Raw genomic sequence first — 55055 nt, forward strand, 5'->3', positions numbered from 1 at the left:
TCTAATTATTGCCCTAAACCATGCCAAGGAAATTCTTTCTATAATATGGATAAGCGATAAAATGAAAAGAAAAACTGTTCATATTAGACAAGTTTTTTTTCTTCTCCTTTTAAAAGATCGATAAAAAAATAATAATTACGCGTTAAAAATATTTATTTTTTTGCTTCGCTTTCGTTTTAAATAAAATATTTATTATCTTTTTACCTCCTAGCGATAATTAAAAAATAAAACGCGAGCTGATAATAAAAAATAAATAAAAACAAGATGGCTGATTTTAACGAAAAGGCAACAAGATGGAGGTTGTTTAAGATTTTTTTAAAAAATATTTTTTCCTATTTGTAAATAAAAACATTAATTTTGTGGTTGGAAAGAAGGGAAATTTTTTTTGAAAAAAACCATTCAAATTTCATTTATGAGTGAATGAATAAAATTTTTTTATTATTATTTTATATTTTTTTGATGATAATAATTTATTTACTATTCATTTCTTATTTAGTGTAAGAAATAAAAAAATATTTATATTTATCACCACGGGATTTTCTTGGACATCAATAATTGGAAATATTTATTTATAATATTAAAAAAAAATATATAAAATATATATATTTTATTTTTAGTAAATAAGGTAAAATTTTTTTTTATTATATTTCATATATTTCAAAAATAAAAATATTTATATTTCAATAATAATAAATAAAATATTTGTATTTATATTATTTTTTAAAGTTATTTTATGTTACTTATTTGTGTATGATTAATTAATGAAATAAGAAAGATAATATTGGTTTTGATTTTTATTTTTACGATTAGAGACTTAAAATCCGAAGATTAAATTTATTAAAATTAAAAACAAATATTTTAAGAAAAATGCATAATAAATACCAACATTAATCAAATTTTGATTGAAAGTAAATCTTTCAGAATTAATTGGGCTTTTTTAAATCATCTTTGCCTTTCCTACGTCTATTTTATAATTGTATATGCCTTACCAATAGGGGAAAAATTAATTAGATTATATTGCTTTTTAGTGTATTTATTTTATTTATATTTTTAAATATTTATTTATTGAAATAATAGTATAACGAAGTAAACAAATATTTATTATCAAAAAATTAAATAAAAAATAAATTTCATATTTTTATCAAAAAATTTTAAACTTTAAAAAATAATTTTTAAATAAATCGATTTTTTAGCTATATAAATTATAACGCAATTCTGGACTTCATCATGGATTGAAAGCCTATCAATTTATATATAAATTAAAAAATTTTATCCAATAATTATGCCTTCTATATCTAAAAGTAACGCTAAATCGATCAAGAGGCAGCATCAACATACTTCTATTCCTGTAAATATTCCAGAACCATCTCGTAATGCCTACAATTTATAACTTTTATTGAATTTTTTTAAAAAATTTTTCTAAACTAAAATCCTAAATATATTATTTTAATGATTCGAATTAAGAAACTATTTCTACATTTATTAAAGTTAACATATAAATACAACTTAAAAAATAAAAATGGTTTCTAATTACATTCCTGCCAGTTGTATTATAATATAAGGTAATTTATTATAGAGTTAGCGTTATCCAATCAGAAACTCCTTGCTTTATCATTGTTAAAAAATAATAAATATTTTATATTATAGTTTACCTAAACTTTATGAAAAATGGCATTCATTCTCATTAGGATAATAAATATTATTTTTACCTATAAGTCAAGAATTATTTAGAAATATTTATGAAAATTATCTTCTGTTTGATATTCCAAAACATGAGTTATATTCATTTGTTTAATATAGACACAGTTATCTTTTACTTTGGCTGAAATACTAATAGTCAAAATGTCTTGTTAGCAAAAAAATAGCTTCAATTTAAAAATACCCTTAAAAACAACCTTAATTGTAATTTATGCCAAATTAAAAGGTCAATTTATTTGATTTAGATCACAAAAAATCGTTTTTTAATATAGCATACATCTTATATTTATATAAAATAATAACCCAACTCAAGGAATATTTTTTAATTGGATGAAATATATTAAAAATTAAACAGGTATGTAGTATTAAAGGCTAGAGATATGGTTTAGGGTTAATTAGAGATTTGAGACATATGGATTACATGTTAAGATATAGTTTAAAAATTTGCAATTTGCCCTAATGAGTATGATTTCAATCTTTGCATTGATTTAATAATTGCCTAAATGTTATCCACATATATCGTTTAATTTGTATGGATGAGAATAGGGTTGTTAGAATAATATTATAATGGCTCGGTTTGAGCCGATTTTTAAAAACGGCTAACTCAATATTTTAGTAAAAAAAAATATTGACTATAAGCCTCCAGATTTCTCTAATGGATGTCCAAAACTATTTGCCATCTATGACCAAAATCTTCAGGCTTGGGTAATATTGTTCTAGATAAACATTGAGTTAGCCTTAAAATCAGCTCAAATCGAGCCCTTACTATATGTAAGAATGGAGATAATTGGACCCCTATTTGTCAAATATATTATTCTAGCTAAACTAAATTAGATCTTTATTAAAAATCGACCTGAATTCTGCTTTTTAACAACTCTAGATGAGTGGCTAAGAATTAATTTGACAAGTCAGTCTGGGCAAAAAGATTTTTTGGTTAGACCAACTCAACAAAAACCTTATTTTTAAAAGCTTAGATATTTGGTATTTACATTTAGATAAAAATTTGTTCCATACTTGAAAACTGATCAAAAATTTTCACATCCTCTATTGAAAATATATCCTTTGTAAGTGCAAAATGATTTTGTGTGTAAATTTATTAAAAGTTACTTCTCAAATGCATCATATATAAGATACTCTTTTGAAAAATAATAGCTAGAGAAATTTTTTCCCTAAGATACAATTTAAATTTTATTATAATCAGATGTTCTATTAAAATGGGAATCTATTATTAAAACTCAAATTTTTCAACCCACATTTTTTTATATTTAGTTTGAAATTTTATTTAAAATATTTTTAACCTTTAATAATATAACATTGTCAACCCCATAGAAAATATGCTAAATCCTTAGTTTTTCTGTTTTTTTTATAAAAATAATCTCAATTTCTTCATTAATTTTTTTTATAAATTTCACTGTATTTGGTATCACATATTCTAAAGATACCTCAAGTCTTTGACTACTTTTATGCTACTAATTTATAAAAGTTCAGCCCGAGACATCAGGTCTCCTATTTTAAAATACAATTATAAATTTGATATGTAATAATTATGGTAATTTCTATAATTGCTTTAGTGCTTCTTTAGCTCTATCTTAAATCCTGATACCAATTTTAGAAATTTTCTTTTTTGTTGATAACTTTTTCAATTTATACTGTTTACCAAAAGGGTTGAAACATAAAATGTATACTAGTTAAGCAGTATTGCATATCGACATTAGCCTTAAAATTAGTGCTTTCAAAAGTTTGGTAAACCATGCCCAGGATTGCTTCTTAATATGAGGTTCAAATTCATATAAATTTTTAAAAATTTTATAAGATTTTAATAATCTTACTCCTATATCTATATCTGAAATATACCAAGAACAAATAATATCTATAAAAATCGTAGAATGATAAGATTCAAAAATATTTTGAATCAGGGAAAGGAAGTTATTTTGGCGCCATTAATTTTTGAATCGCATATATTTTGATATCTAAGACTCAGGGGCGTTAAAGATTTTATTGGGCTTATAGTTTGTTTATTGACTGGAAAAAACTGATTTATGAATTAATGTACTAAATAAGTCATAATAGTATCAGGATTAACGCTTCCAAGAGTTTGGCTGACTTCACGCTTAACCATGCAAGTTAGCGCGAATTCGCGGGTATACAAAAATGAACGTAAATTATTATACACATCTTACCCTGCCTTCTTAGCTAGAATTCACGACGAAGCACATATGTTTAGTTTTTATTTTGCTTATGGCTCGGTTACCTTTTTGTGGTTGGCAAAATTGATTATTTTATATTCTACATGATGCCATTAGCGATTTTTTAATATTATTCTTAAAGCATAACGTCATAGTTTTCATTTTGTTTTTTTTTGTGGTTCCCAAAATGATTAAGGAATATCGCAAAATATACCAGTTATTTAGTTCTTCTATATTTATTCTGGCCCAATTTTTACCCTATTATAGTTTTTTTATACTCTGCCAAATTAATTAAAATAATACTTAGTCACTAAGCATTGAAAATTTTCAGAAATGTTTTTTTAATCTTAAGGATGGCCAAAATTTTGGTTTCAATAATTTTGCCCTTTATACTGGCTACTAATATTGGTTAAAGCACTGCATCAATAGGCATATTAATAAAACCCGAAATATTGCCATAAATTTTAGAATTAGTGTTTCCAAATATTCAAAACACTTAAACGGAAATGATATAAAGATATTTACATATTCTAAAAGAGCGAAATCAAAAAAATAATATATGGAAATTTAAAAATGCCTAATCAGAATTTTGCAGAACCCTGATCCGGGTGGGGAAAGGTGGCTTAGAGACGAAACCTCAGAAATTTTTTTTATACCCACCCTTTCCATCCTTCAATGAAACCTGGCTAACACCACTGCATAATCTTCAAATTTAATATCCCGATTTGTTAAAAGAGTATTTAATGTTTGATGGGAATCAATATTGTATCGGGCCTAATTTTTCAGCCCGGCCCAGTTTGAATTTTTTTTTAAAAATTTGTTCCGCCCGATCCCGAACGAAATTTATTTATTGGTCCCGGAAAGGCCTATCTAAATAAAAATAATTTGTCCGGCCCGGCTCGAATTTATTTAAATTTTTTTATTGTAAAAAATTCTATAAATAGAAAATATCGCCTGCCTTGTTTTTTGTAATAATTTTAAAATATATATATTTATTTGACAAAATTAATATCAAATTTTAAAATTTAAACCCAACCCAGCCCGAAAAAATTCTCCGATACGGGCCTGGGCCGTAATTTTCAGATCTCTATTTTGTATTATTTTTATTCTGAGATTTTTATGTCACCCATTATAAAATAAAATTCTTGCTTTATTAAAATTTTAAATATATGAAATCGGATAGAATTTTAATTAATTCATTAGAAAAGGATTGTTATAGATACAACATTTAATAACTAATTACTACCTCTGATCATCAGCAATTCTTCGACTGTCACGTCTATCTTGACAACAATAGAAGTCAAAATTCAAACTGGCATAAATTTAGGCACAGTATTATAAGGAATAAGATCACGAGTATCTGATGAGATTTAATAAAAGCTTGTGTTTGATGTTCGATTCTTTTCATAGTTGTTTTGTTTTGAATTTTTTGCTTTTCGCCTAATTTGCCGTTGCTTGTGACGTTTCATGATTGGTGCATACACTGAATATAAATGTTTCAGGTAAAAGCAGTTTAGCATAAAATCTTCTTCGACGTTCCGAATATATTTTTGCGATAATCTTTGAGAATCAAAAAAATCGTCTTTTTTGTGAATTATTTTTCTTAAATTCTATATAAAAGGGTATTTGATAAATTTTTTGTAATTTTTATTTATATCTTATAAAATCTTTCATGATGAAATAATAAAAAACATTTAAAAAATTATTTATCTTCTTTATATAAATATTTGAAGATTTTTAATTTGAAAGAGGTCGGCGGAGTTTTACCCGAACGCATTCACCCACCCATTTATTTTCTAACCGCACACTTGCCAGTTCATGATTTGAAAAAAATTTTGTTCGCCTATTTATCTGAACATTTTGTTTCACCCGCCCATCCAATGTTTAAAAATTATTTGATTGGTTTTGCTATTTATTTATTTTATTTAAATATATTTTTACTTATAAAATATGCAAAATTACGAAATCAAAAAATTATTTTTTAAAAAATAACTATCTAAGCCTATTCTGCTTATTTTGGTCTGAAAATATTTTAATGCCTGCCCTTCCATTCTTCTTCAGGTGACCTCTATATATCACCTTTAAGACTTTTTCGAGCATGAGCAGCCACAATGAAATTATAATCGTCCATTTAATAATATAATGCCGCCATGCGCTGTTTCTTGCCAACAAACGTTGGTTCAAGTGAATTTCTCAACTAGTGCATTCCGTATCGATAGGCTTAATTTTTTTTTCACATCATGACAGCATCCCTTTGTTCGGAAATACATATGAAATTATAGCTGCTACTCCCTAGTCGGTTAGATCACATTCTTTAATTTTCGGTCGATTCGCATCATGTGGACACAATGAGAGATGTTTAGATAGTAGAAGCTTGCTAACCCTCTATCATTAAATATTTACGCGTAAGAATCAATAATCTCGAAGATGGAGTTTTATCTCAGATGATTATCATTGTAGGTGACATGGTAGTGATTTTTAAAATACTGTAGTGGACGGGTGGTCGGACCGGAAGCTTCAACTCTTCTATTATATATATATATATACACCATTTTACCCTGCATTCACAATGAGCCATAATTCGTGGCGGAGGATTATACAAAAATTAATGTAAAAATATTTTATTTATATCATATTTTGTAAACTTCGCCGCGAATTGGCGATAATAGTAAATGCAGGGAAAGACTGAGATTGTGCATAAATTTTCTAATGAGAAAACCTTTTTAATAGTATTCAAGGCCGCCTTTTTTTTAAAAAAAATTTAAATTGTTGAAAAAATACGATATTTTAAACGTAAAAGGCAAAAAAATCTGACACTTAAGGGTAATAATTTTTTTTGATGTTATTAACAATATTTCATTAAAACACTAGGAAAGTTTAAAATTATATGGAATTTCGAGTCAACCGACTAAATCTTCCCGATCTACCCTAGTTCGGTCGGATCGGTTATAGTCCAAGGACCTGCGAAACCTCGCCTCCGGGGAAAAATAGCTCAACTTTGAAGAAAGCAGAAATAAATTAAGTATCGTCTCAATTGCTTAGCGAATTTTCTTTCACATCAACTATTCCGGCGGTGTCAAACTAAATATACTTAAATTTCTTGAACAAAAATTTACTATTTTTATTTTTTCTACCTTTTAGTACTAATGCCATCTGTTCAGTTTGATAATAATTAACGCCAGGCGCTTAACCAGGAGGGTGGGGCCATCAAAAACCTGTTCTCGTAAATATTATATTAAGAGTGGATCTAAAGATCTCCAATTTTATGGGGAAATTCTCCCCCCCCCCTCTTTTTCTTTCAATCCTGGGTACGTCTATGATTTACATCTACAAAATAGATAAGTTAAAAAACCAGAGACCCGGAGTGAACCGTAACGAAACGTTAAACCATTATAAATATCAGAACCGTAATCAAATCGATATAATTATTTTTTGAAGGAGTAAAAAGAACCTTTATAAAAAAAGGTTAAACCGGTTCAGTTTTTATATTTTAGCAATCAAAAAAATTTTCAGAATTATATAAACTTGCTCTTATAGTACTGGCTGTTCCCGCAACACAAGTTTCTGTAGGGCCTTTTCGGGGCTAAAATTTGTGTTATCGTCACAACAAACAAATATGAATCCATTTATATTAGAAAATATATTACTTATAATATATTTAAAAATGAGTTATTTTGAATCTTGTATATTTTTTTATATATAATTCATATAATAAAAATAAATTACGATGGTGTTGTTTCAATAAGAAGAAAATTTTCTAACCGTAATGAACCATCCGAACCTCTGTAAATTTTTTCTTAAGAACCGTAACCAAAACGTAACTATTATAATATTTTACATATTGAACCGTAACCAAACTGAACCGGAATAAATAACGGTTCGGGTCCTTGCCAAAAACTACTCCATCTTTGTTTGGGGATCTTTTTAAATCAGAGCCTGAAATTCTGAAGGACAAAACATCTCATCTTCAAAGATTTAAGAATGTTTAAAAGATTTTTGAATAAAATTTCACGACTAAATCACAATTTTTTGATCTTTTTCAATTTTATCATCTTAAAATATTTTTTGGTCAAAATTCTGTTTTAAATAAGAATCATCACAAAGCCAAGGATAATCTGTTTTACATTACAATTTATATGGGTGATTTTTTTAACACAACCTTAATTAATTAGCAATACATTATATGTCCTTCGAATAAATAATATCGCCTCCCTTTATCAAACAAATTTAATTATATATCAATGAAAAGTGAAAAAAAATACTTTATATAAACAAAAAAAATTTAAATTTACCTTTTCACAATTTAAAAACTGGGGAAAAAAATATTATTAGTATATAATTACAAAAAATTTAATCAATATTTATATGTATTTAATTTAACTTAATATAATTAAATTTTATATAGAAGGTAAATATTTAAAAAAAAAGATAAAAATGTGCTTATTGGCATGCCTCCTATTTATTTTGCGAGTATGACAAGGTAAACAAGAGCTTGTCAATAATATAATTTTTTTACAACATAATTTTTTAATATAATATCTTTAGGGAGTCTACCCTGTATAGCACCGAACCTATACATATTTTTTATAACCCATCTAAATAATTATTTTAAAGAATGGGTTTACTTTTAAATGCATTTTTGCCGCCTATAAAATTTCGACTTTTAAGGGGCTTGGGTATTTTCAGGACTTTAAAGAAATCCTGTTAAAAAAATTGATTATATTTCTCTAAATATTTTAATTAATGATTTATTCGATATATCGGCCTACACTGGTATTTGAGTCGATCCGATAGTGTGGAAATTGGCATGTTCAAAGATTCCGATGATTAAATTATATTTTTTTGTGTACCCTGTCCACCGAACGTATACATATTTTTTTTAAGTCAAGTCTGATAATAACTCATCTAGATAATTATTTTAAAAAAAAACAAGTTTATTTTAAATGCATTTTTTGCCACCTATAAAATTTTGATTTTTTAAAGGCCTTGAGTATTTTCAGGACCACGAAGAACTTCCTTTAAAAAAACTGATTATATTTCCCTAAAAATTAGAATTAACGTTTTTATTCGATTTATCGGCCGAATATTTGAATCAATAATTTGAAAATTGGCATATTATCGAGTTACTTTGATTAAATTATTTTTTTGGTACCCTTTATACCACCGAACCTATACATATTTTTTTGGAAGCCAAATTTGGAAAAAGTTTATTTTAAATGCATTTTTGTCGCCTATAAAATTTCGGCTTTAAGTCTTGGATATTTTCAGGTGTCCGAAGAAATCCATTTTAAAAACTGATTTAATTTTTCAAAATATTTTAACTAATGTTTTTATTCGATATATCAGCCGGTTCTGATATTTAATTCGATCTATAATATGAAAATTGATATATTCAGAATTTACGATGATAATTTATTTTTTTGAGCCTTCTCATCTATTAAAATTATGTAACAAAAAGGATGTAATCTGTATTGCTTAATTATATAACTATAAATCAAACACTTGTGCTGCACACTTTAGAGTCCAGGTTTTTTGCTTCAACCAGGTTTTTTAAATCTTGATTATGGGTTTAAAGAGAAAATAATATAAGATAGATGCCGGATATTGAGCCTCGTTTATAGTAAGCATAAAATCCAGAGCATGTCACTAGCGAGCGATTCGTCGCTAAACTATAGCATAGCTGTATAATTTAACATTGAATTTTCTAAATTACGTATCGCATAAGCGACATCATGCTATTTCTTGCTTACTATAAAGAAAAGCTCTTCTCATGGTTCTCATTTCCTAAATTTTTGTTCATTGATTTTCTGGCCCGGGCTTGAGGGTCACTGATAGAATAAAAGATGAATGATTCAATCACATTTTATAGTTAAAATTTTTGTTTAATAGGAAATATGATATCTCCGATACCTAAAGGTGGGGCCAATGATTCATCTTCCGATTTCCAACAATTTTTACAGCAGCACCAACAGCTGACCACAGATCAATTGCAGCAATTTATCCAACAATTTACCAATATGCAACAAAATCAGGTACAAATTTTAAAAAAAAATATCAAAATTTTGAAATTCAATTTTGAATTCAGCTAGGAGTAAATGCTATGCTCTCATCACATAAAGATGCAGAAGATATATAATTTTTTTAAGTTTTGATTATCCTCGAAGAAATAAGACACGCTCTATTTAATATTTTTCGGCAAGCGAGCTTTTACCTCTCTTCCGATGTGATCTACTTATATGATTACTTACGAGTAAAGTGACGACTTTATCTTCTAAATAATTTTTCGTAAATTAATATTAAGGGATACCCCTTTTTTTACAGTAATGATAATTATGTGAAGTTAATTTTATTGAATAAATAATTGCATTCATGATCTATAAAATTAATTTACAACTAATTTCCAAATTTCTTTTAATTAGCAACAATTAGCAGGTATACAATAAAATTATATCTCTTGTGTGGACTCATTGGCACATTGGTGAAAATACAAAAAAAAATTTTTTTATTAAATTATTGTTTATTACTAAATGGAATTTTTATGTTTATTTTTTTAACACAAAAAAAAGGTATAATGTAATTAAATAGATGTTTGCACATTAAGCAGAAATGAATGAATGATTCTTTTTTTTATAATTAAATTATATATATATATATATATATATATATGTATACCAAAGTATTTACATTACCTAACTCTTTAAATATATTTTATTTTAAATATCTCATCAAAAGATAATCAAAATGCTTTTAATTTTTGTGAGGAAAATGTAATAAAAAAAGAAGAACCAACTTTGACTGACTTTGACAATGGCCAAATGTTTTCTAAAAAAAAGCCATTTTATTTTTTGTTCTATTTTTATATAAAAATTTTTGTGAATATTGTAAAAAAATACCAAGCTGATTAAATCTATAGTTTAAAAGGGCTAACCCGGCATTCATAGTTAATGCGAATTCATGCCATTAAGCATTTTTGCCAATTTTTGGTTACTTTGCCCTGTATTTGCGTTAACTATGAATGTAGGGTAATATGGCTCAGATAATTAGTCATTATTTTGGTTGACCGACAAATAAGTTATAATTATAATCTAATCTATATTTTGTGATACTGATAGTTGATTGTTTTTTTAAATTAATAAAATTATTGCAATTTTCATTACGCTAATCATTTATTTCCACCTAGATGCAAGAGATTTTCAACAAACAATACAAACAAGTCATACAACAAATCCAGGAACAACTCCAACTCAATTTGCTACAACAATCCCAACTGCTGCAGCATCAATCGAGTTCTGACAAGGATTTTGACCCAAATAAGCTGCAGCAACAACTTCAGCAGCTAGCGCTTCAGCAGCAACAGTTGATCCAACAAGCTCAAGCCCTTCAACAACAATTTTTATCTCAACATGTGGCTGGCGTGCCAGGGGTTTTGTTGGCCTCCCCGAATTCTAATAGTAGTTAATATTAAAAATATTGAATAATAGATCTTTTAGTTTAAATTCAACATAGCAATATATCAATATCAGTTAAATTAGTAAGATTATTTTTTATACCTCAAATGGTTACTATAAATATTATAATGCGATTGATTTATTAATCAGATCTATCGCCTCAAAAAGATAACAATAATAACTCTCTATTACTATTGAATACCAACGACAACAAATCAGCTTTGTCTTCCATATCAGCTTCCGTTGCGCTGAACAATAATTCCTTATCGTTACTCACCAATTCCTCCCTTCTAAACCAGCAGCAACATCACCAATTATCATCTAACAACCACAATAGCTTAAACTTGAACGACCAGAGTTGTAATGGTATACCGGCCAGTTTTTTTGGACCTCTCTACGGCCATGGAGTCTGCAAATGGCCCGGATGTGACTCGAGATGCTCTGATTACCAAAGTTTTATCAAGCACGTCAACGCGGAGCATCAATTAGACGATCGTAGCACTGCTCAAACCAGGGTACAAATGCAAGTTGTTAATCAGTTGGAACAACAAGTTAAATTTATTTATTTTGAGTGTTAGAACGTTTAAGAATTAATTTAAATGTGTAATTACTATCTTTTTCTTTTTTTAGAAATTGATTACTATAATTACAATCCTTGTGGAATATATTTTACCAACAATTTATTGAAAATTTTTTACGATTATAATTATATATTAAGCTACTATTATGTTAAATTTTTCATTACCACAAATAGTGTATTTTATTCATTTTTAAATTTAAAATATTTTATCTATTTTAAGAAAAATTTAAAAATTGGTCAATAAAAAGATTCGAACTGGTTAAAGGGTTCATGTCAAATGATCGATAAAATAGAAATTTGGAGTCGCTTGAATTTCAATAAAAATTTATAGGCTCGTCATATATATTCTAGCTGTATTGAAAACGAAATTTTTAGCTCGTTAGCAGTTATATTAGATAATGAGGATTTAAGGTACAAAGGACCTTTTTAAAATCCCCTTTATCTCAAATGATACAATTCCTAAGTTTCTTGTTACATCTAACTATAACATATAAGACATTTGCCTATAAATATTTGTATAAATTGAAACAGATGGATTGATATAACATGGAATGACTCGAGAGCGTATGTATAATAGCATTATTTTTATTTTAGAGATGAAATTTTATCTATTTGGATCCAGCAGGTTCTTGACTGGATCCCCAATTCTTGACTGGATCAAACCGGTTTTTGACCTGTTCTTTTTATATATTATATTAATTCATCTATTTTTTGAAAAAATGAAGATTTAAAAAATATATATATGAAACTAAAATAATTACAACACACTAAATAAAATTATTCTTCTAGATGAATAAAAATATTAAATACTGTCCAAAGAATTTTATTGTTATTCTGCTGAAGATAATATTAACAAATTTTCTTATATTTTTATTGAATCAAATTTATTTACATTCTAACGTGTAAGAGACTTAAAAGAGTTATATAAAAAATCCAATATGGCTTAGGAAATGGTAGGGATTAAGAAATTATATATAGTTCGTATTTAATCTGTTAAAATGTTATTTTAAGCTTGCGAGAGAACGAGAAACTTTGCAAGCTATGATGTTCCACTTGCACATGAAACCATTATTAGATCAACAACAAAGTAAAGATCAACTATCAATGCTGTCAAATAAACAGGTTAATAAGAATGCTTCTTTTTTAAATTCCAAATGCATCTTTTTAAAAAGTTTATTTTTACCCTTTTTGAGATTCTATTTTAACAATATTATTTTTTTAGATTCTTAATCGAATTCTAAATATAAATAATTTCTGAATTTCATTTAGAATTCCCTGAATTATAATTCTTCCAACAATCATCACCAGCTCTCGGCGTCATCCTCCAAACAAAATCAAAGCCACAACTTTTCTAACCCTCTAAACAACAATTCTTTGAACCCAAACAATCTCCTCAACGGTATCAACCTCGATCACCATAACCCCTTTACCAGTGCCGGTAACAACAAGAACACTCTCTTCTTGAATGCCAATCATGGCGCCAACAATAGCAACAACAATCAAAACGTGCTGACGCTCGTTAACAACGCCATAAACCTGAGCGGACTCAGCAAGCAACAACAGCAACAACTTTTGCTTCTTCAGCAACAGCAGCAACACAATTCTTCTTCATCCATCGGAGCAGGTAACAATTTTAACCCCTCGATTTCCCCACTCAGTTCTTCGCACGCCCTCCATCAACACTCAAGCGGATCACACCATAACACAAACAGTAATGCCATTCTAAATAATTCGCCTCAAGGGCAACAACACGCTTTTCTTCTTCAAAACAACCTTAATAGCAATCAGCTGCTTTTAGCATCCCAAAATCGCCAATCCTCCCCCCAGCAACATCAATTGCAACAGCATCACAACACCCCGACACAGCAGCAGCAACAACAGTTGCAACAATTGACTCTGCAACATCACCTGCAAAATGGGAATGTTATATTGGGTAATATTTATATTTACATTATCACGCCCAACAAATTATTTTGTATTATGCACAAGATTTTAACTGTTAAAATTTTAGTATACGAAAAATAGGTAAGGGTATTTATTATTAGGGGTGTACCGATACCACTAGATATTAAATTGATATCGGCCGATAACCGATCCGATATCATATCTAATTTTGTATTCTGCAAAGATACCGGTTTTAATTTTTAATATACTTTTTATTAGTACAACATCTATAATTTTACTATACCATAACATATGTCATTTAAATATATTATAATGGTCAGTTATAGTTTATATTCAATTCAATTGCTATTATTTATATAATAAGTAATAACATTAATCTATTTACATAATTAGTAATAAAAAAATATTTTATGAAATTTGAAATTAATATTTAAAATTAATATATCGAAGATTTCTTTTTATATCAGAGATATGTCGGCGGTGATGGGGACTGTTAATATCACTAGCATCACTAAAAACAGATACTGAAGAGATTAATGAACACTTTTTTAAACAGAATGCGAAAAAAAATAACTATATTGCAGAATGTTTATTAACTAATTATTTCTATTAAAAAAATTAAACATAAAAATGTATTTCGATTTTATTTATAAAAATAAATGGTTTTTTAGATATAACTTTTTTTAAATTTTGTTAAAAGCGCCATTTTATATCGGATCGAAAAATTTTATAATATTTGCCGATAACCGATATTTTAAAATGAGCGAAATATCGGCCCGATCCGATCCGATATAAAATATCGGTACATCCCTATTTATTATGTTGATTCTTTTGAGAGCCAAATGAAAATTGATTTCAATTTAGGGAGCCAAATATGAATGTGTATTAAAAAGTAAATTCCTTATCTTAATCCTGGTCATATTATTTGAAAGCATTAAGTCATAATATACAATTAGTTTTTTCCTTATAACAGTGATTATTCCCGTTTTATTTTAGTGGTATTTTTTAGATCCTGAGTCAGGCTTCTGGCTGAATTATACAAAAAATATAATTTTATTAATTATAAAATTATAAATGAATATCAAATAGGCAACAACACCTTGATTGGGGGCGGTCCAGGAGGCAATAATCTAAATGCCGCAGCTGCTCTTCAGCTTCAAATCCAACAAATTCGAGAACAATTAGGCGAAGAATTACTCAATGGGTTCGTTATTAATAATCCCAATTCTTCTTCTATGACCAACCTTTCCCTCACGGATGATAATAACGACATAGATCAGAAGCTCCCTCAACATTTTTTACTCAATAACGTCAACAATGTGCTCAACTTGAATCAACATCAACTTGCAGCTCTAAATGGAGGTATAAATCTCACTATAATTGTGAAATGAACCATTTTTTATTCTCGTTTGTAAACTAAATTATGGATTTTAGACATTAAGTATGGCTAAACATGTGAATCAAATTATTCCATATAAGTTTTGTCTATAAAAATAAATACTCAATTCATTATTAATAATTCGAATCGAATAGTAACGAATATGAATTGTAAGGTATTCGTTTTTTCAAATATTAATAAGCAATTATTCTATTTGAATAAAATTTACTTAATATATGATGATTTTTTTAAAATTGAATCGAAATACTTGGCATGATCATTATTTGTTTTTAAAATATAATCATTCTGTCATGTAACGAAATTTAAGAAGTGTTCAACTGCTAGTTGGAAATAATTTGATGTCAAAAAGAAATCAATCAGGAAAACTCTGTTAAAATTGGCTGGACATAAATTAATTTAATATGCATGATTTCGATGTTAACTTATTGCATGTTCTTTAACATTAGATTTCAGAATATATTTTTTTTCTGTTAAAAATTTAGACTTGTAATAATATTTTTTAAAATCAATTCTGAATTATTTGAATGATACGAATCGAATACAAATTTATTTTATTATTGGTATGAATAGTAAATTATTATTTTATTCATAGTCTAATAAAGTGCTATAATTTGACCTGAAATTATGACAGGGGTAAATAAAAATGGGCAGCAAAATTTCTAAAATAAAATTATTATTCCTCCGAGATTAGGACCAAGCAAATTATTTAAATTAAATTTCAGGCCAAAAATAATTAATCTCGAGTTTGTCGCCTTGACTAATTATCCTTAAAAATTATAAAATTTAAATAATACATAGTTTAGCTTTATAAACTCAAAAGAAAAAAATTTGATTAATTTACATACTGGATATTAACGCTATTGATTCAAGAAGATTAACAAACTGATTAGTATAAGACCAACGTTTAGAACCAGGATTTAAAAGGTTTAGGTTCTGAATATTTTAAAAAGAATGAGAAGTGTTTTCTAAAAAATTTGGAAAAGAGGGTTAGAGAGTGTCTAGGGTGCCATGACATTTGTACTCAGCTAGACTGACGATTTCTTTAATATAATGCATTAAAAAGTGTGCATACGAAATCAGCCATTGAAAGGCACTTAGATGAAATATCTTTCAATGGCCGTCTACTACAGTCAATGACATTGACTACAGCTGAAATTTCAATGTATGTACACTTTTATTAACAATGGACAGTCTAGGTTACTAATAGGCGATTCCTTCAGTATAATGCATTAAAAAGTATATATAAGGCGAAATGTGAAAGATATTTAAGACGAAATATCTTTCAATGGCCGTCTACTGCATGACATAAACTTGCACTTTTGTTAGAGCACCCTCCCATAAATTATAAAATGGGATACAGTTCTTTTTTTAGGAGAGGGATTAGAGGTTCCAGTCCCCTGATTTCTTCACATTTTAAACTTTGATAAAATACCTTTTTTTATAAATCACTATCTTAAATGTATAAAAACAGGAGGAAATCTTCTTCATCACGCCACCGGCTCCGGAACTGGCACTACCACGAATAGTACGCCCACGACTGGACATAGAGGGAGACCAAGTCTGAATAGTCTCAATGCCAGTGGGGGTCACAGCATAAATAGCTCTGCTAGGAAAAAATGTAGCGATAAGGGCAAGGGTATTTTTTAAAAAAAAATTCTATGCATGCATGTTTAATATTTATTTTATAGCTCGAATATTATATCAGTTTAGGGCAATTTAATTATAGAAAAAAATTCCCCTGAAACTACAATATGAGTTTTGACAATAAGCATCTATTTAATTTCAAATGCTTGAACTAAAATGATTGTAATTAATATGACATGAAAGATAATTGAGATAAAAAAACCCATAAGATATAAAAATAATGGGTATTGACTATAGAATTCATTTTTTAAAACATATTTAGACACTTAGGCTGCCTTTATTATACAATACAATGTAAACTGTTTAGTAGTTTACATTTAAAAAATATCTGATTTGCCAAACTTAAGTATTAGTGGTAGTAAGTTATTACCTTGGTTAGGTTATCATTCGAGGTCAACCAGTCTGCTAACATATTTCATTTTGCATAAGAATCAACTTATGTAGGCTGCCTTTATTATACAATACAATGTAAACTGTTTATATGTTTACATTTAAAAAATATCTGATTTGCCAAATTTAAGTATTGGTGGTAGCAGGCGCGTAACCAATGGGGGGAAAGGGGGAAATTTCCCCCCCCCATCGCAAATTTGACTGTTTTCTTAAATATCATTTTAAGCTAATAAAAATTTTACCCTCCACCCCCTCCCTTCCCAATCAAAATTTTACAAATATTTGAATAACAATTTTCCAACATAAATCTTATTTTTTATAAATATATTTTATTAAAATTTCCTTTCCTTGTGACTACATTAACATTATTCAAAAATATTAATAAAATGGAAAAATTTTAAGCCAAAGAGATTGAAATCAAATGGTAATTTAGTTTATTATTATATATAATTATTTTATTAAATTCAAAATTATTAGTAAGTTAGAATTAATAAGTATTTTTAATATTAATTATTAATAAATATCTATAATTTTTTACTTCGATTTTGTAGAACAGAAGAAATAGAAATACAAAAGTTAAATAAGGCTGAGCATGAAAAAAAGTAATGTGTCGTCAGAAGCGATATCATTATTGAATTCAATTGATCAATCAGAGTTTATCATTGCTGCTAGTTGCATCAATAAATTATTTTCCTATAGCTCACTACTTTGTAGAAATTTACAAAAACCAAATTTAGATTTGGTTCAGGTTATTGATTTGGCGGAAAATATTTATGAACAGGTAGATACAATAAGAATGAATGTAGATGAATATTTTCATAATATTTGTATAGACGTTGAATCGAAAGCTAAATTTTATGTTATAACACTAAATAAACCTCGTCTAGCACCTGGGCAATTATTGAGATGTAAAATAAATATTGGCTCAACTAAAGAATATTATAAAATATCCACTTTCATCCCATTCTTAGATACTTTTTGCAAATAAAAGTACGGTTTTTAGATAAAAAAACAAGTCTTTAGCAATCTTCAAGTTTTAATACCCAAAGATCCATCTTGGTTTTCTAATGCCACTATTGGTAAAATTAAATATTTAGCAAAATTTTATTCCTATGATATTGATACTGAAATAAATTTAATCAGTGAATTCGAATTGTGGTATAAATATTTACTACGTTTAGCTATTTTACCTGAGCATGCTATTGATGCGCTCAATCGGTGTAGAGAAACCTTGGCTCTAATTCCTAATATTTTGAAGTTGTTTTATATTCTACCATGTTTGCCTATTATAACAGGTACGAATGTAAGGACTTTCCAACTTAAGAAGGTTGAAAACATATTTATGAAGTACTACTTCCGAATCTCGGCTAAATGGGTTAGCTCTGTTAAATATCCACAGAGATTTGGTTCCAACGACAAACAAAATTCTTGATGAATTGGCAACATTCCCACGAAAATTAAAAATTTTACATTATAATTATAGTATTTAATAGAAAATTTTGTATAATACTGTATTTGATAAGAAGTTTAAAAAAACTTGTTTTTTAAATTATTTTCTAGTCAATATTTTATAGTTTTGTTAAACGCCTCGTTTTGAGCCGATTTTTAAAAACGGCTAACTCAGTTATTTATCCAGAAAAATATTATGCAAGCCTGAAAATTTTGCTCATAGAAGAAGCAAAGGTCTAGACATATAGTATCGAAATTTCGAGGCTTAGTTAATATTTTTCTGGCGAAAATATTGAGTTAGCCGTTTTTAAAAATCGGCTCAAAACGCCGTTTAACAACATTAATATTTTATACACACTACTATTAATATTTTCAATAAAAAAATTATATTATACTTATATTGTATGAGAATTTAAGCTAAGGGTAGCTTTAAAGCAAATTTTATAAAAAAAATGACATTAAAATTTATTTCAACTTTACATTTAAAAAACTTTATTAAATATAATATACCTAACTAAAAATAATAAAAAATAGGCTTGTAATATCCATTAACACGAATTAGTAAATAATAGTTACAAAAAAATTTTTCCCCTCCCATAAGAAAATCCTGGATACGCCACTGGGTGGTAGTAAGTTATTACCTTGGTTAGGTTATCATTCGAGGTCAACCAGTCTGCTAACATATTTCATTTTGCATAATAATCAACTTATGCATAAAAATAAAATTCCAGAGCAATCATCATATTTTAGATATTCTAATTTATGATTTTTTTAAAATATGGGCAATGTTTATGTTGAACGTGACTTGTTAACTATTATTATCTAATGATGTAAACGGCTTGATTTAAAAATGACTTACCTGATATTCTAGCCAAAAATATTACGCAAGCCTGGAGATTTTGCTCATTGATACCAGAATGGATTGGACATCTATTAACGAAATCTCAACGCTTGTGTAATTTTTTTTGTTTAAATATTGAATCAGCCGTTTTTAAAAGTCGAGCTATTTGACAACACTATTTTAATTCTTTGTATTGTTACAAATAATAATAAATCCACATTTTTTAGCTATTCTTTTCTTTTAAAATAAATAATCATTTTTTTCAAAATATTGTCTCCAATACGATATTTAAACCTTCACTGCATAGTTGGACCCCCCCCCATAACTATACTGGTGGATTCTAATATCTCAGATAATATTAATATTTTAGATATAAGATTTAGCGCAATTGTAAAATTATTAAAGATTTATAAAGTTGCTAAAAAAAATTTCAACCTTTGTTTAATTATATTTTTGTCACCAAAAATATAAATTTTATTAATTCAATATTAAATAGTGTTAATTACATAAATTTTATTAAAATATCAAATAGTAAAAAAAAATATTTAATGTCAAATATGTATATTTTTTAAATAGCACTCATGGCAAGATACATGCATGTGATATTTACATATGATGAAGGTATCCATAAATATTGTTTTAGTAAAATATGCAAGCCTTAATATATATTGTTCCATATTATTTGTTTTAAAGGATGATCAGAATTTTCACTTGTCTATTTTAGCCTTAATACAAATAAGAATATATTTATATATTAACACATTATATATATATATATTCATAGTTAATTTTCTGTCTAATAAACTATGTATCTTTATTTAAATATAAAATGAAAGTGAAAAATTAAATATCGATTAATAAAATAATATAATATTGAAATATAAAATTACAATATTGAATACTTTTCTATAAAGGTAGGAGCCACAAGTTTGTTTATTTACTATAAGTGCTTTCTTTATCAAGAACAATGGAATAAACAAATAGACAAAAATTTTGGGTAATTTTCATTTCTTATTAGTTTGTTCGTTAATACTTATATTTCATTTGTTAATTTTCAGGGGAATAATTGGGTTTAAGGTTTTTATTTGATAATCATAAGAAAAATAATTATATAAAATATTTACTAAAATCTGCTCAAAACAATCGGGACAATAAATTGCTTGATGCTCTTTGAATAGGGGTTTTGGCATAAGTAGCAGGAAATTGTCAGCTTATGCCATGTCATAAAGCGCCAGACTTGACAAATGCAGGGACCTGATTTTTCAAGTGTTCTTTTATTATAATCCGTTGCCGTGCACCAGTTATTTTTGATTACAATAGGAATACCTTCTTCAAAGTGATGCAATTTTTGTAATAATTTTAACAAGGTTGAGCTAATTTTTTTAAAGATATAATTAAGCAAAAATTATATTATGGAAATAGGTTTTTTTTTGTTTTTATATCTATTGTCTTTATATATTATATTTTCGAAATATTATTTATTAGTGCAAAAGAAACCTCATAAACGCTAACTATTCGGGGTATTTACTGTACTCTTGGTTGAATTATAAGATTATTGAGGTGGAATTTGATTATGAAGCAATTCATCATGAGTTGTTGACCTATAACAACTTTTAGCAAACTAGTGTAATTTCACCTTTACATTCCCTCTTTTAGGATTTGTACAAGCTGAATATACTTGATCCTTTCTAGCTCTGTTAAATGTGATCATTTTTACTTTACTCCTATTTTCAAGGTTATAATCAAGGAGGAAATATCTTAATTTTTAAACTAAAATCATCCTCCTTAATATCAATTTTTAAAAAATCTCGTTTATTAGAATTAGGCATTTGCTAATATTTTTATCGGATCGGGCCGATATTTTACCTTTTTAAAATATCGGTTATTAGCCGATATTATAAAATTTTTGCAATCCAATCCGATAAAATAGCGTCTTAATTTTAAAAAATCTCAAATTTCATAATATATTTGTTTATTTCTTATTATGTAAATGGATTAATGTTATTATATAAATAAGTCATTTATCAATAAAAATAAGACGAATAAAACTATAACTGATCATGATAATATATTTAAATGAGTTTGGTATAGTAATTATAGATTTTATACTATTAAAAAGTATGTGAGATTAGTAGATATATAGTGATTTAAATCGCTTCATTTGAACCGAATACAGTGCCTGTGCCTCGAGATTTAGTTATGCAAATTTTTTTTGCCATCTATGAACAAAACCTTCAGGTTTGCCTAATATTTTTATCGATAAAATACTGATTTCGTCATTTTTTAAAAATAGACTTAAATGGAGCGATTTTTCAACACTGGATGTATTCATTAAAAATCAAAACTATTAGTGTGTTTACAGGATACAAAATCAGATGAGATAAGAGATTAGATCGGCCTACAAAAAGTGGTATCGTTACACCCCTAATCAGAATCGTCAAAAAATAACCTTGTCATTAAACATGGGTTTAATCTATTCAGAAATTATTTATCTAAAAGAAAAATTTGTTCATTTGTAGTAACTAGAAAAATTATTCGTAGGTTTTAAAAATTGGTCCATTTGGATATTGCGAAATGGCTAAAGTCAAAATACTTTGAGAATCATATGTATTGTCTACAAGACCCATGTTCTGTGAATTATGGCTTATACTTTACTTTACTTCTATCATTAAACTAAAGTCAAAATACATTGAGAATCATATGTATTGTCTACAAGACCCATGTTCAGTGAATTATGGCTTATACTTTACTTTACTTCTATCATTAAAAAAAATGCTAAAAGAAACATTCATACAGTGGCGTAGCTAGGAATTTTTTTAGAGGGGGTCCATACATATAAAAGCCTGGCCAGACCCCCTTTAACGGTCCTTTTGCCCGGCCTTCGGCCGAGTTTATCTTACAAATCATAACCATATCTTCTATAATATATAAATATATTTTTTAAATGCATCAATAATATGTTATTATAATTTAGTAGAATATTCTCAATGACTTTATAATAATACTATCCAGTAGAATTTCAATAGTAATATAATATCCTTCCACAAACATCAAAACCAGAAAAATATAAATATTAATGGTATTTATTTAATATAAAGTCACTTTTAAGTCTTTTGAACGTATAATCTAGAAAAAAATTTTTGCTCTGGGAGGGGTCCAAACCCGAAAACCACCCCCTTAGCTACGCCACTGCATTCATATTATATTGTTAAAAATATATAACCCATTAAATTTACATATTTAATATTTATTACAAAGTTTAAATAATATTTTAAAATATAAAAAATGTATAACTAACAAATGATATGTAATATAAATAAAGTTAGTGAACGATTATGAATTAAAAAAATCATAATAACAAAAAGACAATATTAAAAAATAAATAATAAAATAATGTAAAATACAAAATAAATAAAAGCGAAACCATCATATTTATTCAAAACCCTCTCCCCTTAATCATCAGGAGAGATTGAATTCATAAAACAAACTTAATTAGCTTTAAGAATAGCTATTGCGATCCTCTGCCTTAAGTAAAAGCCTTAGCAAGGCTCCCCAGAATTTTTCCTGATTGTCTTTAAAATACTTTTTAGCCAAATTATGTTGTTAAAGTGGAGCAAATGATTGGTACGAATATGTAATTAGAAGAATCATTTGTTCTGTTCATAGAGTCCTTGTTAAAATTAGGAGAGTTCATGTCCAGACAAGAAAAATCCCATATTATAAACTTTCCTTCTGACCATGGAATTCATGTGATTCAATCAGGATGCCTACCATTGGAAAAGAGACCAGAAGGCTCCAATGAGGTAGGAAAACCAACTGACCTAAATACAAGAGATATGATTTCATTGCATTTCGAGTGTTGGGTTTGCCAACCGGGATTACGATTGCAATGTAAAGGATGCAGTGCCATATTGTCATCATCAGTATTATATTTATATGATGAGAAAGGAATGTTTAGCCAGTTACATAGTGTATTTAAACGGCTCGATTTGAACCGATTTTTAAAAGTGGCTAACTTAATATTTTATCTATAAAAATATTAGACAAGCCTGTAGATTTTGGTCATGATGGCACAAAGGATTGGACATATATTGGTGAAATCCCGAGGTTTTGGCAACATTATTCTGACCAAAATAGTAAGTTAGCCGCTTTTAGAAATCGGCTCAAATCGAGTTGTTTAACAACACTACTGTTACATAGAGTATAGCTGAACTCGTGTTGTCCAATTCAAGTTTGAGATTGCTAGATAAAATAACATCTAAAAATACATATCCCCCGATCCTTGATAAGTTCAATCAATATGGATCTAGCTAAAGGTGAAAGACTCGAAATAAGGTAATCAACGGAGTTTTTCACAAGTGGTAAATTCCAATCATTCCGTCTTACATAGGTCGGAAATAGGGTTGTGGGTGTGACGGATAATGCCCACTCCGTCCTAGCTGTAATCAAAAAAAGGATCGTGGACTGACAGATGTTGGTCAATTAATCTACGTGCCTGAAGGTGGCTAGCAATGAACGCACATATTAAAAGCGACACTATACCAAGATCGCCATGTTTGGAACGAAGTGTGGCTTGATGCAAAGCTATGTCTGTAAACTTGATGTTTATTGTAAATTTTTAAATTGAATAAAAAATTACTCAATATATATTTCAAAGATGAAAATCCACGTTTACGCTGACCTAAAATAGATAGTTATCTTTATAATACATAAATTATTGTACTTGTGTCGCCGTTACAGCCATTACGATTCTAGACAAGATATATAATTCTGGACATTTCAAAAAATCTCATAATTTTAAAATATTTGTATCCTTATTTATTCTCTTAACTTCTGAGAAATTTTCTATTATTTGATCCTCCTTTCTATCTGATGATTATTTGATTTTTTTTCTCTATCTAAAAGTAAAATTTCAAGATCATCAATATTGCTATCATTATTATCACTACGACCAATATGTATTGTCATATCCTCTAATATGTTGTAAATAATGGAGTTTTGCGTATTCAATAAATCCTTAAGATAGTCTTTATCCATCTGTTTTTGTTCAATACTCAATAAAACTTAATATAGAATAAATATATAGAAGCGTATACAACACTATTTTGCAAATATTGTTGCTCTCTCGAATTTTCATGTTTTCTAATATTTCCTATGAAAAAGGTTTAGTAAATCTTTCTAAATCTAATCCATATGCGCCATAAAAATCAGATAAAGATAATTGTTCTGATTGTAATCTTAAGTTGTTATTTTTAAAGGAACTAATACATTAGCAAGGTCCTTTATTTGGCATCAATCATCTTCCGATAAAATAACTTCACATGCTCTATAATAAAATTATTATAGGAATCTTTCAAACTTAATATTCGTACTAGCATCATACAAATTTAGGACCAACGTGTTGTGCAATCTATTATTGCCATTGCCCTTTTCATTAATTTACAGATAAACATAATTGGTCTGATTGTAATCTTAATGTTATTTTTATCCTTTATTTGGCACAATCATCTTAAATTAAATTATTATTTACTTTGAAAATAATCAACGTATATAGCATATTATAGAAAGTAATTTATAATATCAATCTCTAAATATAATGGAAGTCCAAGAAGAAAATTGAAAGAAAAACGCGTAGATAAAAAATGATTCCACGAAAAAAGCGAATAAAATAAAAAATATATTATTTAAAAATTTTTTTTTTAGGACACTTAGAACCCTTCTCCACTTTTAAAAAGGGTTCGGGTATAGTCAAAATACCAGGGTTCTGGTCCGGGTTCACATCCTTAAATTCCGACAAGAAGATAGTGAACAATGTGATCTCACACATAATTGACTTTTAACCCTTTCGCGCCCATGGATAACTTTTGGAATCATATCAATAGTAATTTATATGCATTAAAAATGGGCACTGATAACTTTTGAAATTATATTTTTAATTTTTAATATTTGCTCTTTCGTATTTTATCACTAACTGTTTTGTTTCATATGTTATTATATCATATTATAGTTTTAAAAAATCAATTTTTTCTTACCATTTTCGCGCCAAAATTTTAATTCACATTTTCGGTTATCAAAACTTGCTAAAAATATAAGTAATAATTTTATTATTAACCCTTTCACGCCCGACGAAAAAAAGTTTTTTTTAAGAGTTATTTATTATAGACACAAATAACACATTTTCATCAAAAAAACTTATTTCGAGTATTTCTATCAAAAGATATTCAATGATTCCAATAGTTATCAATGGGCAAAATGCAAGTTCATTTAAAAAATATTTTATTTCATATGAAATGACAAATAACAATTTCTTTATTATTTAAACATAAATAAATATTTTTTTGCAAATAATTCTTGAATAGGCTTCTACGCAATACTTTCACCTTTGCTTAATACTTACGGGCATTGGGAAATGACCTACTTGGTCATATCTTATATCCGATATGGGGGCAATGTTGATAGCTTTTCTTCTTTTAACATTTATGCTGGAAGGTCTGTAGGTTTTCTTTGTATTATCCTTTCCTGCAAGCATCAACCCTTTTGCTATCTGTAATTTAAATACCAGTAATGGCATAAATTTTATATTATTTAACGCTTTCATGTGGCGTCTATATAGAAGCCAGGCATTTACCACATAAGAATCCAATAAATGGAAAACCATTCGCATATAATATCGTTTCCATTTAATATCTGTCCGATATAACTCCACCAAGCATATCGTGAAGATCTACTCCACCCATTCCCTCATTATAGTTTTTAATTATTGCGGGCATTTCTACATTTTAAAGACTTTATCCGAAACAGACCATCGCTTAACTTTGGTTGTAGGTAAAACACCTATAAAATTAGATATTGTAATAACAGCTTTGTTGTCCTGCCATTTGCAGATAATAATACCGTTTTTTCACTTTTATAATCTACAGCGCCTCATCCTTCCTTTTTATAAAGCCTTATCGTTTTTAAGTGCGCATCCTGATAATCGATTAGACCTCACCGTTCCGGACACCAAATATCCCTTTTTTTTAAGAATCATAAATAATTGGTATGAAGAGAAAAAATTATCCGTATATAATTTTTGGTTTTTATTTGATGGTATTATTTCAGTCAGGCTAAGTACGATATCTCCACTGATGCCTTAATATGATTTTATAGTATTAGTGGACTTTCCCTGGTATAAATCATACATAAATCCAGAAGAGCCACATAGGGCAAACACTTTTATCCCCCATTTATGGGGCTTCGATTTAATGTATTGCCTTAATTTAGAGCGCCCCTTGAAAGGAATTATGAATTCGTCTACAGCTAACTTCTCTTCGAGTTGAATTTTTTTGAAATTTTTTCTTAGTTGGCATATAAAGGGTTGAATTTTGAATAATTTATTGTATCCTTCATCTTCCCTATTTACCATATCTTTGTTATTATTAATATGGAAAAATTTCCGGATCAAAAGGAAACGATTTCGGGACATAGTTTCCGCTACTTGTGGAATATATGTTTCAACAGACCAATATTGTCTTATAGAAGGCATTTTAACTAAGTTAGTATATAAATGTATCCCAATAAATCTTTCAATTTCATTGCTATCTGTATTTATAGATTTACCACAACATTGGAATGATACGAAATTACTAATTATCTGGTGGTCCAAAAATTCACGAAAATATGTTAGAGGAGTTGAATCATGTTCAGGAATTTCCAAAATAGGGATAAATTCTGAATTAATTTGTCCGATGTCTTTCTTAGACCAAATCGGGTTATCTTTTATTTTAGTTATAGTTGTATCTTCTACTATATCCTCCAATTGAAGACCTAGTTCATTCGTTATAGAAGATGATGTCGGCAAATCATCTCCCAGCAAAGTATAATAATTATCTTCTTCGTCTGAGCTCTCTATATCAGCCTCAGATATATCACCCTCGGGGATAAGTGTAGTCATATCTAAATGCATATTGATATAAAAAGCATTTCATATTACATGTTATTTATATAAAATATTTATTAGAACCTCTCCCTATATCCAAGAAAACCCACTAATAGATATTAGATAATCAATATAGGTAACTATTATCTAATCTAATTACCGCCCCCCTCCATTTCCATAATTTTAAATCTAAATATCCTAAATAATTTGCCAAAAATTTCCATTTATTGATAAAAAAATTTTTAATGCATAAGAAATGACCAATGATGCCAAATGGCATTATGTTCAATTTCCAACACGTAAAATGATTAATAAGATGATAATTATATATATTAGTAATAAAATTATTACTTATATTTTTAGCAAGATTTGATAACCAGAAATGAATTAAAATTTTGGCGCGAAATTGGTACGAAAAAATTGATTTTTTATGACTATAATATGATATAATAACGTATGTAACAAAGCGAGTTATTGATAAAATACGAAACAGCAAATATTAAAAATTAAAAATATGATTTCAAAAGTTATCAGGGCGCCGAAAGGGTTATATAAAAATTATCATGAGCATAATGCCATTTGGCATCAATAGTCATTTCTTATACACTAAAATATTTTTTTATCAATAAATGGGAATTTTAGTCAAATTATTTAGGATATTTAGATTTAGGGTTAAAACAGAAGTGGGGAGGGGGGGGGATAATCAGATTATATTTTGATAATAGTTAACTATATTGATTATTTAATGGCTAATAGTTTTCTTGGATATAGGGGGAGGTCCTAATAAATATTTTATATATATAACATGTAATAATATGAGATACTTTTTAATCACTATGCATTTAGATATGACTACATTTATCCCCGAGGGTGATATTTCTGAAGCTGATATGGAGAGATGCAAATATTTATTCCTCCAATGTTGTGGATAATCTATAAATACTGATAGCAATGAAATTGAAAAATTTATTGGAATACATTTGTATACTAGCTTAGTTAAGATGCCTTCTATACGGCAGTATTGGTCGGTTGAGACATCTAATCCACAAGTATCAGAAACTATGTCCCGCAATAGTTTTCTTTTGATCCGAAAATTTTTCCATATTAATAATAACAAAAATATGGTAAATAGAGAAGATAAAGGTTAGGACAAATTATTCAAAATTCAACCTTTCATATGCCAGCTAAAAAAAGATTTCTAAAAAATTCAACTCGAAGAGAAGTTAGCTGTAGACGAATTCATAATTCCTTTCAAGCGGCGCTCTAAATTAAGGCAATACATTAAATCGAAGCCCCATAAATAGGGGATAAAAGTGTTTGCCCTATGTGGCTCTTCTGGATTTATGTATGATTTTGAAATATACCAGGGAAAGTTTACTAATCTATAAAATCATATTTAGGTATCAGTGGAGATATCGTACTTCGCCTGTCTGAAATAATACCATCAAATAAAAACATAAATTATATACGGATAATTTTTTCTCCTCATACCAATTATTTATGATTCTTAAAAAAAAGGATATTTGGTGTCCGGAACGGTAAGGTCTAATCGATTATCAGGATGCACACTTAAAAACGATAAGGCTTTAAAAAGTAAGGAAGAGGCGCTGTAGATTATAAAAGTGAAAAAAAACGGTATTATTATCTGCAAATGGCAGGACAACAAAGCTGTTATTACAATACCTAATTTTATAGGTGTTTTACCTACGACCAAAATTAAACGATGGTTTGTATCGGACAAAACTTTTATAAATGAAATATCCGCTATAATGAGGGAATGGGTGGAGTAGATCTTCACGATATGCTGGAGGAGTTATATAGGACAGATATTAAATAGAAATGATATTATATGCGAATGGTTTTCCATTTATTAGATTCTTGTGTAATAAATGCATGGCTCCTTTATAGACGCCATATGATAGCAAATAATATCAAATTTATGATATTATTTGTATTTAAATCTCAAATAGCAAAAGGGCTGATGCTAGCTGGAAAGGATAATAACAAGAAGACTGGAAGACCTTCCAGTATAGTTGCAAAGAGAAGAAAAACAATAAATATTGTCCCTATATCGGATATAAGATATGACCAAGTAGGTCATTTCCCTAAGCCCGTAACAATTAAACAAAGGTGCAAGTATTGCGTATGCATATTCAAGAATTATGTGTCAAAAGTGTAATATTTATTTCTGTTTAAATTATAAACCAAATTGTTATTTGTCATTTCATATGAAATGAAATATTTTTTTAAATGAACTTGCATTTTTCCCATTGATGACATTTGGAATCATTAAATATTTTTTGATAGAAATACTCGAAATAAGTTTTTTTGATAAAAATGTGTTATTTGTCTCTATAATAAGTATCTCTTAAAAAAAAAATTTTCATCGAGGGAAAAAAAGTCGGGCGCGAAAGGGTTAATTCCATCACATTATTTCATAACTGCTAATTTAAAAGATTGAATATATATAATCATTATATTGTTAGATGCCTGCATTCACAGAAGATGGTGAACAGTTTTGTAATAAACCTTTAGCACTACTTAATTTGGTTTGTTCAGATGTGATTTTCAGATGATATAATAAAAATGGATGATGAGAAAAAATTATTAATTTAAATTCACGTTATTGAATCTATTACTTTTCAAATAGTCAGATTGTTATACCTAATAGCGGATGTGAATCTGAACCCTCCAGAACCCTCGTATTTTGGTTTTACCCTAACTCTTTTTAAAAGTGCAGAGTCCAAGGGTTTTAGGTGTCATAAATTTTTTTTTTTAATTAAATTATTTTTTAATGTAGGTAATAATATTTTATATAAATTTATTAATATGTTATATACGTTGATTATTTTCAAAGTGAATGTTTTTATAGGGCAAGTAATAATATTTTAATTTAAGATGATTGAGCCAAATAAAGGACCTTAAATTCCTTTAAAAATAACAACATTGAGATTAGTGATCTGTATCCAGCCTAATTTTTCAAGCCCGGCCCGGCCCTAATTTTTTTATAACGTTTTGCCCGGCCCGGCCAGAATTTATTTAAATATAGAAATTAATTCTTATAATTACTCAAAATAAACGATATATGTTATATGGCGTCTACTTTCTATAAATAAAATCACATATTTTTATTTTACATAAAAAATTCAATATAAAATTGATAAATTTGGATATATTTTAAAAAAAATTTAATGCCCGGCCCGAATTTTCTTAAAAAAATATTAGGCCCGAAGCCCGTTCGGACCGGGTACGGGCCGGGCCTACTTTTGCAGATCTCTAATTGAGGGCCTACTTTTGCAGATCTCTAATTGAGATTACAATCAGAACAATTATTTATCTAATTTTTATGGCATATGCATTAGATGTCGATTAGATTTAGAAAGATTTACTAGTCCTTTTCATACGAAATATTAGAAAACATGAAAATTCGAGAAAGCAAATACGCTTCTATATATTTAGACCCTCGATATCAAGTTTGATTGAGTATTGAGCAAAAACAGATGGCTAAAGACTATCTTAAGGATTTATTGCATACACTAAACTCCATTATTTACAACATATTAGAGGCTATGACAATACCTATTGGTCGTAGTGATAATTATGATAATGATAGCAACATTGATGATCATGAAATTTTACTTTTAGATAGAGAAAAAAAATCAATTAATCATCAGATAGGGGATAAAAAAAATGTCTATAACATCTTAGAAAAATCTCCGAAGTTAAGAGAATAAATAAGGTTACATATATTTTAAAATTCTGGGATTTTTTAATATATCCAGAATTATATATCTTATCTAGAATCGTCATGGCTTTATCGGCGACACGAGTACAATAATTTATGTATTATAAAGATAACTATCTATTTTAGGTCAGGGTAGAACGTGGATTTCCATCTTTGAAATATATATTGTCTAATTTACGTGGAAATCTTAAGGGTGATATTTTAGAAGATATTATGATTGTGCGATTGAATAAAACATTTAAAATATAAATTATTTATTTGTAAATTATATATATGTATATAATATATATGTATATATTGAAGTATAATAATAATTGAATGAAAAAAAGTATTATTTTGAGTCATTTTTTTTATGTTTCCTGAACCAGGAACCTGGACCCTTTTGAAGATTTCACATCCCTGCCCAATATTAAACCCGCATATTATGTTAGATAGGCTTTTGTTCTCAATGCAGAACGGACCCATTGTATGAATGGATTTTATTTTATACAATAAATTTATGCCAATTTTGAAAAAGAAACATTAACATTTTTTTTATTTCCTTTTTCACATTTTCTTGATAGGAGTTATAAAGGTTAATCTAAAATTAAAATATTTTGCCTTATAAAATCGGTATCTTTATCAGTGCCGATCCGATACCGATATGTAATATCGTTGCAGCCCTAATTATATTATTTATAGATTTAGTGTTTTAATTGGCTCTTAAAATACAAAGAAATAAGAATATTGGAATTGATTTTCAAATAGTATTAATCAAAATATTGGACGGAAATTTAAAAATATATATCTAAATTTTAATTCCCGTGGTGGCCTATTAATATGTTACGAAAAATTAGAGATAGAGATATGCAAAGCCCTGCCAGCTTTTTTGTATATATACATTGACTATTTCAACCCGAAATTTTTTTTATATATAAATTTACCCCCTACATTATAGTAGGCCAGGCTTTGCGGATCATTCCAATCTATGTGTTTTACAGAAAATCAAAATTTAATAGTGCATAATTTATTTCTTAAAAATCAAATCACGGATCTTTCAGAGATAAATAAGAACCGCGAGTTCTATGCCTCTAACGACGTTCGACCACCTTTCACATATGCCAGCTTGATCCGCCAGGCCATCATAGAATCTATAGACGGACAATTAACGCTCAACGAGATATACAACTGGTTTCAGGCCTCTTTTGTGTACTTCCGTAAAAATGCCGCCACTTGGAAAAACGCTGTGAGACACAATCTCAGCCTTCACAGATGTTTTGTGCGAGTCGAGAACGTCAAAGGGGCCGTATGGACCGTAGACGAAGCTGAATATTACCGAAGGCGTTCTAGTGTAGCTGCCGCTACTGCCGCCAAAAAGAATTCCAACAATTCTGGCATCGGCAATGACCTCTCCAATGCTATTTCTAACCACAATAACTTAGACGCTACCTCGAACGTATTGGGAGTGCTAGGTTTTATTATTAAAATATTGAGTCTGACTCGGCACTCTAATAATACACCAAGGATATGTATGTTATTGAAATGCATTAAGAGTTATTATTTTAAGTTGGTTTTATTTATCACACGGCTGCAAAGGTCATACAAAATCCCCCGCGACAATAAAATAATTACACAATTGTTTAAATCACAACATTAATAATATTAGGATTTCTTCTGGTGTACGATATTTAGTAATAAATGATTTATTTTCTGGCTAGCCCTGAGACTTTTGCAGTCATGCGATATTTAGTGATAAATAGTTTATTATGTAGTTAGTCTAGCGATATTTAGTAATAAATGATTTATTATATTGTTAGCATAGAATTAAATAAATAAATTTCTAAAAATTTTAAGAAATCGGAATAAATGAAATGTCTTTCCTTCCTTGGGTTTGATTCCCACAAAAGCAAAAAAAGAAAAAAATTTAATAGGATAAGTAGTAAGAAAATTTTGGCATTATGTGGAAATATGTCCAATGCTAATATAGATTTGCATCATATTTAAAGTGGAACCCTCCCCCCCCCCGTATTTCGAACTCGATAAAATGCTTGGGAAGATATCACGTCTCTTGAAAAATAGCACGATTCTTATATTACCAACTTATAATTAGGTCTCTTAGCTCACGTCGAAGCGCAGGATGAAGACGATAGAGACTTAAACGAAAGCGATTTGAATGAAAGGGACTTAAATGAGATGCAACGTGATATAGACGAAAGGAGATGCAGCCGAGGGATGATGGGGACCATCGTTAAAAGCGAGGAAAACGAAGAAGACGGGTTGCATTCTGAAGCTCTGGGAGATCAGGAAAGGGAATGCCTTGATGATGGGGAAGTTAAGGATCGACTCCTTGGTCCGGGGTAAATAGAGCTATTTATTTTTCGTATTTTATAAATTGAGGTTGCTGAGTTGAGTGCGTTTCTATTTAATTTTTTAAAAAAAATCTTGTAGCTTACTGTTCAATGTGCGGTAGACCTAGCAACTCTGTTCATGATGATTATTAAATCCTATATAATGTTTTTTTTTAGAAAAAATATATAATTAGTAAGGTGACAAGTTTTAATATAAGTTTCTTTTTAATATTTAAAAATTATTTTTTTTATTAAAATAATAATTTAGACGCTCATCTAAAAATAGCTTGGAACATGTCTCAGTCGCTTCTCCTTTGTTTGGGGTAAGATTAAATATAATTTTTTACTAACTTGATTTGAACTAAAAAAAAACCTTTAATTTGTTTTAGCCAAGTAATTTTTTTTTGCGGTAAAGGCTTGCTACCATGATTATTCCCTATGACTACCTAAACTTTATTTCTTCTATCGAATAATCTTCCATGCTTTCTTATTATTTATTTTCTTCTCCTTCCTAGTTTTATTTTACTATTCTCCCTTTTCTCTCCTTAATTATAATTCTTTTTATTTTGTCTTCAGAAAAAAATTATATGTTTTCCTTTTTTTATTACATTAGTTATATTTACTTAAATAAAGAAACAATTGAATGGAAAAATTATATATTTTTAGGAACATCACAATTTGCTTACATCCTCTCTGGTCAACGATGTTAACAATATCGAAACAGCTGAAAGGACGATTCTCAACAATAATATGTACTTCTAGTTTTAAAAATTTTGATATTTTTAAATCTCTCTTTCTCTTTGAAAAATAATTCAGATTGGCCTTGTCTCAATCCTTGATTAAACAAGAAATGACTCATATGCTCGATACTGATAAATCAAATATACAAGCCCAACATAGTCACGATGAAGATGACGAGGATGACCAGGAATTCGTCAGGCGAAATATTTTATACGATCAGAACGAACATGTTTCTACGCATATACGTTCATCTTCATCACCCCTTCAAAGATCTTGTAAGTTTTTTTCCATATAAGCCACGTCCAAACATTTTGGTTTGTTTTTACTCCTAAGGCTGCATAAAATTTAAACGATAATTTTGTCAAAAATATCCCTTAATTATTATGACAAATTATTGTTATTGAGTTATAGGCTTCTTGATATATAATGCGTCAAACGTGAGGTATGGTAAAAAACATATGGCTTACAGCCATTTTTATCACTCTTAATATAGTATAATTGACTATAAATTTTTATCTCCACTTTTCAATAATTACTATTTTTATAGTTTAGAAAAAAGTTATAGTATGATAATAAAATTCTAAAAAAATAATTTTTAATAGTAATGTATATCTACAATTTGAAGAAAAAAAATTTCTCCAAATTCACAGATCATAGTATTTTTTTAATTTGCTCTTATTTCTTTCTGTGTCCCATATAACAAATTGATAGGATTATCGGCTCATGTTACAAATGCTTAATATGATTGCTTAGAGCATTACTTTATTTTGTTATGTTATCGTTGTCCACCAGCCTTACAAATTTGATTACCAATTTCAATTATTTTATTTTTTTACCAGTATTTAAATTTAGATGTAAAAATAGCTGTTGAACGCATCTTTTTATACATACCTTTATTATGAATAGTTTTTTATTAGGCTTATAGATAAATTCTGATATTTGATAGGAGTAATTACTACTCCTCTCAATATTATAAATAGTTGTTTATTTTGGTGTTCAACTACATATGTTCCGAGTTTAGCCTTATATTTTAAATCTAAGGCCAGGTTGGGCAACCTTAGTAAAAAATTGAATGAGCATGTGAAACCTCAATCCCAATCAAGCCAGGCCTTAAAATATTTCTATTTTTTTACTTTAATAGCGATTATAAAACCGAATTACAGAGTAATTAAAGTCTTATATATTAATTAAATTACTCTTTTCTAATCAGCTTCAAAGGCATATGCATTACTTTGGATCAGAGACCTGCAGAGCTCAAAATTTTAGATCCGGCCTAGACTTAAAAAAAGAGATTTTCAAGGCTGCTCTGGGATTTTTTTGGAAATTGTTTGCCCCCAAAATTTTATTGTTTTGAAAAAAAATATTTAAAATACAAGGAAATGAATATTAATCCCTCCATTGTAAGATTTTTCCTACTGATATAATTTTGGAAAAAAAATATAAAAGTAAGCTTTGTTTAAATTTTTTTAGCCCAGTCTGAATTTAAAATTTTTTAAGCCTGGACCAGCCCTGATTTTATAAGTCATATCATTTTTAGACCAGCTGGACCTGTAGATTTGCTTTAAATATTTGATTCTTGGGTATAAGTGGATATCTATTGAGTTTCTTCTTTAATAACTTCGCCAAGAGATTGGTTTTAGAAAAATACGTCTCTCCAGCAATCGAGCAAAAGAATAAAATATAGTTTAAAAAAAGCATTATAATAGGAGGTTCAATAGTTATCAATTTACCTATTCTATAAAATATTCCATAATTTAAATACTAAGCTGTAAGCACATAGTTGAATTGATTAATAATTTCCCCTTTTTTAAAACCCAATCTAAACCATCATATACCTTCTTAAGCATCCTCCCATCACCTTCAATCCGACCTCCATTTTAGAAGCGCAGCAGCCCTGTTAAATCGCAGGAATACATTACCTTCCCATAATTACAACTCGGACCAATCATCACCATCCCTAGACATACAGCAACATATGCAGCGGCAAAATAATTTTGTGAATGAAAACTCGAACAATTTCCGATTACAACAACGCCCTATGGAATCGATACTCGAATCTAAGGCAATCGAAATTGGTATAGATGGCAGTAATATGGACGAAGACTCTAAAAATGAATCTAATGATGTCATGGACGTAAAAATGGATAATGAATATGAGGGTTTGTTTTTTTAGTGATATACAAAAAATGGTAATCTTATAAATTTAGCCAAAGAACAAAACTACAAAGGGGGTTTCATAGTCTTCTCCTCCTTCCACAAATAATATGAATTTTTCTATGGTTTTTGACAACTCTCCATATTTGATTAAATAATTCCTGGGAACATTTTAGTATCAGTTCCCGAGGAGATCGATTCATTAAGCAAGACTTATTACGAAAAAAAATTTCCTTAGTTTTTAAATGAAAAATGCTGCTACTCTATTTAATAATTTTTGACCTCGTTGTTCATCCTCTATGCTAATAGACATTTTTAATACAATATATTAATATGAATAAATAATAGTTATAAAATTGTTTTTGAAGTAATGTTTGATCGATTATATATATGTGAATATCGATGTGACTACAAATATGGATGAAAATTGATGGATTGTTAAATTTTAAAATTTATTGATAAGATGAAAATTGATAATCATATATGAATTGATTTAGATAATTAAGGTGATGAACGGGGCCAAAATGAAATTTAGCTGAGTACTAACATTTTTGCAATTGCAGGATAGTTTGGACACAAAAGAAACCTAGAAGTTCTCAAGTAATTACTTATGAAATTGAGATAGTTGTCAAAAATTACATTAAAAGAATAGAGTGTAAAAAGTAAAAATAGATGGCAGTGGCACCTCCACATTTATAATGTAAAATTTATTTATTGGAAATTTTATTTTTTAAATAAATAGCTTCTTTTTAAAAAAAAACATAATGAAATTAGTTGATGCAAAGGATGCAGCAGAACACCAGAGGGAACACCTCAATAATTTTTTTCGTGGTCAACAAGATTTTATGATGGTTGCTTCGATGAAAGAGCCGGACAATGAAACTAATGCACCCGATAATAACTCCAACACTGATAATATATTTCAACATTTACGAGATAATATAACTTCTAAGTGCTCCTCGTCCATGAACATCATCATGCAACAAACACCTGCGAGTGACTCAGCCACCCCTTTCCCTGACAGACAAAGTTCCGACGAAGTCCATCCTTCTTAAGTATGGCTCCTTGAATTTTAATGATGCTCGGTATATGTAGTTTACCATTGATAAATATTAATTTCAGATTTTGATTTAGCATATACGAATTGTTAAGTATTGACATTTTTCATAAATATCTCAAATATGAACCAAGATTACAGATAACATCAAGTGGCGTTAGACGTCTCATATTATTGGCTTTCAGATTACAGATAACATCAAGTGGTGTTAGACGTCTCATTTTATTGGCTTTCAAAAAAATATTTTTTTTAAATGACATCAAACCGGAAATAGATTAATGGAAATCAATTCACCTCAAAAAGACACTCGAATTTTTTAATTTTTTCTTGTCAAATTAAGTGTTTTTATATTATCTTAAAAGGATGCATAAAATTAATTTGTGCTCACAAAAAGTTTTTTTAGATATGTAAGATAATAAAAGGCCAACTAATTTTTTTTTAAAAAGTTTTTTTTCTGATTTTTAACTAATCAGCTTTTTTATTTCACTACTTTTGTCTGGGTCTTATATAGTCCTATTAAGAAATAAAGCCGTGCCCAAATTATTTCAATGAATTTTGAAGTAAGAGCTGTCCTGGGTATTAAAGTTAAACTATCTATTGATGACTACTCTTTTAGAATTAAAGATTCAATTCCTAGATTCATGGACATATCTAGCAATCTTTCATTGATTTATATCTATTCCAGGACATTAAAATTTATTCAAATTCTCAACTGTACTGCGATGTATTATAAGATTTGCACGATAAAATAATGTAAATTTCCTTCAATTATCATTATAGTTAAATAAAGTTCTGATGTACATCCCAAATGCAGATGCGTGTTCGTGCAGTGCACTTATTAAATATAATTAAAGGGTTGTAAGATGTCAAGCCTATTGAAATTTGTGTTTTCTTTCATATTTGCAATTGAAATTGTGTTTTCTTTCATATTTGCAATATAATTCATTACTCAATATTAAACGTTTCAGCTTATCAACAAAAATATCTTTCTAATATTAATATAATATATGCTATACAAGGGATTATTATCGAATACTCATTTAAATTATAGAAGTTTTTAATTTTTCTACATCTGCATGGAAAATTCTTTCCAGATTTCATATTTTGGGATTCACTAGAGGTTGGCAAAATCTCATGCCCTACCCAGTGGGAATTTGGTTTTTTTCCAGTCCTTTAATTTTTCATTAATGTTGCCTGGCATGGTTTTTTAAATACAAGGCCTATTAAAATATATGTTGTTGTATACTAAAAACTAATCTTGGGAAGTGGTTAAATTAAAAACACTTACTTTATGGAATGTTGCTTCTATGAAATATCTAATTCGAATATATTTTTTAAAAATATGCCTGTCCTGGGGGGGTTGAAAAATTTCCAGACGTTTCCTGGCCTATTAGCCGGAATTTGCAGAGCACTGTAAAGGAATAATTATAATTAAGAAACAATTCCTTCAATAGTCCATGATTGGGGAAGAGTTTAGATTCTAAATATTATCTTTATAGATGAGCAACTGAAATAATAAAATAATTTTTTACATTCGTAAAATAATATAAAAATGCTTAATTTGACAAATTTTTTAAAAAAGTTCAAAATACCTAACCTGAGAGATAAATTTCCATTATTTTATTCCCGGTTTAATGCCATTTTTTACTAATATTACTAAAAGTCTGACGCCGTTTGTAGTTTTCTATGATTTTTTATTTGTATGTAAGATATTCATAATTCAAAATGTAAATATTAAACATTTTGCATATCTCCTCCCATGGGCTAGATCAAAATCTAAAATTTCTGCATATTTATATACATCAATGGTACTTAGCTAAAACGTTATTTTGTACTAGTTTTTCTTAGTCTTACTAAAGAAAATCTCTGTCATCGATTATATAAAATTTAACACTGTCTTACTCGTTTGCCGGCATTAGAATAAAATAGCCTTTAATGTAGGACAATTTTATGTCCGTAATTAATATAAAATTATTTTAAGTATAATGTATTACAAATCATATGGCATTAAAATATATCTGGATGGACAGATCAGTGTTGTTAAAATAGCGCGCTACTTTTTAAAAAAAAATAGCGATAGCGGTAGCTTGCTACTTTCAATTTTACATAATAAATACATCTAAAAATTATTAAAATATATTTTTTATAAAATCTAAAATTATAATCCTTTTATTTAATTTAATTTTGAAATTTATATTTATATTTAAAAATATACATTATTGTTATATATTAGATATAAACAGTTGTTAAATAGCAATCTGTAATTAATTTATATTTCGCGCATTCATTAAATTATATATTTTTGAAATTCCGTTATTGGTATGTCCTTGCTTTTATCTTATTTTATATTTCATTTTACATTTCATTTTACATTTTATATTAAGCATTATAAATCTTGTTATGTGTGAGATTGTTGAAGATATTGAAATTTCTTTGGAAAATGAGCAAAATATAGATGATCCTTTCCCAAAATTCAAGAAATACTTTGAAGAAAAAATTATAACTGGATATCGGTTTCGGTGCAAGATGTGCCCCAAAATTATCTCTTCAAATCATACGAGCAGCTTTAGTTTGAAAAAACATTTAAAGGTAATATATTAAACAAATTTAATATCAATTTTTAGGCTAATCTTTGATTTTTAAAATAAATTAAAATCAAAAACCAATATTTTTTTTATATATTCATAAATTTTATCTAAATTATTTAAAACATTTTAAAATAGTTATTTCAATCATTTTTATGTACTTATCTCCTACATAATTTTTATTCTAAGTATTTTATAATTTTAGACTGTGCACACTTCAAATTATTAAGAGATTGAAAAATATCTCAAAAGTTTTGGGGTAATGGAAGAAGATAAACCCACTTCCAAATCAAATTTAATACAAACAAAATTAACCAATTTGGATTCATCAACACCTGGTGTATCCCAAAAATTGGCTGACAAAGTCATTATAAACTTTATAATAGATACAGTTCAACCATTATCCTTGGTAAAATGATTCTTTTATAAAGATGACAAACACTTTTTCTCCACGGACCAAGATATTTTGCCGGCAGACATTGATGGTAAGAATTTTGGAGAGCTTTAAGGAAATGAAAGAATCTTTGATATTAAATCTATCAGATGTCTCCTACGTCTGTACAATGGCAGATTTCTGGACTCACAATAAAAAGTAAAAATGTTTATTTTCTGATTTATAATATGTCATATTTTTAGAGCTCTGCACATTGAATTGATCCTAAAAATCTTAAACCAAAATCTGTAAGCTCTAAAGACAATAATTGGCTGTCAGACTTATGACATTCTAGCCAATATTATTGCAGAAATCCATAGGTCTTACAAAATTCAAAACAAGGTTTGTAAGATGATTACGGATAATGGGTCTAATTTCCTAAAGGCCTTCAGGTTTTAAATTTATTATAATTTTTTTATAATATGATATAAATAATATGGAATATTTGGGGAGGATAATAATAATAACAATACTAGTAATATTCCTGAAAAAAATATTGAAGATGGAGAACAAGAAGAGGATGATGAAATGGAGTTTGAGATAATTGATGTTCATGACATCCTTGGTTTTAAATTATTTTATATTTAATTTTTCACCAATATAAAATAAAATTTATAATATTTAGGATCTTCAATAAAGTCTTCTACGTTACCTAGCCATCATCGTTCTTCCTGCCACAACCTACCTAAATTTAGTTGCGACAGTGGATGCTGAAGAAGCATTATTAAATAAGGATTTTAAAAGAGTATCAAGATCTACATTTTCTAAATGCCAAGCTCTTTGGAATAAACAAAATAAGTCATCAAAGACGTCTGATATTTTCAAAAAAAAAATTAGGACGTTATTTATTGACACCAAACACTACAAGATGGAATAGTGTTTACAATGCTATGAAACTTTTAGCATTGTTTCTAGATGAGAAAAAAATGGAAATGAATTATATATTGGATCAAATGGGAATACAGTATTTTAATGTGGAGTAGCATACCTTTATTAAAGAATATACTGAAGTATTTTTAATTAACCTCTAAATGCTTTTTTTAAATCTAAAAATACTAATTTAAATATTTTTGATGATTTTTTTCATATAAAAAGTTTGTTTATTAAATTTAATACTGCGTGGCCCTCAAGTGCTAGTGCTGAACGATTATTTAGTATGGCAAAGCTTATACTTTCTAATCGTCGCTCTAGACTTGGGAATGACAGTACCGAAATGTTATTATTATTAAAGTGCAATAATAAATAAATTATATATATATGTAACAAATTATAGTCATGTTTTTATATCAATATTTTATTTGTGGATTTGAAAACGATAGCGGTAGCGATAGCGCGCTACTTTTTTTATAAAATAGCGGTAGCGATAGCGCGCCACTTTTAAAAGTAGCGTTTAACAACACTGGGACAGATGATAAATTTAATAATTTTTAACTGACAGCAACATTCTCATGACCCAAGAAATCGGCAATCATGACAGCATCTAGATTCATTGAAATTTAAGTGGTTTTCACGAAAAACGCCAAAAATTTGTTTGAATAATATATTTTATATTCTATAGAACAAATTTTTATTGCATATATGTAAATATTATATAGAGTTAAATAAGTTTTATCTAGGTTTCATTCTTTATTATAAGATTTTAACTAATTACTAATTTTACTGGAAGAATAATTTAAAATAATGATAAACTTAACGCGATAAGTTTCGCCATAAGTTAAAAACTTCTTCTCCGTTTTATGGCGATTTCCAGGCTTACCCAGGTAGGCCAGTTTTCCCTCTAATAGCATCAATATTTGTAAGATTCATGCTTCTCATATCCACCGTTATCACATCTTTCTCTATAGGTCTTTATCCTCCTACTTCCATCAAGATGCGTATCTTTACCCAGTCATCTTTGTCATACGTTCCACATGCCCAAACCATCTTAGTTTATTGTTGCATTACCACTCTATCATTTCTATACCCAATCTTGCTCGCAATTCCTTGCTAGTTTTTCTCTCAGAGATACCTCACACATCCATTCTGTTCTTTCTATTTGGCTTCATGAGTCGCTTTCATTGCCCGTGTTTCGCCAACATAAGCTAAACAACTCCTCACACAGTTTACATAAACTTTCCCCTTTAACTTCAGAGATAATTTTTATTTTAGAATAGACGACATCTCTCTGAACTTCTTTCATGCTTGTCTGTATCTTGCAACAACGACAGAATCTACACCACCATCTGCATTTAGCATATCACCCAAATAACAAAACTTATCCACTTTCCGGGTTAACCCATTGCCAATATCCAGTTCATCATTTTCTAACGTTATCATTATTATGTACCCCTTTTATGCACGTTCTACAAATAAAGGTCATTCTTGCTAACATCAAACTTCCTTTCATAAGCTAAATAGCAATTTTTTGCTATAAGGATTAGAGGTCTGCAATGGGCGGGTTCTGCCCACTCCTTGTTTGGAAATTTTTTTAACCCGCCTGCTTGCCCACTTATAATTCATTTATTTATATTTGTTTACCCCACCCGCCTAATGTTTAAAAATTATTTCAAAACTGGTTTGGCTCCTTATTCATTTATTTTAATGTATTTTTAATTAAACATATATAATGTGCAATATTATGAATGAAAACTACTATTTTTAATTGAAGTCTGTTCCGCTCATTTCCCCTGAACTATCTTAAATAAATATTCAGTCTCCCACACCTGCCAATTACTTAAATTTTTTAATCCCCCCCCCTCCCCCAATGTTGAAATTATTTTTAAAAAACCCGACCACTCTTCTCCGAAGTATAGGCGTAAACACCCGCTTAATGCAGACATGTTATAAATTCATAGCATTTCATTGACTTGCGAATTTTTTTTAATAGATATAATTATTTTTTATTTACAAGTCACAGTAGTCAATTTCCCAATCAACCTCACGCTGATATTAATAACATTTATTCATGATGTGGCGTAACGTGACACCGAAATATTGGGGATTAGAAATATTATTATTCAAAATGGATTATTTTATTTAAAAATAAAATACATTTATATAAAAAATCGTTTTCAAAAATCAAATTTAATTATCAAAGGATTTATTATAATTTTATGTCTATCAAATCATGTTTATCACCCTTTAGTACTCTTATTTTTCTCATAATAAAAAATTATATTTATATTTTAAAAATAAAAATTTAATTTTAAAATTATGTTTTTTATATTATCTTACTATATATTTTAGATCAGTACATTCAAATTGATTATCTCTGATCAGGTTAAAAAAATTGTGGAAATATAATTCTGAACAAATCATGTATTTTTATATTATAATAATTTTAATATTTTTTGATTTTTTTTACTAATATTAGCAGAAATTTGTAAAATATTTATATTATAATTAATTAATATCTTATTTTTTAAAAAAAATTGGACATACATTCATCAAATGGTTTATATTGTATAACACAACTTTTTAAAATATTTAATACTGTTTGTAAATACAAATTTTATTGATAGATTTATTTATATAATTATTTTTTATTATAAAATATATATCATAAACTGTCTTATTGGGTATATTGGTTTTTTTTAAATATTATTTTCATTTATAATAAGTGAATCCCTTTGTTATTAATTAGTAAAAAATAATTAAATTAATTAAATAAAGAACACTATATTAAATACATGAATGTTTTTTTAAATATAAATTGACGATTTGCATACAGATTTCAGGAACTTTTGAATCTTATTTCGTGGGCTTGGTTTTTGAAATTCATGCCCCAATCTTTTTTAAAAATTTAGTCATTCCTACTATTTGTAAATAGTATTAGATGGAATTCATAAATATGGGAAGTAATATACGTTTGCATGGTCAGCGTGTTTACTAAATTGGATACTTGTTTGCAAAACTTTTGCCTACCTTAAGTTCTTAAAATTATATCATTTTGAGTCCAGGCTTTAAGGTTTGCAAGGTCACTGTTTTGCATTAAATTTTAGATCTATTTATTTACTATACGTTCTATTCAAGATAGTATTGTTAAATTATCTAACTTTGGACAACTCCAATACAGTAGCCAAGCTTTTCGCCTAAAAAGACTTTCAACTTGGAGACATACTATTTTAAGATAAGTTAGGTATTAATAACACTAGCTTTAGGATCCCTGATTAACAGTCTATACTGATTTAAAAAAATATTTAAAATCCAGAGCTGCAATATGGTTAATATTATTATCGGAGGAAATTTTTACCTGTGCCAAATTATCTTTTTAAATTCTTTCTCAGTAATCATTTGACTAAAATTTATAAAAGAAAATTATTATGGAAGAAAACGAGTATGACCCGAGGCTTGAATAAAATCCAAAACCATGTTTATAATTAAACCTTTTTTTGAGTTATATTTTTAAAAAAATCAACATAATTTCTTCTTAAACCAGTAGTATTGAATAAAATTGGTATTGATGCCTCACAGGATTAAAATGGCTTTATGCGTGACGCGATGGGTCACCGCGTGAATGTAAATAAAATTTAAATTATTAGGCGTGACGGACCTTCCCAAAATTTTATCAGGGTTTGATTAGGCGTGAACTTTTTCCCATGAACGGATTTTAAAATTGTTTTTTTACGAATATTTGAAATAAATTATAATATATATTTGTTAATACAATTTAATCTTTTTGAAGGATTAATTTTATTTGAATGAAAAATAATGTAGTCTCTCAACTCGTTTAGCAATTGAAATTTGGTAATTCAATTTAATGTTTTATTTTCATTTATCTTTATACTAATCATTTGCACTCAAATTATAATCAGTAAAATTGCAGGAAAATTGAACATCTTAACTTATTGTTTAAATTTTCTCATATTTACCTATAAATCTAAAAGATAATTGAATCAAATGTTTTTTACATGCTATTTATAATGTAATGAATACAACTGCATGATGATTAAGCAATCTCCAGCAAACAGCAAGCAAGACTTTACATTAAGATATAATAACGATGCTATATACATTTGATACTAAGTTGCTTAAAATCATGAGAAAATATAAGCTTGCATGTTTAACTAATAATTAGATCGATTAGTGATCATTAATATCATAGCCAGTTATATAATTTTTTTTTATCAATATTCAAGGAATTCTCAGACAATCTGAATGTTGATTCTCATCCCACTATATATGAAATTTATTTATAGATACAAAAATTAATGAAATTTTATCTACCTTCAGAAGATGATACAATAGTACAAACCCTAAAGAACATACATTTTTTTAAAGGAAAGATTTATTATGCAACCGCTATATAAGATAAGCTTAATTCTAAATCCAAAATTCTTACGTTTTTAACAGATGGTGAAAAGGCAGATACATATAAAATAACTTAAAATGCTATGTATAAAACTATGCAACTATCATTTTTAACTTTTCTAATTCATCCTGCACACGTAAAAAACCGTATATTCTAAATGAAACATTTAGAGAATTACTAGATGATTTTGATGTAACCTCAACATCTACCGATGAAAGGTGTGAGGATGAACTTTGAAGATTTATAGCTCATAAAACAAATAACAATATTTTGAAGTATTGGACTCAGGAAAATTAATTCCTTTTTTTTGAGAAAATTAGCTAGTAAAATTTTATCAGCTCCAGCAAGTTAGGGTTCTAATGAAATGTTATTTCTATAGCCAACATAGTTGTAACAAAAAAACATTGACATTTTTTAAATAAAAATTTTGATTTATAAATTGTAATTATTTTGGTCATTAATAAGGAATTAGAGAAATAAAAACTACGATAGAATAAATTCAAAAAAGTGGAAAAATATAGAAATAAAGTTTTAAAAATTTATAACACCGAGAATTTTTGGACGTGATCAAAATATTGTCTTCCGTGAGCGGGCGGGTCTTTTTTTAGTAGTAAGCGTGAAATATTTTATTGCCACCGTGAGCAGACACGCCGTGAATAAAAAATCAGGCCAAAGCCCACCTCTAAAATCTAGTAACAGTTTTAATACAATCCTAATTATCATAAGTGGTTGGATTTATTTTTGCTCTTTGATTTTCAGTAATTTACCAGATCTTGTATTAGGTTTAAATCCATAAGCTTAACATCCTATACCACCATTATAGAACACAACACGTTAGACAATAAATAAGTGTTACAATTTAATTGACAAGTATTGTATGTATAGCAACGTTGTTAACTGACCCTCATTGAAAAACGGTAAGATAGGAAAGAGGAGTTATATATTGAGTTGATTATATTTTTTAAGTGACTTTTTATAAATAAAATTAAAAATATGTATCATTTTCTTTTTTTCCTTCTCTACTAAATATTATGCAAATTCATTAAATTAAATATTTAAAACATAATCTAAAAATATTTATCAATTTTAATAGGCCAAAGGTCCGATATGGACCTGTAAGGCTAATTTACATTAATGACCTTAAATGTGATTAAATAATAAACACATAAGTCAGTTACTAACTTGTCCCTAAACTTATGATAGATACAATGATGTATCTATAATAATAGATTGGCGATTTTAATTTAAAGTGCCCTTACATATGATTCAGTTGTAGCGCCATTTTGGAGTTTGCACTTTGACTAATTATCTCTATTTGTCAATATGAATGCATTAATGTAATTTAATCGACGTGCAAATTACTGTCGCTATAGCTGCCCATGTATGGGATTTTAAAATGCAATTAATGAATGAATCGCCAATCCAGTTATATATATATACATTATTTGATAGATGCTATTCAGATTAATTAGTGATATCACATTTTGTTAATATATGATTTAAGAAAAATTAAATTAATAAATTGATAACAAATAAAAATATAATAATTGTCATATATAATCTTTTTTTTGGGGGGGGGGGGGGGGGGTGGATTTTGCGCATTCATAGTTATTTTGTCAAGTCATCATTATCAAGATCAGGGATTCGAACCGAATCGCCAAACCGGAATTACCTGTTATAATTTTCTATACCGTCCGTTATAAAGAAAATATAAAAAGAGGGAACCGAACTGTTTAAACCGGTTCAAAAAATAATTAATTTTAAATTATTAACCTAAATTGGAAATTTTAATTTTCCTTGGGAGCAATTTTTAAATTCGTAATTTCTTTTCAAAGGAGCTACTCCCGCTCCCGCTCCTCATTTTTAAAGAGAAAATGTAGCGGCTCTCCTGTAGCGCCGGTCCTTAACAACTCTGATATATTATTTTTATATTACATATATTAGACTATATATATTTATATTAGTCTAACGCTTAATTTTTGTTTCCATTTTCTCTCACTCGCTAATAGTTTTATGACTCCCTCCCAAATATGTTACTATTTTATTTATTCTGTCTATTTATTAATTTTATTTATGTTTTTCTTTTAATATTTCTGTCCGGCTAAATTTTATTTTTAATTTTTCATATTTTTAACTTTTCATATTTTTAACTTTCTAGGCGCCACTGTTATATTAAATTCGTTTGTTTCTCTTAAAATAAAAGTTTTTCTAATATTGGGCGCCATCGATCTACCTTTTCTTAACATTTAAATTTTTCTCTTTCTTGCTTTTTGGGAATGTCTTATGCAACTTGTTATTAATATTTGTATTTATTTATTTAGAGCTTAGTATAATTTTGGTTTTTGTAAAGTGATTAGGTTATCCCACCCTGAATTTTTCCCCCTTATTTTTGTTTTACTTATTTATTTTTATTAATCATTTCCTTTTCATAGTCTTCTATTAAACAAAAATTTTGTAAAGTTTTACTTTTATCTTTATACGCTAAGCTGTATTTTATTTCCCTTCAAATTTAAATCTTTTTATTATAATGTCTATGTCAACTCGGTTTCCAAATGTGCACAGAGATATGGAGGTAAATTTTCTCTCTACAGTTTTAAATTTTATTTTTCTCTTTTTAAGTTTCTTAGGGGACCTCATCTTTTCTTCCAATATATTGGTTTCTTTTATATTAAATTAGTAGGAAACTTCTCGTAATTTTATTTATTCATTTTCTATTTTTCGATTGGCTCCCTTAGGTAACATGTTTTCCTTTTATCGGAATTCCCAAGAAATTTCCTTTACACTATTTCTTTCCTTTTTAGGTAATTAAGACAATACCCTTGCTTTAAAACTGATAAACATCACTTTCTTCCCCCTTGTCTTAGCATTGCTTTTGAATTACCTCACTTTGTTTCTACCCTTTTTCTTCCAAGATGGGTTAAAGCTTGACATCCTTGTCAATTTTTTCTTCCTTTTTCTTTTTAAACAGAACAGTAAGTAATAATATCTATATTATGGCCACTTGCAATAAATCATGTTATACAATATTTATATATATTTTTATATACATATTATTACAAGTTACCTTAAATATAATAAAAATGCCCTTTACTCTCAATTATATAACTTAACAACCCAAAATAATTCTTTCTAATAATATTAAATAAATACCATTGACCATTAACGACGATCCATATTTAACATAATTATCTTTATTTCCAATAAAACCACAACAATCTAACATAAAATATGTAGAAAAATATAACATAATATAATTATCCAATTCTTCATTTCTCAAAGGTCCACAGCTGACATCCAAAGGTCCACAGCTGACATCTAATCCAATATCTCTTAATCTCCAACTACGGGTTTTTCCGAACAATGAAACACACCCCGTGATCCCTATCTCCTCTTCTTCCCCCAAGGAAAACTTAATTTCCCTGTCAGAAAATAACTGACATTTGATGTATTATATTAAATTTATTTCTTCTTTTTTTCAACAGTTGCAACACGCCCACCCTTCACAAGCCCAGCGTCCCTCTCTCTGTGGTGTTGTTGTATCGAATCACCTCTTTGAATTGTATCGAATCACCCCTTTGAATTGTATCGAATCACCTCTTTGAATTGTATCGAATCACCTTTTTGAATTGTATCGAGACGCCTTGAAGACGTTCAGGGAATTTGTCGAATCGTCTTCTCTTATGATGATTTATAATATAATATCGCCGATACCTTTCAATATATAATCGCGAAAACACATATTATCAATAATGACCTGTACATTGGGGTATCTGCATTTATAATCTATGCAACATTAATATGGACAATGTAATATCAGCAAAACATAAATTCATTCATTTTAAGACATTTGGGAAATATGAGCTATAATACACATTATTTGGATATGATTCATGGTAATTAAGAAATAATGATATTACATATAATAATGTAATGTGAACATATTGTCTGTGTGTGAAATGCAATTTCAACACATGTAATTTTCCTTCTGTCATATAAAAAAACAAAGCTACATTTATGTAAATATTTCCTAAAATGAATAGAAAAATCCATCCTTAGGTATTACAAATAATTGCGAAACTCTGCCAAACAAAGATTCTACCTAAAATTACAATATATCCATATACAAATACATTTAATATTTTATATGAAGGAACAAATATAATACGTAGAAAATACAATATTTCCCATCTAGGAATTACTCAGTATCCTAAGAAAAATATACCATTTCTACCTAACTCTGTCATCACAGTTAGCACAAATTCACAAAAATGTAGAATGCAAAATAACAACAATTAAGAATATAATGGGCTATATGGTATATATGTAAAGAATTTTTAATATACCTTCACAATATAAAATAATTTGAGTCTTTTCTTTAAAAAATATGTTCATAATTAAATAGTAAAATGTGATGTGCTATAAAATTATTACAAAAATAAAAAAAATGTATTATGCAGCATAAATTTACAAAAAAAATTTACACCAAAAAAAAAACTTTCTCCAGTATGCAAACTAAACAATATTCTCACCTCAAGGCATACCCATCAACACGGGCTGACCTTATCTGTAAAAATATTTCCCTTCAATCATTGCATACCATAAAAATAATATAATAATTGCAAATATAACTTTTTATAAAATTTTATAATTTAACAAAAAAAAATATATTAAATATAAAGATTTCATAATTTGGGAAAAAAAATATTACACATCTAATATATCATATAAATTCCTAACCCATTTATATATATATCAAATGCAGACACTAAATCAAAATAACTATCCACCTCTAACATTGGATATTATTCTGCAGACACTAAATCAAAATAACTATCCACCTCTAACATTGGATATTATTCTGCAGACACTAAATCAAAATAACTATCCACCTCTAACATTGAATATTATTCTGACTTCATCATAATTCAATTCCCTTATTTCATCAAAATGGTTAATTACTTCAAAATAAACCACATTACCTCACCCTCAATGGATCCCTAAATAACATATCAACCTTAATTGAAACTAAATTACGAATATCATATATTAACATTAATTATTAATAAATGATCCTACACATGTCCATCCCTTTAAAAACCCAATATGCATAATAAAAAAACACCTACTCTATTACAAAAGTCCACTTATATATATATTTTTATAAATTTCAAATATTTAAATATTTAGAAATCCTTTCTGTCCTGCTGATCATGAGTAGCTTCCTATGACGGAATACCTATAACACCATTCAATGAATTTTAAGGCATACCAAATAATGATCAAAATTGGATGTACTATATACATCTAGACATAAGATAATATACCAAATATTACTGTCTTAAATTCCTGATCTTATTTCCATATTTCTGCCTAATACTCATTACCTACTTTCAATCTTCCATTTTTTAAAATTACATATAAAAGTATAGAAATCCTTAAACTCATGTATCTGTATAGTTTTTAGTACATTGCCTTGTCAAAATTTCTCTTATGTAATATGTATACAACAAAAATTTTGTTTTACTTTAAAACCGAATCAACCCACTCTTTCGATCTTGGTCAGCTGGCAACAATATTACAAGTTACCTTAAATATAATAAAAATGCCCTTTACTCTCAATTATATAACTTAACAACCCAAAATAATTCTTTCTAATAATATTAAATAAATACCATTGACCATTAACGACGATCCATATTTAACATAATTATCTTTATTTCTAATAAAACCACAACAATCTAACATAAAATATGTAGAAAAATATAACATAATATAATTATCCAATTCTTCATTTCTCAAAGGTCCACAGCTGACATCCAAAGGTCCACAGCTGACATCTAATCCAATATCTCTTAATCTCCAACTACGGGTTTTTCCGAACAATGAAACACACCCCGTGATACCTATCTCCTCTTCTTCCCCCAAGGAAAACTTAATTTCCCTGTCAGAAAATAACTGACATTTGATGTATTATATTAAATTTATTTTTTCTTTTTTTCAACAGTTACAACACATATCTTGTATACATATCTTTTATCTGATAGCGCCCGAGTGGTTTGAAAGGAAATTTTATCATGTCCTCGCTTAATATTAATGGCTTAATGAGTAAATTAACAATTTTTCTAAGACTCATGGTCGACGAAAAAATGGATGTGATAGCGATACAGGAGACCCACTCAAAAGATAATAATATGGCTACCTTTAATAACTTTGAAATGTATAGTTCTGGCACCACTTCAAACAATTGGTCGGGGGTTGCTTTCTTTACCAGCAAAAGATTATGCAAATACGTGGATAAATTTGTGCCCGTTTCTGAGAGATGCTATTTACTATACCTGAATACCTGCTTCAGACAAACAATCTTAGTTAATGCCTATGCCCCGACTAGAAGAAACGAACGGCTCGCATTCCTTGATGACCTCGAAAACATTGTTAACTCTCTTCCTAGAAGTCGTAATTTGATAATCCTTGGGGACTTAAATACTAGGATCGGAAAAGATGACTCCTTTATTAGAGATGGGGTAATTGGGAATGCAGCTCTCTCTCAATTAAACAGTGAAGACAGTAGGAAGTTATTAGAGATGTGCAGGAGTATAAACCTCAAGGTTGAAAATACTTTCTTTTCACACAGCGAATCTAACACCTTAACCTTCAGGAGAAATAATACCAAATCTCAGATCGATTTTATCATCTCGAACATTCATAGCTGGTTCATCGATGTAAAAGCAATGCCTAATATTAATATTTCTGATCATAACTTGATCAGAGCCAGTATTACTGTGAGAAATTTATGGGGAAACTCTCGGCGTCCTTCTCCTCAATTCCAGCCTAGATACCTTTCCTGGAAAAGGAATGCAACACACCTGCAACGTCCTGCAGTCAAACTACAGCTCGATCTAATCTTAAATGATAGGGAAGCAACTTTCTTATCCTCATCGAAGTCTCAGTCTGTTGAAGAATGTTGGGTGTCTTTCAAAAGCAACTTGTTTGATGCCTGCAATCACCTCCCTAACATCAACTATTCTCCACCAAGACAGGAATGACTATCCGATGACACCATTCGCATGATAGCTCGACTCAGGCTACAAGGAGAGCGCGATAGTCATTTATGGACCTCAATTCATAGACTTCTAAGGAGAGATAGAAGGATTTTTATTGCTAAAAAAGCTTTTGAGATAGACAGGGATATGAGGGAGAATAGAACTTTTGACGCCTATAAGAAACTAAATTACTTTTGTAAAGCCAAAGTGTTTAAGACACTTCCAACTATAAGGCTGGTTAATAATAAGTTAATTACTGACCCCGACGAACAGATATGGCGTTATGGCTGGATCATTATATGGGAGTCTTTGTTTCTAGAAGACCTACCTTAATCCCACCCACTAGTCAAAGTGTTGGACAATTGGACGCAAACTTTTCATTGGCTGAAATGCCGCTATTAAGAAGCTTAGGAATAATAAATCTCCGCGGATAACATTACAGGAGAACATCTGAAAGCAGCTCCCTTAGCGATCTCTCGGTTCTTACTGCCTTTGTTTAACAAGATATGGTGTACTGGGATGATGCCAGCGGATTGGAATAGGACTATCTTTTGCAACTTCCCGAAAATTCCAAATCCATCGAAATTCAAGGATTTTAGAGCCATCGCTCTCACGTCTATTGCATCAAAAGTTTTTATGGTTCTTTTAAAAAACCGCATTCTTTCCTCTACACCAAACCTTTTGTCTAAATATTGTGCTTACCGTCCAAGTAGAAATATAAACGAACCAATATTAGCTTTAAAGATTATAATGCAGAAATGTGAGAAGTATAAATTACCTTTTTACTTTATTTTTATCGACTTTAAACGTGCTTTTGATAATGTTAACCATGATGCGCTTTGGAAGATTTTAACCGAATGTGGCATTGACTCTAATATTATAAGAATCCTTAAAACACATTATAGTAGTCTTTTTGCCTCCTTAAAAATCAAACATAAGGTTTCCCCATCTTTTAGGACAAAAAAAGGGGTAAAACAAGGGTGTGTTCTTTCCCCGCTATTGTTTAATATACTTATTAATAAAATCATAGTAGATACGCTGGCTACTGCGAATCTCTTAGAATTAAGGTCCAGTCAGTCGTTCTTCTTGGAAAATAGGGTGATATGTTATGCTGATGACATAGTATTGATAACAAAAAGTTTGGAAGAAACCCAAAATTTGATCTTTATATTGAACTCCTTTAGTTTTAAGGTTGGCTTGGATATTAACTTTGATAAAACAGTGATAATGCCCTCGTCTCAGGCGCCTCTTCTGAATAATTTGGTGGTCGGGGGAAAGGTGGTTAAGGTGGTGAAATCCTTTAAATATCTAGGTGTAACCATTGACAATAAAGGTAGTTGCAAAGAAGAACTTAAAATTCGTATACAAAACGCTAGGGCGGCTTTTTATAAATTTTTTAAACTGTGGAAAGCTAGAGAGATATCCGTTTTCACAAGACTCCGTATCTTCAACTCAACCATCATCCCGATTCTCTTTTATGGCGGTGATACATGGGAGATTACCAAGACCAAAACTAGGAAATTACAAACGTTTGTAAATAAATGCCTAAGAATAATTAATGAAATTTTCTACCCTAATATTATCTCAAATGAAAACCTTTGGAAGAGATCTAATCATACCCAAGTTCACGTGTCTTTAAAAAAGAAGCGTCTTACTTTCTTTGCCCATATTTTGAGAAACCATAGTAACAACAGCCTCGTTATCGATGCCATTAATTGGTTATACTCCTTTAATGGGAAAACATATTGCAAATATAAGACATTATGGTTCTACAGAGACTTGAAGGACATAATGGATCTTAACTTAAATTTGAAGCAGTTCCTAAGGCTAAATAAAAACAAAAAATCTATAAAGAAATTATTAAAAATTAAATCGAACTACCTAAAACTCATAATTTTTATTTTTTTATTTCTGTATTTTCAGGTTATTTCTTCATTTCTCAACTTACCTCCTGACTTTGTCTTTAACCTTTTCCGTGAATTACTTCACTGACATTAGCTTTTATTTATCTTATTGACTAAGTGTAGTAATTTTAAATTAGACCGTCCCATATTTTTAATTACATATACAATGTCTTAGGTGTTTGTTGCACTTCTTTGCATTTCCCATTATATGAGTTAAGATATTTTAATGGCATTTGAGTAATAGTTTGTGACTTGCGTTTCTTATGTGGGCTAGAAAATAATCTTTGGCTCTTTTAACTTAGTTCTTGGGTATGTTTTGTA

General features: G+C 28.4%; 1 protein-coding gene across 3 annotated transcripts; it reads left to right on the forward strand.

The window, feature by feature from the left end:
* The first annotated feature begins 606 nt into the window (after positions 1 to 606).
* On the forward strand, positions 607 to 43759 carry LOC135931705 (putative uncharacterized protein DDB_G0282133). Of its 3 annotated transcripts, XM_065468975.1 has the most exons (17): positions 607 to 625; positions 1303 to 1370; positions 9774 to 9916; positions 11065 to 11338; positions 11483 to 11883; positions 12924 to 13034; positions 13182 to 13845; positions 14907 to 15179; positions 16688 to 16852; positions 32202 to 32654; positions 33293 to 33539; positions 33799 to 33853; positions 34197 to 34282; positions 34347 to 34546; positions 36116 to 36430; positions 37200 to 37480; positions 43391 to 43757. In XM_065468975.1, exons 3-16 carry the CDS (start codon positions 9779 to 9781, stop codon positions 37478 to 37480), a joined length of 3663 nt encoding a protein of 1220 aa, XP_065325047.1. In that variant the 5' UTR covers positions 607 to 625; positions 1303 to 1370; positions 9774 to 9778; the 3' UTR covers positions 43391 to 43757. The 3 variants fall into 3 exon arrangements, with proteins under 3 accessions (XP_065325047.1, XP_065325046.1, XP_065325048.1); XM_065468974.1 differs by lacking the exon at positions 607 to 625 and having other exon boundaries at positions 1187 to 1370; positions 43391 to 43759; XM_065468976.1 differs by lacking the exons at positions 607 to 625; positions 1303 to 1370 and adding an exon at positions 9377 to 9429 and having other exon boundaries at positions 43391 to 43758.
* Positions 43760 to 55055: the final 11296 nt, after the last annotated feature.

The sequence above is a fragment of the Gordionus sp. m RMFG-2023 genome, chromosome 1 (assembly GCF_954871325.1).
Source record: "Gordionus sp. m RMFG-2023 chromosome 1, tfGorSpeb1-WG-v2, whole genome shotgun sequence".
Lineage (NCBI taxonomy): Eukaryota > Metazoa > Nematomorpha > Gordioida > Chordodea > Parachordodidae > Gordionus > Gordionus sp. m RMFG-2023.

What these genes read in the sequence shown, in the direction of transcription:
- LOC135931705 (XM_065468974.1), top strand. Translation starts at nt 1,283, where the DNA reads ATGCCTTCTATATCTAAAAGTAACGCTAAATCGATCAAGAGGCAGCAT. An exon ending in AAATATTCCAGAACCATCTC is followed by an intron (nt 1,371 to 9,773) that starts GTAATGCCTACA and finishes TTTGTTTAATAG; the next exon opens with GAAATATGATATCTCCGATA. An exon ending in ATCACCCCTTCAAAGATCTT is followed by an intron (nt 34,547 to 36,115) that starts GTAAGTTTTTTT and finishes TACCTTCTTAAG; the next exon opens with CATCCTCCCATCACCTTCAA.